Here is a 57,267-nt window from a genome sequence, read left to right as displayed (position 1 = left end):
ATGTATATGGAAAGATTAAATGACTGTATACAAAAATCGTAATCATTTGTCCAATGAAAGTTGAATAATTAGACCTCAAATGGTTAGAAGGGGGTATCACTCAAAAGGCATTTTGAGCTTCTCTGCCCCCAGTTGAGAACTTTCGGTGGTGGTTCAGACTTCGTCATTTCACTTTTACCTTTAAGATGAATGCACGGACTAAGTCACTGAATAAGACCATCCGCTAAAATGTAATTTCAGACTAGGTTGAGACAATGACAAATCATTATGTACTAACATCCTACATGCTAGTTAGAAAAGCATTAGTATACTGTAAATTCCTATTCAACAAAAAAGGTTGACATCCAAGCATTTAAGACATGCCCTGGATAGGGTTGTGTTCAGGCAGAGCTATAGTTTCTGCAAGTGTTTGCTTTTTAACTTTTCTATACCCTCCATCTTGCCTACTGAGAAATAAACACAGTAATTCATCTAGAAGCTTTATTGTAATTGTTTATATTTCACAATGCATTCCACAAACAGAAGAGTACATTACAATTGTATTAAGTAACATTCACAATTACTTGCATAAACAATGCTTGAAGTTAGTTACATAATTTTGCAGCTTTAGATAGGGTCCACAGACAGTTTCATTTTTTTCATCTTAAGTTGTTTGTAAACGTGTTAGAGTTTAACTAGGCAGCTGCATGAGTTGAAATGATCATTAAATGCTCAAATTTTTTAAAGTTCTAAATGTTTCTAACTAGAAATACTCAGAAGCATGAAGTGCTATGGAATAGCGCCCCGCTGGTATTAGACCATCGCCAAGCACAATGACACATCGTGTCAAGCACACTCAAGAGCCACAGAAGAGATCTAGAAGCTTTGTGAAACTACAGTCAATCAATAAAACAGTAAAATCACAAACACCACTAACTTAATCAAAAAAAAAAAACTCAGGTTTCCAAAGTACTCCCTCTTACAAAAAAAAGAGAAAGACATAGCAATTCCAATTGTCTGAACACTTCGTCGAAGAACAAATGAACCAGCCCATGGAACACAATTTCCTTTCAACATCCATCACTGGTCATGTCCAAGTGCAAGATTAAAATATATATTATTTTTTTTAAACATATTCCAACTAGCATTTTGAGCCAGATTGCATGGTATAGTCAAATTAGTTAATCAAAAGGTGGCAATACTTGAGCTATAGAATACTGATAATCCAGGGTGTTTCAGGGAACACAAGGAATTCTGAAAATAATAGTGCTGCATACCACCTTAAACACACCACCCCCGCCCAGTGCCTCCCACCCTCTTAAAGGACTTCAGGGACTGACCGGCATTTCTTTCTTCAGTCAGCCTTCACACGCTTCAGTCCAGGGACTTTGGCCTGGACCCTGAAAGTGGAAAGAAGCACAAAGCTTTAGTTAAACCATGTTGATATGCTTAAAAAAAAAACACTAAAATGAAAGAGCTCATTCTGAGTAAAACACCCTTCTACAAACACCTCAATTCAACATAGGGCCTACTTTATCATACAAGGGTCAATTATGTAGGCAGGAGTGCAGACGTGTGAAAATAACGTACGACGACATCACAACACCAATAGTTTAAAAAAACGTAATAATACAAATCCAGCCAAAGGTTCCTAGAAGATATTACAAAGTACATAAAAACAAATATAAAGTGGCTATGTGTTTGGGTAATTAAATTCTGGTTCTGAATGAAAAGTCATTCTGAATACAAGGGGTGGGTTCTTCCTGTATGCATGTTGTGTAAATTATTTATAATACAATTGAATTCTTGCAGAACCTTTTAATGGTAAAATGATGCAATACGTGTCTGATAAAAATGTGAATAAAATGTTTAAATCAGTGGTATAACAGAGGGATTTCATTAATTTGTCATCAATTGGAGATTCACATTTTTTCAAAACTATTAGATAATTTCCTTGCTTTGTTGGCACAGGATTTTAAACGATCAAGTCAGATTAGTCTGCTATACAGCGCATTCGGCAGTATTGAGACCCCTTCCCCACATTGTTAGTCTAAAATGGATCCAATTAATGTTTCCTTAATCTACACACAATACATAATGACAAAGCAAAAAGTTAGAAAATTTAGCTAATTTACTTTTATTTTTATATAACACCTTTACATAAGTATTCAGACCCTTTGCCATGAGACTGGAAATTGAGCTTCAGTGCATCCTGTTTCAATTCTAGCCATGCCCCAAACTTTCCCTGTGCCTGCACCACTTACTCATTGCTAGCTCTAGCCTGTCCTGAGGAACCACTGCACTCACTGGGAGTCTGGGCTACGTCACCACTTTTAAAAAAAAAATATATATATATATATATATATATATATATATATATATATATATATATATATATATATATATATGTGTTTACCCCCTTTTTTTCCTCCCACATTTCGTGGTATCCAATTGGTAGTAGTTAGTCTTGTCTCATCGCTGCAACTCCCGTACGGACTCGGGAGGCGAAGGCCGAGTGTAATGCGTCCTCCGAAACACAACCCAACCTAGCCGCACTGCTTCTTGACGCAATGCACATCCAACCCGGAAGCCAGCCACACCAATGTGTCGGAGGAAACACCGTACACCTGGCGACCTGGTCAGCGTGTACTGCGCCAGGCCCGCCACAGGAGTCGCAAGTGCGCGACGAGACAAGGATATCCCTCCTGGCCAAACCCTCCCTAACCCAGACTACGATGGGCCAATTGTGCATCGCCCCATGGGCCTCCCGGTCGCGGCTGGCTGCGACGGAGCCTGGGCTTGAACCCAGAATCTCTGGCGGCACAGCTAGCACTGCAGTGCCTTAGACCACTTTACAATGCAAAAAGATAGAAATCATAATGCAAAATATTGTCAATTACGAAGCGGATCGTCACCAAAAATGAATTAACTTAGTCTACCCCGCAACATCTCGCCCAGTCAAGATATTTCCTCGAGCGGTGTGTGTAAATGTCATGGGTCTTAAAAAGACACAGCGTACACATTTATAAAAAGACTAATGCTATTCTACGCAAATGTTGAGTATAATAAAATAAGTTCCAAACGGAAGGGAAACATTCTGTCACCCCATGGAAATCAGCCAAAACAAGCTAAATAACTCAATGCATGCACATCCTATTGAATATACATTCACCTGTATTGTGAATATGCCTAGGCTAGATTAATTTACCCAGTTTATCAATAGAGATTTACCATTCAAATAAATCATTGTTATATAGGTTGATTTTAATGTATGCATTAATTAATACATTATACAATCAATTTGGCAAAAAACTATTGAACTTTAAAAAGGCCTGTCTGGATCACGTGCCATTGTGACTTTGGCTAGTATGCCTTTTTTTGACGTAGTATCGGGGTGACGTTGAATTGAACAGTATAAAATATCTGAATGATGAAAGACCCATTGAAATCACTTAGAATGTATACGTTGCCACCCTAGGCTCATTAACTATTCAAAGAAAATTCATAACCAATTATTCCAAAACATAAAATACTATCAAATTTGAAAACTAGGTAGATATGTAAAATAAGCTTTTTCATTTCTGTATTTTTCTGACGGCCAGAGAGACATTGGAACTTAACAGTTCATGCCAAACACTGTCCCATTCCCAACACATGCACTATGTATACAAAAGTTGTGGACACCCCTTCAGATTAGTGGATTTGACTGTCAGGAGGGATAATGGTCTGGGGCTGGTTTTCATGGTTCGGCCTCCCGAGGTCCATACCTCGCTTTTTGGTACCCTTCCCCAGATTTGTGCCTCAACACAATGCTGTCTCGGCGCTCTACGGACGACCTCATGACTCATGGTTTTTGCTCTGACATGCAATGTCACCTGTGGGACCATATATAGACAGGTGTGTGCGCTCATTACCAAATCATGCCCAATCAATTGAATCTACCACAGGTGGACTCCAATCAAGTTGTAGAAACATCAATGATGATCAATGGAAACAGGATGTGCCTGAACTTAATTTCAAGTCTCATAGCAAAAATATTTATTATTAATTTTCAAAAATAGCTGAAAACCTGTTTTCGGTTTGTCATTATGGTGTGTAGATTGATGAGGGATTTTTTTTCATCCATTTTAGAATAGGGCTGTAACGTAACAAAATGTGGAAAAAGGGAAGGGGTCTGAATACTTTCCAAATGCACTGTACTTTTGAATTTGTTATATATTTTACCTTTATTTAACTAGGCAGGTCAGTTAAGAACAAATTCTTATTTTCAATGACGGCCTAGGAAGTGGGTTGCCTTGTTCAGGGGCAGAACAGATTTTTACCTTGTCAGCTCGGGATTCGATCTCACAACCTTTCGGTTACTAGTCCAACGCTCTAACCACTAGGCTATCTGCCGCCCATGAATATTTGGAAGATGCATCTCTCATTACATCACTGCCAAGATATTTCAATTTCATCCACCACAATTTACTTTTCAACAGCTTTTTAGGACTGCAATTGACCTGGTTGTTCAAAGAGTTTTTTGGATACCTACTTCCAATACATTATTTATTTGCATTACAACACTGCCAAGTTAGTCACATTTTGTCAACTAGTATTTACTTACGTTGCAATAATGTCTTTGACCTGCTTGTTGGCCATCCCCACATAATGGTCAATCTGTACCTAAAATACACAAAACAAAAATCATTCTAGTGAAAAGCGTAGGTACAACATTAAACTTCCACTTCACTTTGAAGTCAATTGATCAACATTTCAGTCGAGATGTGAAAGTTCTAACATATTTTTCATACATTATCAGCAAATAACAGCTCATACCTTGTACTTCTCATAGATGATGGGGAAACTGAACAGTCCAACCAGACCTGGAGAGAGGGGGAGAGGGTTGACACCTCTGTCAGTCAGCCACTATGTCTGTATACAGACCAGAGTATGCGAGCAGAGCACCCAATTTGACTGGAGCGAAATTCCCAAAGGCTGGAGGGTCTGCCTTCTCGCACGCTCCAATTTCGCTCACGTCACGAGGTCAGGGTAACCCGGCCCAGCATGCATTTGTAGTCTACTTGTGTGCTGCTAAAGCCCCTTGCTTTACCTGCTGTCAGAGTTAGCTAAATATTTTAATAAAGAAACTGATAAAACACGTGCTAAATCACTGATGTAGTGTCCTCAACTAAAGAAGAATTGTGGAATCTGGAAAGACACGTATCCCAAAAGCATGATTGTGTACTTACTATGTGCACATGCTAACAGGGAACAAAGTGGGTCGGTGTGTGTCATGGTAGCAAAGTATTTATAAACTAAGTCTGATCTTAAACGTTCATTTTTGTTCTACTATCTATACAATAGGCCATAATTGATAAGCCCAATATGCCTGGCATACTCCCACATTCAAGGAGCTTTTTGTTTTGATTGGGTTATTGCCTAAACCTAAGCCTGCCCATTAAATTTTTTTTTTTTTAAATACATATTTTAAACTGCAACTCTGCCCAGCCAGGCAAGAGTGGAAGTGAAGTGTCAAAAATGGCACAAAAAGCCTTTATGCTTAAGTTTCCAATGATCAACTTTTTCAAAAAGTATCTTACCTAGAATAAGGAGGTCAAGTCCGTTGAACAAGGCACCAACATAGGTGAGAATCCACATCAACACAGCAAACTGGATGAGAGAAGAATGACAGGTTATTTCAGTCGTTCAGAACACTAGGCCTATTCATGGGTTGCATGTTGTCACAATATTGTTGTGAACATTCGTTTTAAGACCAGCTGACCATACTACTCAATAGTCTCAATTGGTGCCGATTAAGATTATCTGAAGTGCATTACTGTGGCTTGGAAACACGATGACATTTCAAAATGTAGGCAAATAATTAGTAAGACAAGCTTCTGTAATCATTGTGATGTCTCCAGAGACTTTAGATGCAGTACAACTTCAGCTAAGATTGAGGGGAGAGCGCCGACATTCTACCTAGCTAATGTTGGCATTGTTAGCCATTTCTGATGAGCTCTGCTAGCGCATGGCAACATTGCCATCTCTATCGTAAACTTAACGACATCATGATGGCAAAGTTGTTTTCTACTAATTAGTCTACTTTAGCAATGTCAACGTATTTACAGACCATTCGCGTAGATTTGACGAAGTCATAAGCCGCTGTTCTGAAAGACTTGGCATTAACCATCTGTCAGACATCAATATGCTGAGGCATCTGTAGAACGCTGAGAACTATGGCAACCGAGTGACAGAGGTGCAAAGCCGTTCTATGACAATTTCACTCAAAATGTTGCATATTCCTTCCTACGGAGCTTAGGTATGTTCACATGTTAGGCACTCCGCAGTTGTAATCCAGGATCACATGCATCCTTATACAGTGATATCCAAGGTAGACAGACAATTATCAATTAGTAAAGAAACAGAATCTGACCTGGAATCAAAATATCAACAACCGTTTATAGCCTTGTCCCAAATGTATAAATAAGGCAATGGTGGTGCCTTATTTGGTATATTTACGACATTTGGCAGAAATTCACCAGGTCACCATTTCACTCTGCCCACAGGGCACAGACTAAATAGATAATACTGTTGATGAATCTTAATAATCCTAAATCAATGTAGCTGATGGCTCTTGAATGGGCAGAGGTCTAATTTACTGTACCCTCTAACAAAAGAGGCCAGGCTAGAACCACAGAGGGAGGGGAGAGAGGGGCCAGGGCATGCAGGGAGGAGGGGTCTGGAGTGGCCTTAGCAGTAGACAGGGCAGGGGTTGAACTGGAAGGTGTTGACAGACATGTAGAAACTTCATAACTCTCAACAGCTGCTCTTCTCTACAAGGCTGTTTCCCCCTTAAGACAATGAGGGTCACCTACTTCTGCCTGACTGTACATGGACAAAATGAAAGGAAGAGCGCAAACTTTTTACATGTGAACGCAACCATAGAATTAAGGGAAAATGTTTTCAGTAGCTATTAGGGGGTTGAACCTGAACATTCCCGTAAGGTTAACAGTCAAATTCCCCCTAGACTGAGTAATAGCAAGCACCATATTTCCATGCAGGAGGTTAGCCTACATGCTTAAATCTTCATTTGCATTCTTACCTTGAGGGAATCCACCAGGTCTTCAACAAGAAAGAGGCGACGCAGCTCTATGACTGTTGTGTTGAACCGTGCCAGAGCACAGTCGCTGTACTTATGGACAGTTTCCTCTGACAGACCCACATCCTGATCCAGGTACAGCCTGCAACACCACAAAACATGAGCTGGGCCTATGTATATTGCAAGACAAATCCTGAATCTAAACAAGGCGTGTTATCATTCAACAATGGAGTTAACCCACATATGTATAAACTGTTGTCATGGCTGTCCTGTGAGGATCCAAATAGGTCAGATCAGCGTTGCAATGAACAATTCCAACCAGACCCTTTCAGCCACATAAGGGGGGGTGGGGGGTTAACACCTCACACCCTGTTGTAAATCAAGGAGAACTTTCAGCATCTCCCTCTCCAATTTTCACCACAGGAAAGAGCCTGTTACAGACCTTTTCCAGAGGAAACTAACACATTCTAAAGCGAATACTGGAACAATATTTCTAACAAAGAACGTGGGGGATGGTCAGAGGCGATCTGGAGAACACTGGTGACGTTTCAGTTATTTTGTGATGTCATTAAAATTGTTAAAGGAAATACTGTAACTTGAAAAGTATACACTGAAGTGTCCATCTTGTGTTGTGCATGAAATATGAAAAGTGTGTTTGTTGAGGGACATGATTTTAGGAGCCATAGAGTTCTACAGCAACTTTGCAGTGACTAGCCACACCCATGAGTGAGGTCAGAGAACGTGTCAGCCTGACAGACCCGGCCTTTTGAATAAACTGTATAAAATGGGTTAAGAATTTACACATCAGACCAGAGAGACGTGGCGCTGCAGCTCACATTTAAAGTGGTTGGAACTCAATCTCAACACAAGGTAGAGACGATAAAGTTACCTCCTGGACAATCACTGGTACGGCTGATTAGCTATCCTCAGTAAAGTATCTAGAAAAGCACATTTAAGTGAAACCATTCCATTACTGTGTTCAAATCATCGTATTACACTACTCTCATCACCCCATTGGAACTATCTTCAAAGAAACATCTTCCAGAGCGAATGGAAGTAGAATAAAGTCTGTAGTTCTGTTCAGGATTACCCGACAAGTCACCGGATATCGGACGACTGCAGAGGAGAACAGTAGAAGACTGGTGGGGACCCCTTTCGCACAATCAGAGCCTTACAAGCGAAGAGGTCCAACATTGTTTCCAAGGCCCTGTCTACCGAGAGAAACCAAGGATTTTCACGTAAATACATTCATGATTTCTTACTCCAAGCGGGTGGCGTTGTGTGCAAAGTATAAGTGAGAGTAGTTTCTAAATGTAACAATGTTAAATGTCTGTCCCTCTCTTGACCTCCATGTCTTTTGTAACAAGCAGCCATTTTGTTGTCAGTCTGCTAAGGACACGTTTCTAACGTATTAAATGTGTATGTTTATCCTGTGTTACCATTTAGTTCGTAAATAATTAAACCAATTTGTGTAGTACTGAATCATAAGGCTGAGGTTTTTGCAGATGCAAGGTTATGACTGTTCAGAATGATGATATGATACGAGGTTATGATTAATAAGTTAACTGTTTATGGATGTGATAGGTAAAGACCTTTAGAGTTGATTCGGGAGATTGTAACTCTTTAAAGAGCCGCTCCCGTGGTGCCCCAAATCCTAATGAGTTAATTGTTAAATTATTAATTTAACTGGGTAACAATTAAACATAGTTGATTAGATAAGTCATCAGATTAATGAAAGTAAAGTCACGACACTATTCTAATCAAGGCTCATCCTAAACTACTGCTGTACACCTCTTTTCTATTAATATAGTGTCCATAATGTCTACACACCATCATATACATTACAGACTGACATTGCTTGTTCTAATATTTATATAATTTTTTTTATTTGCATGTATTGTTATTACTGCACTGTTAGAGCTAGGAACATAAGTGTTTCGCCATACCTGCAACATCGGCAAAATGTGTACACAACAAATACAATTAAATTGTTACTTAGTGTCGAGGTTATTCACAAAACATGGGCGAGGGCTCTACAATACCCTCTGAAGCCTACAGGTTGTCGAGGAGAGTGGATGGCCTTTTTGCACTTCAGATTGATTTCTTAGAAAGCAAAGCCAAGAACCACGCTTGACCGGCTTAGTTATGATTTTCTGAGCACCAGTCACATTCCCTGTAATCTTAAACCAAGATAATTCAATGTTAATGAGTGGTTGGTGAGAATTCATAAGGCTTTAAGCCACTGCCAGGAATGGGGATAACCAGAGTAGCAGCTCTATGTGCGACAGAGTCACAATGTTTACTCAAATAAGAGACATGTCCCTTTCTCCCTCCTTGGCTGGGAATACATCTACTTCTGCAACCCAATCGTCTAATCAGGCCAATATTTTACTCCAACTATAAATTAGCCAGTAGCTGGATAATCATGTTCACATTGCATGATTCATAAAACATGTGTAGTTTCAATTCAGTCATTTATCTTCAATTCAATTCCTGAAGTGACTAAATGGAATAATCCCAAAAAAGATGCACTCTTCAGGAACACTGCCTTGGAACAGTGATCACTGTTCCATGGCCTTACATTCTTCTACTGGCCCACATGGCTGGGGTATTGGAAATGTATGTGAGATGCCAAGGTTACTCTGCTGTATAGGAATCTTAATCTGCGATTTTGGAACAAGAGATAGTCCAGAGAGCAGCTGAGGCTAATGCATGCATGATGTATATAATAGAATATGGATTTTTTCTGCAATACATCATGGTGTATGTTGAGCAGTGGTGTAAAGTACTTAAGCAAAAATGCCACTTTAGCAGTTTAAAGTATCTGTACTTCACTATTTATATTTGACATCTTTTACTTCACCACATTCCTAAAGAAAATAATGTGCCTTTTACTCCATACATTTTCCCTGACACCCAAAAGTACTTCCTACATTTTGAATGCCTAATTGGACAGGAAAATAGTCCAATTCACACACTTTCAGCAAGAGCAGACCACTGGTCATCCATACCGCCTCTGATTTGGTAGACTCACTAAACAAACGATAATTTGTAAATAATGTTTTAATGTTTGAGTGTGCCCTTGACTCAAAAGAAAGAAAATTGTGCCGTTTGGTTTGACATTTATACTTTAGTATATTTTTGCAACTACATTTTACTTTGGATGAAGTATATTTAAACCCAAATACTTTCATAATTTTACTCAAGTAGTACTTTACTTGGTGACTGTCACATAACTCATTTTCTATTCAGGTATATTTACTTTTACTCAAGTATGACAATTGGGTACTTTTTCCACCACTGATGTTAAGAAGTGGGTTACTAACTTGAATGGGTGCCCTTCATCAGACTTCTGGATGGCCTGCAGGATCCCCTTGTATATCCTGAAGCAAATGGTGACGGAGAGGAGCGCCAGAGCGATGTAGGACGAGACGCTGACGATGCTGCAAAGTGTCAGGGAGAGCAGCAGAGAGAGGCCAGCGCCAAACACCACGCCAGAAGTCTTGACATCACGCCAGTACAGGAGCTCTACCACTACAGGAGAGAGAGAACAGGGTCAGATAACTGCAGGACACAAAAACAAGAGATTATGGTGGTGATGTGGGGGTGGAATGAGAAGGGGTAAATCTATGAAAAAGTTAACGATTTAATTTGCTTAATTATTTGTCTGCAGATAATTAGCTACTAGCCACACTACTTCACTAAAACGGGAATCCCTGGTGTTCCCTACAGCTGACATGTTTCGTTTACTGTTGGAATACCAGTATACCACTGCAGGTAATGCACCTAGGTCCAGGTCCATTCATAGCCATGGCACAGGCCTAAAACCTGTTCATTTTTAAGATCGTTAGCCAACCCCCACCCGGTCACACAGACAGCTAGGGGCAGGACAGACCCATGCTTGTGTTTCACCAGCAATTCCTAGCACGTCAGTGTACAATATTAGATGTGAGACATCCATTTCCTACTGGCAGACGCATTTCAAAACGTAGGCTAGCCAGCAAGCGGGCATTGCTCGAGTCTTCAATGTGCAATGACTTGGCAGGCTACCAGATTTCAAATTGCTTAACAAGTAATGAATGAGCTTATAGTTGAAAACCAAAATTTTACAGGTTTCTGCCAAATAGATAATCGTATCAAGCGATTCATACCAAAGCAACGACTGATGCATTATTGTGATTGATGATCATATAGTTAAGTAAAATGCCTAAAGGCACCGCAGGAGCAGAATCAAAAGAAGCATAAGCAGTTTCAGCCAGCCTAGGGACACACTTCACTGTCAAATCACAAGAATGCTTCTCGTGAGGAATCATGTCAGACCCTTTATGGACCACGCTCGTGGGGTGTCTTTTTAGGCGGTGACGCTAAGCTTTTAATTTCTCCCAAACGCCAATGTTGGCTTAACTGGATAGCTCGGCTACATCGCGTTTAAATAGGTAGTTCCCAACATTTGCGTCACCAGGACCCTTTGTTTAAAATGTTGCTAGCAATAATAGCTAACGTGCAACCGTGAAGGAGGTGTGGTCGTCCTTTCAGTCTGTCTACGGTACATATGGTAAGCATGAACTAGCATGTGTGGGAACTAAAAATAGCCCAGGCATATCAACTGCGCTAATCTCATCATATAGCTAGCTAATAACATGCCATGTTTTAATAATGTCCTTCCGTATACATCTCCTTCATGTAAACACTTTAATATCCACGGGGGTAGATGGATAAACAGGAAAATGACTGAATCGTACATGAGTCTGACGCCATGTAGTTCTCAGCGTAGCCCCATCACGATAAAATGTCTAGTTTGACCTAGCTGGGCCTCTGCATAGGCCATGCACAGCTCAATTCCTACCCATTCGCCTCACACCGTAACGTCGGTAAGGCAAATTGGTTAATTCAAAGACGATACAATCGAATATAAATGTGATATGTAAAGGCAGCATCGTACACATGAGAATGACAGCACTTACCCCGTTCGGCATCCATCTTGAGCCTCCTAGCATCCAGCACTTAACTAGCTCAGCTGCGCGAAAGGGTGTTCACTTCCTGCTAGGTACATTTAAGATCCACTCAATATGCGCAGCGCCTCAGCCCTTTCTAATTATGTTTAAGTTTCAATACGTGCCCAATGCAAATATGAGAATGAGCTTTTCTACTATTCGTGGGAAGACTGGTAGAGCTTTGTAGTAATAGTCATTTGGTTTCAAAACGGAATGAAAATATTGGAAATGGGGGAGTAGGTGGTGTGGAAAATGTTAAAGTCATAACGTTAACTGCAAATGTTGACCAGCTTAACCAATATAAACACAACAGTGCATCATTATGACTGACAACTGGTCAAATCTAAAATCAGGAGTTTATTACAAAGACACTTTAATAAATATCAATTCCAACAAATGTAAACTGACCACCACAGGCAATTTGCAATGTATTGGAAGCCTTTCATACAGCCATGTGAAGGTGTAGGTCAATATTTAACCAATACAATTGTCTGGTAGTGAGTTCATAGCCTTAATGCCCTAGCCAGAAAGAGTCCTCTTCAAACTCATACATCAGAACACATGTCGGATGGAAGTCCATGCATCATATCATGTCCAGTTAAAATAATCTAACAATATGCTTACCTGTTAAAACTAATTATGGGGCACGCCAGAAAACATCCTACTTCATCATCATTGCCCAGCTATACACTTTTTTTTGGCCCCTTTAGTGTTATGTCACTGCCATCTGCCCCTCATCCTTTAATGTTTTAATACATAATGTTACAGACTAATTTAGACAATCTCTCAGCCCAATACTGCTTAGTCACTGGAGTGACTCAGGCTGGTAGTCTACTACACCCATACCCTATCCAAGTGCCGGTCATGCTCAACGGAGCGCTCAGCCAGATGGTAGTTGCTGAAATGGATGACATACCATTTAGTCAAATAGAGTTGACAGGGGCCCTTTAAGCACAATGCCCTTTGTTGCAATGTGTGCCAATTGCCATGCTGCATCCCAGAATGATGCAACGGCAGTAGCACACATGACAAAAATCAGCAGGATGTGCCAGCAGTGCCATTGGTTGCCTGAGCCTCGCAATGTCCCGTCTGAGCTGAAAGCAGATGGCTACAACTTGGCCTGGAAAACACCAGAAGACCCTCTTCTGCCATAAGCCACATGGCTCCTCTGGTGCTTGCCATATAGGCTCAGTGTGAATCCATACATACACACATTTGTAATTTAGCAGACACGCTTATCCAGAACGACTTCTAGGAGCAATTAGGGTTAAGTGCCTTACTAAAGGGCAGAGATTTTTCACCTAGTCAACTCAGGGATACAAACCAGCGACCTTTCGGTTACTTGCCCAACGCTCTTAACCACTATGCACACACTTTTTTTTTGCACATGCTGAACAATGGACTTATACACCTTTATAAAGCCTAGTCAGCAGACTGTAGGGCTGAAGGTAGGTCCTGCATTCAGCAGAATTTGTCACAGGGGTTAGAGACCCCTGGTGCACCGGACCAGGCAGTCGTGAGTCAACTCCAGGCAGCATGGAATCATTAGACATCTATTACACTTGTCACTTTAGCCCAACACCCCTCCCACCATGCACCTTTGGACAGACTTCCTCCTGTCAGTGCTACCCTTACCAAAGTTTCTGCTAGGATAGTGTATTACACATTAGAAATCCAGAGAAACTTTTAGATTTTTTTGTGTGGCATTAACAGTTCCACTGGTTACCAACAATCTTATTAATTTACGGATGGCTACACATTCAGAGAAAATGGCATGCATGGCTGGATGGGACAAGCAATATCAAAACAACCCACTCAACTACCAGAGTGATTACCAATTACATACTATGAATGTCCACAATACCTGTGCATTGTTTAATAACCACCCTCTAAAAACAAATGGACTACTTTTAATTTCACATACATCTAGAGAACCCAGCAATAACTACAAAAAAATAAGTAAACAGTAAAATAAGAGGATTACCCTTGTCTTTCCACTGTGGTGGAGGCTGGGTGTCTCCATTTTCCGTTTTCCCGTTTTCCATGATAGAGCCACTGTGTAGGTATCAGCAGGGCATTCCAGACAGCATGCGGTGTGTTTGGCTGGAGGCGGGTGGGGTGCGGGGACCGAGGTAGAAGATAGTGGACAACCAAACCTTCCTCCTGTGAGATGACTGCAGTACTACTGCTCTCTCTACCTCCCTCCCCTTTTTCTCTTCCTCTCAGGCTGTAGGACTGAGGTCAGCTGACTGTCTGTTGGCACCTAGAACGGCTGACGCAGCAACTTCCATCTAACTCACTCCCCCTACCTCCGTCTGATACTCCCCCTCCCCTTGCGCAAATGTACATGTGCTTTTCCCCTCCCTCTCATCCCCACATGGATGACAAAGCAGCGAGTAGGTGACCCCACCCAACGGTCTCTGTAGGAACTACAAGTACAGACTATCCCACTACCTTTAAAAATGACACTAGTGTGTACTGTGACTTAATTTTAAATGCCCTCTGAATTGCCTCCAAAAGTTGTTAAGTAACATTAAAACAAAAACCTAAAATCTAACCTCCATGCTCTGGAAAGCATCAGACATCCAATCGGACCATTACTGCGCTTAAATTATGAATGTAATATTATTCTGTTGATCAGAGTCAAAATCCATCTTCACAAACGGTGTACCATATCAAAATCAGCCAAACAATGATGATTTGGTCGTCACCAAATCAACCCTCATCAGTAGTCAGTCTTAAATCACATAAGAAAATGGTGATTGTTGTATTAGTCCACTAGAGGGCACCTCACTAATTTCACTTAAGTCTGCCTAGGTTTCCTCATTCTTGTTTCAAATCATTTATATTGCGTTAGTGTTTTCAGCAAGTTATTTAGAGAGTTGACAAAAGTATATTCACTCAGAACTATAGCTGGAGTCATTTAGATAAATGCGAGGTACCGTGCAAGGTACATTTTGTAGCATATGGGTGTAGTCCTACTGAAGACTATGGGTGACTAATTAATTATACAGTGGTCAGTTACTACAGTTCTGTGGATTCAAAACAACCTGCAATCTCACTAAGGGGGTTTTGCGAATGAGATAGGGCAGGGGTGATGTTTGATGGTATTGCATTTCGAGTCGAACAAATAAGGGAACACTTGCTGACAAGCTCTATTCTTCATCGGCTGGTGTCGCAATGCAGGCAGCCTTTTTATTGGGCGATTCCTCACACACTGTCTGTGTGTCAGCCAGCCTTGCTCAAAGGAATGTCCCAATCAGATAAATATCTGCATTCTACTGATGTGCCTCAGGGTGAATAACCAGCAAGGTAAAACTTAGCCATTCATTGTAAAAATACTTAAAATGAAAGCATAGCCTTTAACCTAACAACAGTCAAGCAAAAATACCAAAATAAAACACTAAATCTGAAGGCCACTGCCCCAGTGCAGTAAGCCTTCCAAACATATGGACATTTTTTGCTACAACACTGCCCTTTTCACTGAGCTGGGTAAGGTTTATCTGGACATGGGAGCTCAAAAGGCAAATGGGGCCTACAAGGTGGTGTACAGTTTCATATCTCTAGTTGTTATTTTCAGCCAGGGCTAAAACCAGACAGTAGAGTTTGGTGATATCAATGACACACGATCAGGGTTTCCCAAACGTCATGGGTGCATGTATTGTTTTTGCCCTAGCACTACACAGCTGATTCAAATAACCAAAAGCTTCATGAGCTGGTTAATTGAGTCAGCTGTGTAGTGCTAGGATTTTTTTTAACAAAAACTAAATAAATGGACCCAGGGAGGGGAAGGGGAAGACGCATGTATGTATACACACAGTTTTTGCCACATTCACTCCATTAGACGCCTTAATGCATATTTGTAAATGGTACATTAAAACATTTTCCTTAAAGTATAATTTTGAAAGATCTAAATGTTTGGCATGGGTCCTCAGATCCTCAAAAGGTTCTTCAAGTGCACCATCGAGAGCATCCTGACTGGTTGCGTCACTGCCTGGTATGGCAACTGCTCGGCCTCCGACCGCAAGGAACTAGAGGGTAGAGCGTGCAGCCCAGTACATCACTGGGCCAAGCTTCCTGTTATCCACCTCTATACCAGGCAGTGTCAGAGGAAGGCCCTAACAATTGTCAAAGACTCGAGCCACCCTAGTCATAGACTGTTCTCTCTGCTACCGCACAGCAAGCGGTACCGGAGCACCAAGTCTAGGTCCAAGAGGCTTCTAAACAGCTTCTACCCCCAAGCCATATGACTCTTGAACATCTAATAAAATGGCTACCCAGAATATTTGCATTGCCCCCCCCCCCCAAGGTCTACACTTGTTGTATTCAGCACATTACATTTCCAAGATGGCATAGCAGTCAGACGTCCTTGTTCTCGTCTTGTCTCGTGTGTGTGTGTGTGTGTGTTAATATATATATATATACACACACACACCTCAAAAAAATAAAGGGAACACTTAAACAACACAATGTAACTCCAAGTCAATCACACTTCTGTGAAATCAAACTGTCCACTTAGGAAGCAACACTGATTGACAATACATTTCCCATGCTGTTGTGCAAATGGAATAGACAACAGGGGAAATTATAGGAAATTAGCAAGACACCCCCAATAAAGGAATGGTTCTGCAGGTGGTGACCACAGGCCACTTCTCAGTTCCTATGCTTCCTGGCTGATTTTGGTCACTTTTGAATGCTGGCGGTGCTTTCACTCTAGTGGTAGCATGAGACGGAGTCTACAACCCACACAAGTGGCTCAGGTAGTGCAGCTCATCCAGGATGGCACATCAATGCGAGCTGTGGCAAGAAGGTTTGCTGTGTCTGTCAGCGTAGTGTCCAGAGCATGGAGGCGCTACCAGGAGACAGGCCAGTACATCAGGAGACGTGGAGGAGCCGTAGGAGGGCAACAACCCAGCAGCAGGACCGCTACCTCCGCCTTTGTGCAAGGAGGAGCACTGCCAGAGCCCTGCAAAATGACCTCAATTGCTGTAGAGCCTCTAGCCTTGCTCATTATACCTTATCCCACCACCCACACATGCGATGACATCACCTGGTTTCAATGATGTTTCTAGAGACAATCTCTCATCACTCAATGCCTAGGTTTACCTCCACTGTATTCACATCCTACCATACCTTGAAGCTATTTTAAATCGCCCCAAAAACCTGCTCCTTTTATTCTGTTCCAGACGTCCTAGACGACCAATTCTCATAGCTTTTAGCCATACCCTTATTCTACTCCTCCTCTGTTCCTCTGGTGATGTAGAGGTGAATCCAGGCCCTGCAGTGCCTAGCTCCACTCCTATTCCCCAGGCGCTCTTTTGATGACTTATGTAACAGTAAAAGCCTTGGTTTCATGCATGTTAACATAAGAAGCCTCCTCCCTAAGTTTGTTTTATTCACTGCTTTAGCACACTCCGCCAACCTGGATGTCCTAGCCGTGTCTGAATCCTGGCTTAGGAAGACCACCAAAAACGCTGAAATCTCCATCCCTAACTACAACATTTTCAGACAAGATAGAATGCCCAAAGGGGGCGGTGTTGCAATCTACTGCAGAGATAGCCTGCAGAGTTCTGTCCTACTATCCAGGTCTGTACCCAAACAATTTGAACGTCTACTTTTAAAAATCCACCTCTCTAAAAACAAGTCTCACCGTTGCCGCCTGCTATAGACCAGCCACTGCCCCCAGCTGTGGTCTGGACACCATATGTGAACTGATTGCCCCCCCATCTATCTTCAGAGCTCGTACTGCTAGGTGACCTAAACTGGGACGTGCTTAACATCCCAGCCATCATACAATCTAAGCTTGATGCCCTCAATCTCACACAAATTATCAATGAACCTACCATGTACCACCCCAAAGCCGTAAACACGGGCACCCTCATAGATATCATCCTAACCAACTTGCCCTCTAAATACACCTCTGCTGTTTTCAACCAAGATCTCAGCGATCACTGCCTCATTGCCTGCATCCGTAATGGGTCAGCGGTCAAACGACCTCCACTCATCACTGTCAAACGCTCCCTGAAACACGTCAGCGAGCAGGCCTTTCTAATCGACCTGGCCCGGGTATCCTGGAAGGATATTGAYCTCATCCCGTCAGTAGAGGATGCCTAATATTTAATTTTTTAAATGCCTTCCCCACCATCTTAAATAAGCATGCCCCATTCAAGAAATGTAGAACCCGGAACAGATATAGCCCTTGGTTCTCTCCAGACCTGACTGCCCTTAACCAACACAAAAACATCCTATGGCGTTCTGCATAAGCATCGAACAGCCCCCGTGATATGCAACTTTTCAGGGAAGTTAGAAACCAAWATACACAGGCAGTTAGAAAAGCCAAGGCTAGCTTTTTCAAGCAGAAATTTGCTTCCTGTAACACAAACTCAAAAAAGTTCTGGGACACTGTAAAGTCCATGGAGAATAAGAACACCTCCTCCCAGCTGCCCACTGCACTGAGGACAGGAAACACTGTCACCACCGATAAATCCACTATAATTGAGAATTTCAATAAGCATTTTTCTACGACTGGCCATGCTTTCCACCTGCCTACCCCGGTCAACAGCACTGCGCCCCCCACAGCAACTCGCCCAAGCCTTCCCCATTTCTCCTTCTCCCAAATCCAGTCAGCTGATGTTCTGAAAGAGCTGCAAAATCTGGACCCCTACAAATCAGCCGGGCTAGACAATCTGGACCCTTTCTTTCTAAAAAATTATCTGCCGAAATTGTTGCAACCCCTATTACTAGCCTGTTCATCCTCTTTCTTGTCGTCTGAGATTCCCAAAGATTGGAAAGCAGCTGCGGTCATCCCCCTCTTCAAAGGGGGGGACACTCTTGACCCAAACTGCTACAGACCTATATCTATCCTACCCTGCCTTTCTAAGGTCTTSGAAAGCCAAGTCAACAAASAGATTACCGAMCATTTCGAATCYCACCGCACCTTCTCCGCTATGCAATCTGGTTTCAGAGCTGGTCATGGGTGCACCTCAGCCACGCTTAAGGTCCTAAACGATATCTTAACCGCCATCGATAAGAAACATTACTGTGCAGCCGTATTCATTGACCTGGCCAAGGCTTTCGACTCGGTCAATCACCACATCCTCATCGGCAGACTCGATAACCTTGGTTTCTCAAATGATTGCCTCGCCTGGTTCACCAACTACTTCTGAGTTCAGTGTGTCATATCGGAGGGCCTGTTGTCCGGGCCTCTGGCAGTCTCTATGGGGGTGCCACAGGGTTAAATTCTTAGGCCGACTCTTCTCTGTATATATCAATGATGTCGCTCTCGCTGCTGGTGAGTCTCTGATCCACCTCTATGCAGAACACACCATTCTGTATACTTCTGGCCCTTTGGACACTTATCAACCCTCCAGACGAGCCTCAATGCCATACAACTCTCCTTCCGTGGCCTCCAACTGCTCTTAAATACAAGTAAAACTAAATGCATGGTATTCAACCGATCGCTGCCTGCAACTGCCCGCCCATCCAGCATCACTACTCTGGACGGTTCTGACTTAGGTATTTGTAGTTGTCCACATATTCTAGGTGTCTGGTTAGACTGCAAACTCTCCTTTCAGACTCACATCAAACATCTCCAATCCAAAGTTAAATCTAGAATTGGCTTCCTATTTCGCAACAAAGCATCCTTCACTCATACTGCCAAACATACCCTCGTAAAACTGACCATCCTACCGATCCTCGACGAGGATACAAAATAGCCTCCAATACCCTACTCAATAAATTGGATGCAGTCTATCACAGTGCCATCCATTTTGTCACCAAAGCCCCATATACTACCCACCACTGCGACCTGTACGCTCTCATTGGCTGGCCCACGCTTCATATTCGTCGCCAAACCCACTGGCTCCAGGTCATCTACAAGACCCTGCTAGGTAAAGTCCCCCCATCTCAGCTCGCTGGTCACCATAGCAGCACCCACCTGTAGCACGCGCTCCAGCAGGTATAGCTCTCTGGTCACCCCCAAAGCCAATTCCTCCTTTGGCCGCCTCTCCTTCCAGTTCTCTGCTGCCAATGACTGGAACTACAAAAATTTCTGAAACTGGAAACACTTATATCCCTCACTAGCTTTAAGCACCAGCTGCCAGAGCAGCTCACAGATTACTGCACATAGCCCATCTATAATTTTGCCCAAACAACTACCTCTTCCCCTACTGTATTTATTTAGCTCCTTTGCACCCCATTATTTCTACTTTGCACATTCTTCCACTCCAGTGTTTTACTTGCTATATTGTATTTACTTCGCCACCATGGCCTTTTTTTTTTGCTTTACCTCCCTTACCTCATTTGCATATACTTATTTTTCTACTGTATTATTGACTGTATGTTTGTTTTACTCTATGTGTAACTCTGTGTTGTTGTATGTGTCGAACTGCTTTGCTTTATCTTGGCCAGGTCGCAATTGTAAATGAGAACTTATTCTCAACCTGGTTAAATATAAGTGAAATAAAAATGTGACAAATTCAATTTGATTTACTGTCCCCACTTAAATACATGTAATTGTGTCATTGAGACATTGAAACACTAGAATTACATTAATTCCTATGGAGGAATGTTTCTTCTGGGGAGTGCCAATATGGCCGACCGGTGGCTTCAAAGCCTCTCATTGGGCAACACACAGCATCAGCAATCCACAGTTTACAGAGATAATCTAATTCCATAGAGAAAAACTCTGGGCAAACTAAAATCACTGTGGGTGTAAGCAAGACAGTCAGGCCTGCTAACTGCCACACTGTTCCCATGGGAGGCAGTTTTTACCAGGCCCTGTGGTACCATTCAAACCAATTGGCAAGAATCAAACATTTAATTGTAGATCAGCTAATTTTCTAACCAGGCGTATTATGAAAAAAAAAAAAATAGTGTTCATAAGATATACTGCATGTCTATGAATAATGATAGGCATTTAAATATTACTACACGGCTGAAATGTAAGCACAAAACCCCTGGACTTACTCCACATTTAGTTGCGTTAGACGGAATTCAAAATGGATGAAATAGATCCTCACCCATCTACACACAATACCATAATGACAAAGTGAAAACATGTTTAGACATTTTAGCAGATGTATTGAAAACTAAATCTAATTTACATACAGAACCCTGTGTCAATACTTCGTAGAAGCACCTTTGGCAGAAATTACAGCTGAGAGTCTTTCTGGGTAAGTCTAAGAGCTTTCCACACCTGGATTGTGCAACATTTGCCCATTATTATTTTCTAAATTCTTCAAGCTCTGTCAAATTGGTTGTTGATCATTGCGAGAACCATTTTAAGGTCTTGCCATAGATTTCAAGTAGATTTAAGTCAAAACGTTAACTCTGCAACTCTGGAACATTCACTGTCTTCTTGGTAAGCAACTCCAGACTAGATTTGGCCTTGTGTTTTAGGTTATTGTCCTGCTGAAAGTGTCTGGTGGAAAGCAGACAACTAGGTTTACCTCTAAGACTTTGCCTGTGCTTAACTCCATTCCCTTTCTTTTTTATCCTGAAAAACTCCCCAGTCCTTAACGATTACAAGCATACCCATATCATGAGGCAGCCTCCACTATGCTTGAAAATATGGAGTCGTACTCAGTAATGCATTTTATTTGCCCTAAACATAACTTTGTATTCACAACAAAAAGTGAATAGTTGAGCCACATTTTTTGCAATATTACGTTAGTACCATGTTGCTAACAGGATGCATGTTTTTGAATATTTATATTCTTTACAGGCTTCCTTGTCGCTGTCAATTAGGTTAGTATTGTGGAGTGTAAACACTTGTTGATCCATCCTCATCACTGTTCTCATGGTGAAATCCCTGAGTGGTTTTGTTCATCTCTGGCAATGGAGTTTGGAAGGACGTCTGTATCTTTGTAGTGACTGGTTGTATTGCGACACCATCCAAAGTGTAATTAATAACTTCACCATGCTCAAGGGGATATTCAATGTCTGCTTTTTTATTTTTACCCATCTACCAATAAGTACACTTCTTTGCGAGGCATGTGAAAACCTCCCTGGTCTTTATGGTTGAATCTGTGTGAAATTCCTTGCTCGACAGAGGGACCTTACAGATAATTCTATGTATGGGGTACAGATAGAAGGTAGTCATTCAAAAATCATGTTAAACACGCAACTTAAGCAAAATAGTACTCCTGAACTTATTTAGGGTTGAATACTTATTGACTCAAGATATTTCAGCCTAATTTTCTATTAATAAGTATACATTTCAAAAAGAATAATTCCACTTTGACATTATGGGTCATTGTGTGTAGGTCAGTGACAAATAAAAATCTCTATTTAATAAATTGTTTATTCAGGCTGTAACAAAATGTGGGAAAAGTCAAGGCGTGTGAATACTTTGAAGGCACTGTATAGCTTAATGAGGTATGGGATTATACATTGCTAGGTCACTTCCTATAAATGGACTGTGTGGTGTCAATGTAATTTTAACATAATCTCTTTGTAACCCCCCCCCCATTGCACATTTGTATTATGTTTCTGCACAGAGAAGTCAAGAGAAATTCATTACTTACTACATCAAGAGGATGGATTCAAAAACACAAGAATTAAGAAAATATGAAAACCAATATCATGAAAACAAAATCATGCCAACACATGCACCCAATTGTAAATGTTTTTTTTTTTTATGCTATAAAAAAGGGACAATGCAGAGGAGAAAGGTGATGAAAAAGTGAAAACTTATGGGGGGGAAAGGGAAATGACAACCAAGGAGAATAAAATGATGCACCAATAAAAACAAAAAAAATAACTGTTGGTGAACTTCCATGTGGAAATTACCTGCTTCAGCACTCAGGTTGGGCATCTGATCCATTTTGTCCTTAGCGAGCAACTCCGGTCCTGTGTCCTTAGCGAGCAACTCCGGTTTGCGAACAGGCGAGTGGATGAGAGGGGCCTTTGAGGTGGGACCTTTGGTATCATCCTTCTCCAGGTCTGACTTAACCTTCTGGGTGAGTAGGTGGTAAGAGCGCTGACTAGGAGATTCTTCCTGAACTTCTGGGACTAGATTTGCAGACGCCACATCCGTCAGCCCTAAGCACATGTCATCTTCATCCATGCTAAACTCTGTTGCCTTCGCAAACTTGGAGCTATCTAATGCTTCTAGAAACTCATCGATTACACCCCTGAGGGGCCTCTCGATGAACTCAAACTCTTCAGAGGACACTTCCGGCTCAGAGATATCCTCTGCTGCCTCTTCCACTTTCATGTCATTCTTCTCAGACTCCACCTGGAAACTTGCAGGATTCTTGGCCATTGCCTCCAGAACAGGGGACAGGGAGTCTGCTGACGGACTCTCAGAATCAGAATCTTCAGGGGTCTTTGTCTGGAAATTAAGAGGCTCTAATTTGTTCACAATTTGAGGTGAATCTTGACTGGAAAACATCCAATCTTTTTGTTCTATCTGGACAGGTGCTTTGCTATGGGGTGTAGGCTCTGCCTCCTTTACGAGGTCAAAGGCACTAAAGCCTTCATCTTCAGCCTCCACCTTCACAGCCAGCCTTGCTTCAGTCTCCTCAGTCAGCTCCTTCAGCAGTAAAGCTTTGGAATCGAAAGCAAAGGGATTTGTGGCCGACACAGGGACAGTGGGTGACTCAACCATCTTCCGGATAGGAGCAGGGCTTGGCTCAGTGCTTCCTTCAGAAGAGCCCGAGTCCACTTTGTCAGGGTTCAGAGGGAAGGGCTTTAAGATATCTGGAAGAGATGGAAGTGTAGAGGCCTCGCTCTCTTTTGGGGTGGTTGAGAACTGATTGAATGGCTCCATGAGCGAGTCCGCAGCCATCTTGACAGACTCATACGTTTTTGTTTCATCATAATATGATGGTGGGCTGCCATCTTGTGAGTCTTCAGCCCGGCCATACTGAACCAGGTCTGGGGTGGGACTCTCAGACATTTTAGCTGCCTGGCTGTCAGAGGTCATAACCCCAAGATGGGAGAACCCAGCATCTGCTACAGGGGAGAAGCCCTGGAATGGATTCTTCTTCACCTTAAACATTAAGTCATCATCTGATTGGCCAAGCATATCTGGCTCATACCCAGAGGAGCCTCTGGATGCTGAGTCTTTGGTAAACGTATCCATGGAGGCCCTGGGGTTGTCTTGAGAAGCTAAGAATGGAGAATCCCAGTGCTCTGTTGGGTTAGAGGAGGCAGGTGCAATGTCAGATTCAGGAGTCATCAGGGGATTATTGGGGGACTGGGAAGGAGTAGTAGACCTGACTGAGCTACAAAGCTGCTCTTCAGGAGAGACCACTCCACTGTCTCCACACAGAGACTTGGACCCTACATCGCTCTCAGGGCAATTTTTTTTATATTTACTTTGAGTGTAGGTAGCAGTTTCTAACCCTTTCACAATATCCTCATCACTCTTACTAAATCCTAATCTGGTGTTACCCTCTTCATCCCAAGGCATATCCTTGGTCAGTATTTTGGGGGGCTCAGTAGAAGGCCAAGAAGAGAAGCCCAATGGAGCAGATGTTGGATTTGGACTCTCTGACAAAGAGAGGTCTTCCAGAGAGTCGGGAGAGTGAAGGCGAGAGAGAGGGAAGATGGGAGCAGGGGAATCACCCTTCTGCCCAAGTTCTTGAGTAAAGAGGGAAAATGCAATACATCAAGACACACTCCATTCCTTCAGCGCTAGCAAGCCATGCCTGGCATGCCCTGCCAGCAGTCTGCAGAGTTGAGGTGGTGTTTCCCATCAGTGATCTCAGAGTTATCAACTGGCATGCCAAAAGATGCTAAACCAATTATGGGAGCAATCAATGAGGGGAATCATCACCTAAACTTTTAACTGTAAAGTTAGTCTTCTATCTTCTCTACTGTAAGTGGACTTATCACAGGGATTCACATTATAGGATCATACAAACAATGTTAGTCTTTCTTTTAAATTACTTAAATGCAAAAGCAATGTAAAATATTATTAAAGGCCAAGTGCAGTTATCCTGTGTTTTATATCATATTGTACAATAGCTGATAAAAATGAACACTGTAAGTGTGAACAAATTTGATCAGTGTTATTTCCTGATAGTTGCTGGTTGAATAAACGATTTACACAGGACCTTCTAATCATGGGTGGAATTTCAGCTTGCCTGGTGACATCCCCGGGTGGTAAATGTAGCTAAAAAGGCAATTGGTTTATTTTATTTTTACAATTGGAAACTATTACAGTAAGGTACATAATTGCTACCAAGAAATTTGACATTACTATAAAAACAGCTGCATTTGGGCCTTTAACAAACTTCGCATGCATATCAGTCAAAATGTAATTAAGGTATAAAAGGCATGAAATTAAAGAGAAGATGCAGGAGGGCAAAGGCAGCCAGGAAAAAGAACTTGCCTTTTGGGAATTGCATCAGAGGTTGAGGCGCAGCAGAAGGAAGAAAATTGTCATCTGAAAAAGAGACAGTAGCACAGTGTGAAGTGGACAATGCCAGCAGCTGAGAAAACAATTAACACTTCAACAGTGTGAAACAGACCCTAACATGGGGCCTCTACACTACTTTGACAACAAACTAGGTCCAGGAGAGATGCTTCTGTAGTGTAAACAGATGGATCTAGATTCAAACCTCTTGAAGAGATCTGCCACACGACCTCCGGAGATAGTGGGGGGAACATCTACACCACATAGTGGGTTCCGAAACTATTGATACCTTTGACAAAGATGAACAAAAATGACTCAAATACATTTCAAATATGGAGCTATATTGTATGCTAAAATACTAATACAAAGAAAGAGGTTGTGTTTAACAAGTCATTTTTTTCAACAACAAAAACAGTAGAGGTCAAAATTATTCACAACCCTGTGGTCAATACCTCACCTTCCGGGGACAATGGCACAGCCTTTTTCTAAAATGTTTAATGAGTTGGAGAACACATTGGGAATGATCTTAGACCATTCCGCCCTACAGAACCCTTAGTCTACGCTTAGACTGCCCTCTTCAATTTGAGGAAAGCCCAAAACCTGTCAATTGACTCCAGCCACCCAAGTCAGACTGCTCTCTGCTACCACACGGCAAGCAGTACCGATGGACCAAGTCTGGAACCTGAACAATTTCTACAGTAGCTCTATACTGGAGTACTACACTACCCGGCCTATCTGCATTGACCCTTTTGTACTAGCTTTGAGTCAGTAAACAGTAGCAGCGTATGCGTTTTTGGTCACTTTATTCCTAGTTATATGTACCTAGCTACCCCAAGTACCTTGTACCCCTGCACGTCGACTCAGTACCCCTTGTATATGGCCAAGTACTCTGCTCACGTAAACGTCTGTAGCTTCCGAACAGTTTGACCTACAAACTATAAGGGGAGACTGACGAACATAATGGTGTTCTACGTTTTGCTCTACGACCCCCACCAGGGATACAAACTGGTGCGGGCCCAAAAAGGTGACTATTTTTTTCCACACTGAAACATCCCTGCTAGGGTGAAATCCCTACTAGGGGGAAATACAGGTTTTAACATAGAATATGATCTACGTAACCAGTCTCTGTGTATAAAATAGAACGTGGTTAATGTGAACCTAACTCACAGCTAAAAAATGTAAAGAAAGCAATCCAATGTTATTTGTTGCCTAGACTTCACTGCAAAATGACACAATTCTTGAGAAAAAAAATACACTAATATTGCAGTTAGCCATGGACAGCCTTTACAATAGAATGCTTGCGGCCATTCCACACACAACCTAAATGGAGCACTTGGGGGGGAAAAACATCTTACATAGAACTGGAATGAAACAAACAGGCATTCTATTTTTTACTCTATTATAGTGGCCACTATGCTACATATGTGCAAAAATAACATTCACTGAGTAAAAATCTAATAATCCCCCCTCACGTGTTACTGTCAAGTTCAACACAACAAAAGCAATATCTTTGGGCTACACTGCACATTATACACTTTCTGCCTGTGGACATCTGTTCTACAATGTGCCAGCAGATCATGATACCCTTTGTTGGCATAATTGATCTATTTCAGGCAGAGAGAGCACCTGGCATACCCCTTTTTATCTACTATATTGAAAAAGTGAGAAAGCAGGAAACTGTGTAGTGTTCCTTTCACCTCTATATAGTGGCATCCAGCTTAAGCCAGGCCCAGCTACACTTAACTGTTTAACAAGCAACGCCTCATTTTCACCTAGTTCGCTCATTCTGAAAATTAACCATACACTGTAGAGGGAAAACATTAGCTTACAGATAGTAGTTAGTTCTTTAGAGATAACATTTCACACAGATTGCCAGGGTCCGGTAATCAACTAACGTATTATAACTTGTGGAACGGCAAGGAGTCATATAACATTACCAGTTAATACAATAGTGAATTGGTTAGGTTACTAACGTTAGGTAAAGTTACAACATCAGATGCGCTAACTGACTTTACTAGCCAGCTACTTTTCACACCATAAAAAACATTATTTGATCAGATAAGTTGGCTAACACGGCTCAACATTTCTCTGGCTAGCTAACGGAGAATTCGAGCCAGCCAGCAAGATCCTTAAGAATACTTGTTCCACCACCCTCACCTCAAACTTTCCAAATGCCAGTTGTTTTTCAGTTACAGCTCATGAAGTACACTTCATCACCTTCTCACACCCGTCTCCGTGGTCAGGCTTCTCACCTACCTCGTCGTTATCGTTCAGGGGAAGCACAAACTGCCTTTCCACTCTCCCGCCGTCTTCCCAAAGCGTGCGCTGATGACGTAACTAGCAAATTGGTTGTCTCTTCAGTTGCGTGCTGCTTCTGTTATGTGAACGATTGGCTGAGCCTTGGAAACAGCCAGTATTGCTCCAAATGCGAATCTCTCGTTCGCTTACANCCCCCAAAAAAACTTCTCATTGGAGCTACACAAATCATGTAGGTAACCTATTTTGGATTCAAAATGGCGAACTTTGTCGAAAGGTGACTAGTTTGCATCCCTATCCACAAGTTTCAGGAGACTCGGCTGAAGTCGGTACTGTTGATGTGCCAACTTCTGTTTGGTAGTTTTTTGTTTCTCCTAGATTTAGGCCAGTTAAAAAACACACATGAGAAACAAGGTTGACTGTCCTTTTGCCATCTATAAATGCATTATTCAATCCATTACTATGGGCTTTAGTAGTAAAGGCAAAAAAATCTATATTTTATCCAATAATGTATTTGATACCCAAAAAGGGGCCCTAAAATTCTAATAGCTAATTGATCCTTGGTATAACCATCTTAAAACAATTCCATATGTTAGCTCAGTAGAATTTAAGAGGGCAATCCATAAGCGCAGACGAAGGATCTGAAAGGAGGAATGGTCTAAGATCGCTCCCAATGTGTTCTCCAACTCATACAATATTTTATTTAAAGCCTCAGTGCCATTATCCTCACAAGGTGAGGTATTGAAAACAGGGGTGTCAAATAAGCCTGTTCTCTGAGCGATTGTATAAAATAATTTCACCTTTTATGTATACAATACAGCTCTTTATTTGAATTATTCAGTTGTCATTTTTGCTTAGCTTTACATCTGGACAAACTACACCTCTTCGGACTGGGAGATCTGGGGCTTAATCAAGTGCCTACTGTGCCGGCCAATCGGATAGCTCAAATCGTTGTACCTACAGCTTCCACTACCCCGGCCACAGCAAAGTTTTACAACCCTGACCAGAGTGAGACTGTCAAAGAATACAGCAAAGAGATGCTGTTTTTAGGAGTGCGTTCATGTCTAAGTTTTTATTCAGCACCGCCACTGTTTATATTCAACACTATTACAAAAGGCGCTTCTCCCTACTTTCCACTCACGCCGCAATGAATGAGTAGCAAAGTGTATCGATAGCCCTGCGTTTTTATTATTAGAAGCTATTTTAATATCAAATAATTTTCACTTCCTCTGGTCATGGGAACAACATGAATTTGTGCATGAGGCAGATGCGGTGTGACTCGAGTTTCACCATCAGTTGGAAGACAGCCCCCCCACCCCCTCTGGTCAGTATCACCAGGGGAAAGGAAGGAAAGAGCAGGGACCGTGAGATGGAACACTCTGCTGCCCTCTCCCTCGGTTGAGACTAATGCAGTGTTCAAAATAACTGAACTTGGAAATCGTTGACTTTGAGCTTGAGTTCCTTGAATGCACTGATTTTCCAACCTGAAGATCACTGTGATCATGATTTGACTTATCCCTTCCCTCCCTGCTCTGAGGGGTAGATCTCTGCTTTCTTTTTGACTGCGAAAGTGATAGACTCCGAAAATGTTGGTGCCCGTTGTATTATGGTATGCTAATAGCTGCACCCATATCCAAGGCTAGTGTAAACAGAAAAGTTGGAAATCTGATGTTATCACTAGACATATTTTACTAACGTAAATCCACCCAGTGTGCAACATTGCTTACACCCTCTGCAAAGACAGGCAGCTTATAGCATACAAGATGGGAATAGCTTACAGGCATGTAACAAAGTTTGGGAAAAAGGTCATTAGTGTCAGAATGACTGAAGAATTTACTTTTTAATGTAGCAACATGAAGATCAACCTTTAAAAGGCAAAATAACTGATACAATTAGGCATAGCAGTCATTTTCTGATCCAAGTAGACATTTTTTTTTAAGTTAATGAACTAAATTAATCAATAATTCCAATTCGCGACAGGTTAAGCAGCAAAAATTTGGTTCAGGCTCTTCTAAGATATAATAGCCTAGACAACGTATTTGAAAGTAGTAATCCCTCTTTCAATCCTTGATTCCAGCTTTTGTGCCTAACTGGTTGAGACATATGCTTGACAGACACCCAAGCAGAGCATTAGGGGAGAGAGAAAGAGCACAAATTCAAATCAAGACCATCTAAACAAAATGTGAAACGTTTAATAGCAAAAATCTCCCAATTTGAATGCTATGAGCTCCATTTTAGCCAAGTCACCAAAATTATACAATATTCTCAATAACCTGCAGATTAAGATGTCTTGGAATATTTCAATAGGACAGAAGCAAAACATGTTTTCAATGATTAAGAATACAACAATTGAAACTCACTAGTTGCCATCAACGTACAATGGTTCTGAATACCATTGTCCAATCATACAAAAAAAATAAGAAAAAAAGCATCCACTCCTCAAAAGCCAGGAAATATCACATTACAAATGCATTTTGTATTGCATTTATTACCGTACTGATTATTCAGATTAGACCAGTTTAATAAAGACCGGTTACTTCTCTCGTCTAGGTTCCAGCATTGAAGTACATCTAAAATTGAACCATAGACAATTAACATTAGCTATAATGAAATCCATGTTGCTTGAATTCTGTCCACCTGTTCTGCATAGGATAGTAGTCAATGACGTTGCTTGAACACTTTCGTTGAACCTAAAATGTAGGCCAACACCTGCCCATGAAATGTAATATGTCTGAGAGGCAAAGAAAGCTAATGGCACAGACTGCAATGAACGCCATGTTACCTCTAGTCACAAGTCAATATGAAATATGAGAAGGGGTCATTCTAGGACATTAGTTGTGCAGTTATTAACTAGAGCGGTGCACAGTATTGTAGGTGTAACATTAACGACAGTCAGTGTGGCACGTGATTGAGAAACGGAGGCCTAGTTAACCGTACACCATATAGCAACTACAGCACTGTGTTAACGTTCCAACTTAAAAAGTAGACCAACACAGTCAGAAGTGATTCAGTGCATTAGTAGCAGCTAAATCCAGCTGTGATTGTATTGATACACGCTTAAGCATGCTCATCTAGCCCTTCCTAGGATAGCGAGAATACACATCACAGCAAAAACAGAGGGAGCAAACCCACAAGGCCCGTCAGAGCCAGTAGGACCATTTCCTTTACAGCATCTATCCTGCAGTAAGAAGGCATTCCAAATGATTGCAGGAAACCGAAATAGAATATAAAGCATGTCTGCCCTTCCAAAATGACAAGTATGCTTATATTAGTCCTTAGGCAATAGTCGGGCCTAAAGCGATTAAATGGAATGACACTCAACCAGGTCTTTGTAATGGTCTCCCAACCCCGCCCTGCCCGTCTGGCCTCGCATGTCTGGGAAAGTGCTTAGCTATTCTAACAGAAAATAGAACATTTTAAATTAAATTCGTGTGCGCTAAGGCGCTAACCATGTTACACAATAACAATGCTCTCAAACAATGTCTGTCTTCACCCGAATGAGATAAAAACACGTCATTATCCAAAAGCGTGAATGGTTGACAGATCGGGAGATTTGAGGGGTGAAAACCCAATTTCTCGTGCGATGAAAAATGTTACCCATCATAAAAATTGCTTGCTTCCACGAGGTAGCTACCGTTCACTTAAGGTATTTTGGGATAAACAACTAAAACAGGGGAGTGGACGACTGTAGATGAGATTCCTTTGTTGTGACTAATCCAAGCCATCTTGACTGAGTCAGAACAGAGCTTGCTAGCTTGGCTTGCGCAACCACAAACCAGGTCGGAAAATGACAGTCAGAATTATTCTAGTATGAGCCAATTTGTTAGTTTCTTGGATTTAAAAAAATACTCTGGCATTACATGTTATGTAATAATCAGCACCGATGCATCCGTTTAAAATAAATTGTCGAAATAAGTGGTACAATTCTGCCAGTTCACTAGCTTCTTGCTGGTGTGTCAAGTAGGTGGTCCGCATCATCTTTACAAAGCCAGCTATCTAGTTAACCATCCTTTTTTTTAGGGGGGGAGACTTCGGAATGGTTAGTTAGCTAGCCTGCCACTGCCTGTCTGTGTGGAGTATCTGACTATATCTACCTACCAATGCAGTCTCGAGCCGTGCGCAACAATTTCATATTTTCCAAAAAATGGTTTATGAATGTTGCCGCATCAATTCCACAATCACATACGCTAGCTAACGTTACCAAAAATGAGTTAGCCAGCCAGTCAACGGTAACATTATTGCCAATTAAGTTAGCAAGTACTGAAACGTCTATTTTAATAACGCTTTACCAAGAGACAGATTTAAAAACCAGATGATCCTTAAAATACTTAAATTGACTACTCACGGGGTGGTGCTGGAGGAGCCGCAGCCGCTTCTTCCTCTGGAGCTGCTTCTAGTACTGGACCTGCTTCTTCTGGAGCTGCTTTTGCCGGGGGATATGGTCTGATGAGTTCTGGCAAAGAGTCTGCATCCAAACAATTGAGAATCACTGGTGCTGGAATTATTTCTGCCAACTCTTCCTCTGATGGAGTGGAATCTGGAATCACCTCGTCGTGTGTCAGTTGTGCCGTGGTACGCTCTGTAGTGGTGGTCAGTAGCGCTTCCTCGTCCTTCCTAAATTTGATTATATCCTCGGGGTACGAAGCCTTGTGCCTCTCAATAGCATCATGTGCTCCGCCAACTAAGTCTACAATATCATCGTCGCCAAATGTAGCTGTGGCCTCGTTGTTGCCATAATGATTACCGTATTGACTGTATCTACTCATTTCGTCTTCGGTTGTGGACGATACGACTTGCTCACCGTCGTCCATCTAACGTTAACTACCGGTTGTCTGCGGATAAAGTTCGTACTTTGCAGGGCACGTTCACTGAATAACTACGAACACTCAAAAAAAACAAAATAAGCTCGTTGAATTCCCTCAGGCTTTTTGGGTCCGAATAAACTACTGTTACAGAAGAACGACTCGACCACTGCCACGGAACAACCGAATAGCTCGTGTGAGTCGCCTACTACACCTAGCCCCTTCACCAGAATGTTGAAATAGAAAAGCAAGAGTTGAGTGACCAATAACTACCGAATAACCCTGAGCGATGCCACCTGTGACCAATAAGGTGTTGGGGAATCGCTGCATTTGTTAACACCCCTTTCACAACCCTGGCACAGTGAGGGGATTCGATTATCTGGCCCGGGTTATGTGTATGAGGAGTTTATACTGGGTGAAAAGTTTACGCATTCGTTTGGAACTGGGCTGCCTCCCAGGCGTGAGCCAGGAGCCCCATTTAAAGCCCACAGCGAAAACAAATAGAGGTGAAGCACGTAAGAGATTGTTGCCTTGCCTACTATTTTGCAGGCAACGTTTCTTCTATGCAAAGAGCCTGGGGGCCCTTTCCTATGCTTATTGCTTACACATGACAGATCTTACAACACCTGTGTAGGCTAACCACATAATAAGTTATAGCAATTTGTAATTCATGACAATTAGAACTAATTACGTACTACTTTTTAAAAATTATTAATGTATATATTTTCCCTGATCTTTCAGGGGGCGCTGCAGAACCCTTCTTACGCTTTGAACACACCTACAGCGCTTGGCATTTTGGTACACCAGAATTACATTAATTTCCAATGAAACCCTACGTTTGCCTTCCAGCATTGCATAGCAGAGCCAGTTGCAGTGCATACGTTTATTTATCAAACGTATTGTAGCGACCTGCACAGACAGCTGTGTGTTATACTATTAGTTGGTTGTGTTGTACTTACCAATACCTAGTGTTCGCGGGGTCCGACATGCCAATCAACCTGCTGTCTGCAAGTCACGGGAATGTTCTGATGCCGGGCATCCTGGGGGTTGGCAGGAGGAATGAGCATTGCAAGTTAAGACCATGTTTACCCGTTGTTCTCTCTCTTGAAGGGAAATTGAGTCCCTAGCGAAAGCAAGAACAAGATGGGTGTCAGGAGTTGGGCAGCAGTATTATCTCAAGGAGACGTATACTTGGAAAACGGAGGGGGAAAGAGAGGGAGAAGAAGTCTAAGACAGGGGGAAGAAGAGGGTGAGTTGAAGAAGAATGGTAGAAAGTGTAAGCAAAGGGAGCTGAAGAACCGAGGTAAAGACAGTTTCAGGTTGGATATTCGACGGATATTCGCCTGTAGTCTTCCTTAAGTCCACAAACAGCAGTAAGGAACCGTCAACATAGTGACAAATCAAATTTTTCACATTTCAATAGCTATTTAACCATTACTCCTAAAACTTTCAAAACTGGTTCTAGCTAACCCGATGGCATAGACACACATTGCACACATATATTTTTTGTCGATTTACATCTCGCACTATTTCAAATTATTTATTTACATTTTTGAATTTCAATAGCTCATTGGTCATATGACCTACTGGACTTAAACAAGGTCCAGAATGTCCACTGACTACCCTTCTATGTTGCACACCCTTTAGTTTGTCAATTTTCATCTCACAAGATTTTACATGAATTTTTCTAAATGTATAATTTCAATAGCTCCTTGGTCATGTGACCTAGGGACTTCAAACAAGGTCCAGAATGTCCACTGTCTACCCTTTTATATTGCACACCCTTTAGTTWGTCCATTTTCATCTCACAAGATTTTACATGAATTTTTCAAAATGTAAAATTTCAATAGCTCCTTGGTCATGTGACCTAGGGACTTCAAACAAGGTTCAGAAGGTCCACTGAGTGGGCCTACACATTGCACACCCTTTAGTTTGTCCATTTTCAGTCCACACGTTTTTACATTAATTTTTCCAAATGTAAAATTGCAATAGCTCCTTGGTCATGTGACCTAATGACTTCAAACATACAATTAATTCTCTATTATCATAGATTTGGGCACTGTCATCTGTGATCTTTGTGATATGACTTTCTTTCAGCACGTACTGATGAAACTGACACTTAATAATTTTTTCTTAAAGTCTACAAACGCTTGACATTTATTTACTCTGTGATAGGGTTGAATCCTATATGCTACTATTATTATTGTCCTGTAAATGGTTCAGTGCCTATAATTTAGGCTGTGTGTAGAATGGGGCATAAAGGAAATTACCTCTACTACTAAATTACTACTAGATTATAGTGATAAGGAAAACAGCATACAAATTTGGCTTGTGTATTCATTTGCCTATAACTAATCAGAATTCCATTATGTTTACATAAAAAGGAGAATACTTCAAAATGAGAAGATCTTGCCATGGAAAAGACGACTGGGTGGACATAAAGTGGAAAGGAAGGGAAATAACTCACACCATGCAGCAGGACACCTTCAGCTGCGGGGTCTTTGTAATGCAGGTTTGATAGTTATATTTTCAATAATGAATGGTTCGCTGTTATGTGACAATTAGGTCAAAACTCGATTTTATTTTTTGGTGTAGATGGCTAAGGAAGTTGCGCAGAACTTCCCCAACATCGCCTCCCAAATTGATATGGAACCTTCAAAAACACATGGAGCAACTGCGAAAAGAAATGGCTGAGGATATACTAAAAATGTCTGGTATGTAATGACATTTAATTAAAAGTAAATGTTAATTCTTTATTTTTATGTATTTGTGTGGGACAGCCATATGTTCAGTTCATGCCTATGATTTCAGAGTTCAACAAAGCCAACAACTGCTTCATGTGTGCCACTGATAAAGAACCTGGATGTGGCCCAAAGACTGACTGGGTTAGTAACGTTATTTAACATGTTTATAATCTTTTGACAGCAGTGACGGCATGTAAGACAATTTATGATATAACACAATGGATGGCTAATTTGTCATACTGCATTGATATTTGATATTATTTATAACATGTTATGCTTTGTTTTGTTTTAGATTGAATGTTTTGCATGCCAACGGTGGTTCCATGTGCTGTAACTAGGAATGAAGACAAAATAGCTCAACAGAGTAAAGAACACAAACTGGAAGTGCAGTCTTTGTTGTTGAAAATGTATGCTATACCCCATCCACACTGAAGAGGCTGTGAAATGTACATCAACCAGGGATAAAGAGAAAGCTAACACTGTGAAAAGTTTCATACTTATTTGAAGTTAAGTGTCTGTTGACATGTTGGAAAAGATTAAAGGGCTACAATTTCTGTTTAATTTGTCAATATTACATTTTTATCAATTGATTTTCTGGCCACCATTACTGTGGTTACATGTTCAGTATATGTATGGACCAGTAAACCCACTGCAGCCTACCTTACTAGCTCACTCTCCATCCCTGCATTGGACAACTAATAGCATGACTCTCGTACTTTGTCCTTTTCCTTTATGGTTGATATTAACGACGAAAGGAGATATTATCTGTCTCTCTCCTATTGTGTACCGCTGTTAATAAAAAGCATGGAAAATAAGTACGTAGAACGACCATTTATTGTAGATAAATATTAAAATAAAGGGTGAACACAACACTGGACTGAACCCCCTATTTGTCAAACTAATATTAATGTACAACAACATAGAAGAGACATGACTAGAGGTTATGCAATATGGGTGTATATCCACTGCACGCTTCTTAGGTGTGTAATTGACATGACCAAGGAGCTATTGAAATTGTACATTTTGAAAAATTCATGTAAAATCTTGTGAGATGAAAATTGACTAACTAAAGGGTGTACAATGTGTAGGCCCACTCAGTGGACATTCTGAACCTTGCTGAAGTCACAAGGTCACATGACCAAGGAGTTATTGAAATGTTACATTTTGTAGAATTCATGTAAAATCTTGTGAGACGAAAATGGACAATCTAAAGGGTGTGCAACATTGAAGGGTAGTCAGTGGACATTCTGGACCTTGTTTGAGTCAAGTAGGTCACATGACCAATGAGCTATTGAATCAAATCAAAGTTTATTTGTCACGTGCACCGAATACAACAGGTGTTCACCTTACAGTGAAATGCTTACTTACAGGCTCTAACCAATAGTGCAGAAAAGGTATTAGGTGAACAATAGGTCATGATAGGTAAAGAAATAAAACAACAGTAAAAATCCAGGCTATATACACCAGCGAGGCTATAAAATTAGCGAGGCTACATACAGACAACAGTTAGTCAGGCTGATTGAGGTAGTATGTACGTGTAGATATGATTCAAGTGACTATACATATATGATTAACAGAGAGTAGCAGTAGCGTAAAAGAGGGGGTTGGCGGGTGGTGGGTGGGACACAATGCAAATAGTCCGGGAAGCCATTTGATTACCTGTTCAGGAGTCTTATGGCTTCGTGATAAAAAACTGTTGAGAAGCCTTTTTGTCCTAGACTTGGCACTCTGGTACCGCTTGCCATGCGGTAGTAGAGAGAACAGTCTATGACTGGGGTGGCTGGGGTCTTTGACAATTTTTAGAGCCTTCCTCTGACACCGCCTGGTGTAGAGGTCCTGGATGGCAGGCAGCTTAGCCCCAGTGATGTACTGGGCCGTACGCACTACCCTCTGTAGTGCCTTGCGGTCAGAGGCTGAGCAATTGCCGTACCAGGCAGTGGTGCAACCAGTCAGGATGCTCTCGATGTTGCAGCTGTAGAACCTTTTGAGGATCTCAGGACCCATGCCAAATCTTTTTAGTTTCCTGAGGGGGAATAGTCTTTGTCGTGCCTTCTTCACGACTGTCTTGGTGTGTTTGGACCATTCTAGTTTGTTGTTGATGTGGACACCAAGGAACTTGAAGCTCTCAACCTGCTCCACTACAGTCCCGTCGATGAGAATGGGGGCGTGCTCGGTCCTCCTTTTCCTGCAGTCCACAATCATCTCCTTAGTCTTGGTTACGTTGAGGGATAGGTTGTTATTCTGGCACCACCCGGCCAGGTGTCTGACCTCCTCCCTATAGGCTGTCTCGTCGTTGTCGGTGATCAGGCCTATCACTGTTGTGTCGTCTGCAAACTTATTGATGGTGTTGGAGTCGTGCCTGGCCATGCAGTCGTGGGTGAACAGGGAGTACAGGAGGGGACTGAGCACGCACCCCTGGGGAGCTCCAGTGTTGAGGATCAGCGTGGCAGATGTGTTGCTACCTACCCTCACCACCTGGGGGCGGCCCGTCAGGAAGTCCAGGATCCAGTTGCAGAGGGAGGTGTTTAGTCCCAGGATCCTTAGCTTAGTGATGAGCTTTGAGGGTACTATGGTGTTGAACGCTGAGCTGTAGTCAATGAACAGCATTCTCACATAGGTGTTCCTTTTGTCCAGGTGGGAAAGGGCAGTGTGGAGTGCAGTATAGACTCAATCAGGAACATGTTGAAAATATCAGTGAAGACACCTTCCAGTTGGTCAGCACATGCCAGGAGCACACGTCCTGGTAATCCGTCTGGCCACGCAGCCTTGTGTATGTTGACCTGTTTAAAGGTCTTACTCACGTCAGCTACGGAAAGCGTGATCACCCAGTCGTCCGGAACAGCTGATGCTCTCATGCATGCCTCAGTGTTGCTTGCCTCGAAGCGAGCATAGAAGTGATTTAGCTCGTCTGGTAGCTTCCCAGTGACACACTGGGCAGCTCGTGGCTGTGCTTCCCTTTGTAGTCTGTAATAGTTTGCAAGCCCTGCCACATAAGACGAGCGTCGGAGCCTGTGTAGTATGATTCAATCTTAGCCCTGTATTGACGCTTTGTCTGTTTGATGGTTCGTTGCAGGGCATAGCAGGATTTCTTGTAACCTTCCGGGTTAGAGTCCCGCACCTTGAAAGTGGCCGCTCTACCCTTTAGCTCAGTGCGAATGTTGCCTGTAATCCATGGCTTCTGGTTGGGGTATGTACGTACAGTCACTGTAGGGACGACGTCCTCGATGCACTTATTGATAAAGCCAGTGACTGATGTGGTGTACTCCTCAATGCCATCGGAAGAATCCCAGAACATGTTCCAGTCTGTGATAGAAAAAAGTTTAGCATCTGCTTCATCTGACCACTTTTTTATACTAAGTTACTGGTGCTTCCTGCATTAATTTTTTCTTGTAAGCAGGAATCAGGAGGATAGAGTTGTGGTCGGATGTAAAAAAAAGTTTGTACTTTGTTTACTCTCCCTACACTGTTTACGCTCCCTAACTAATTCAACTAGTAATACAAAATGCTGCTCACATTTCCACATGTTTATTAGCTCTGGAAAGCGAATATATGTCCAAATCGTGAAAATAAGACTTGTGCAAAGTTGTGCGCAATTTTTCCAATATAATGACACTTATTTGGAGTCTGTGGCTTAAGTGGTTTGAAAGCTATTGAGGTTTGAAAGCACGAAAATCCGTTAAATATTCAACTTGAAACTGTCTTTACCTCGGTAGCTGACGACAGGAGGATACATGGACGTGCATGAGGGTGAAGTATCAGAGGTGGTAGGTGCGGTGAAGTTATCTGTGACCGAGGTATGCACCGAGGATCGGGAAAAAGAACAGTCTGTGACAGTAGGAGTGAAGTTTATGGAAAAAGTGGACTCTTGCCTTTTGGCTGATCCATTTGTGCTTTCACGGTGGGTGAAAAAAGAGTTAGGTCATGACTCATGTGGAATCGGTGAGGGTAACCAGAAGTGGTCTAGTGATAATTGTTTGTGTTTCTGTTGGGCAGAGGGCTTGGAGTAAAACGAATGGGGGCAGGAAAAGTGAATTGTTTCATTCTCTAGAAAAGGGCACCAATGAAAGGAGTGATAATAGAGGTAGGAGTAAATATAAAAGTTGACCAGCTGAGGGGAAAGATTCCCGGTGTATGTGATGCTCGGCGTTTGATGTGATGCAGGCAGGGTGATGAGAGTGGGGAAACAGAAGAGTCATTGTCTGTTCTTTTGAGTTTTGAAGTTGAGTCTTTGCCTGACAAAGTGAAGTTAGGATAAATAAGTTATCCTGTACGAGCCTATGTGCCAAATACATTACGATGTTACAGGTGTCAAGCTTATGGGTATGTGGCAGCAGTGTGTAGGAGGGAGGGTCCAAGGTGTGAGAAATGTTCAGAACGGCATGAGACAAAGGAATGTCTAGTATTGGGGAAGTAGTGGAATGTGTTAATTGTAGGGGTGCCCATGGAGCTGGGGATCAGAAATGTCCCGTGCGAGAGCGGCAGGTTGAGGTTCTCCAGGGTTAGAGTAGTTCAGAAGTTGTCATATGCTGAGGTAGTGAAGAATGTAGAGGAAGATGGATTAAGGGGGAGGAGTGGTGAGAGTAGTAGAGACATACCAGTACAGAGGGATAGGCCAAAAAGTGATATAAGTTTCAGTAAGATTGGATTTTTAACATTTATAGCAATGGTTATCAATTGTACTTCAGGGATGGATTGGAAGTCTCTGAAAATTGAGGTTGTGGTGGCAGATGCAGAGAGGTATTTGGTTGTGCGAGACTTGACATCAGAAGAGTTACAGGGTGTGTTAAGTGGTGATGTCCCATCCTTTCAGGATGATGGCATGAGGTTGGAATAAATACATTTAATTAGTGGAGTAGGGTGGTGTTAATTTTATTTTATATAATTTTTAAATTAGTGAGTGTTGTGTTAGAGGATAGGGTATGTACTCCAGTCTAATAGGTGGCGGTAATGCAACAAATTGGATGCCAACCGCCGTTAAACCTCATAGAAGAAGAAGTTCTCTCTATTACGTCTGGTCTTCACAAGAGAAGGTCATGGTTGTTTTATAGGGTATCTTTCATTTATTTGGCTTGGGCTATTGCCAAACAGTAGCCTGTGTGGAGTTGGGTTAATAAACCGTAAATTCGTAAACTCAAACCACTGTCTGGACAATTATTCCTTTATGATCTAGCCAGGTCATTACATTGGTGTCAGAAGTAAAAACATAGAAAAAAGTTAGCCAGCTAGCTAGCTGACTACTGTGGCTAGCTAACGTACATGAGAATGGGGGTTGAAAATGCTTCAAAGGAATCCGAACGTGAAGGTGAAGGTAGGGGACGATTATGGCCAAGGAGGTGTGTGTGCATGGACGTCGGAGGATCTGGCTGAGTAGATCGCCAGGGCATTGGAGCACAGAGGCCGCTTGAGGGAGACCGCTAGAATGATGGCGGCTGAAGCGGGCATGAGTACTTCGTCGATTGGTCTTGACCCCGAGCAGCAGGAACGGTTGTGTCAGTTGCTGTTTGAATTCAGAGACAGCCTTGCGCTGAGTGAGGAAGAGGTGGGTCAGACTCATCTGGTGCAGCATGAGATCGACACAGGTGATGCAAGGCTGTGTTGGAGATGCAGTGGGCAGACTTCCTTGAGCCTTCAGACAGCCCCTGGGCGATGCCAGTCATCATGGATCCTTAGAAGGGGGCAAGCTGAGGTTCTGTAAGGACTACAGGCAGCTGAATGAGGTAACCAGGAAGGACTCATAACCCATACCACGTATCGATGAGTTGCTGGACCTGGTTAGGGGGTCCTCCTGGTTCTCCTCATTAGACCTCCGCAGTGGCTACTGGCAGGTGCCCCTCTCCCCAGAGGCCAGAGCCAAAACTGTGTTCTCTACCAACAGAGGACACTGTTAGTTCAAGGTCATGTGCTTCGGCCTGTGCAAAGCTCCATCTACTTTTGAGCCTTTGATGGACAGGGTGCTGGATGGCATCCCCGGCAGCAGTGTCTGATATACCTCAACAACATCCTGGCCCATGGCAGCTCCTTCCAGTCAGCCCTGGTGGAGCTACGGTGTGAGCTGGAGAGGGTGGCTGCCGCAGGCCTGAAGCTCCACCCCGAGAAGTGCCACTTCATGAGGAGAGAGGTGTCCTTCTTGGGCCACCGAGTGGGGAAGGAGGGCATCAGCACCATGGAGGACAAGGTGGGGGCTGTCCGAGACTGGCCCACCCCCACCAACCAGCATCAGCTGAAGAGCTTCCTGGGCCTGGCCTCATACTACAGGAGGTTTGTACGGGGCTTCTCAAGCGTCACTGCTCTCCTGAACCGCTTGCTGCCGAAGGACAAGGCCTTCACTTGGACAGTGGAGTGCGAGGAGGCCTTCAACACCCTCAAACGTGCACTGACCGAGGCCCCCGTGCTCACCCCCCCCTAACCTCACCTTGCCCTTTATCCTGGACACAGATCTAAGCTCCTTGCTCTTGTGGCTTCCGTCAAACACTTCAAGTATTACCTGGGTGGCCTGCCCTTTACTGTAAGGACTGACCACTCTGGTCTCCAGTGGCTCATGTCTTTCAGAGAGCCAGAGGGGCAGGTGGCACACTGGTTGGAGGAGCTTCAGCCGTACGACTTCACAGTGGTGCACAGAGCAGGGTCACACCACTCCAACGCCATGTCCCGTCAGCCCTGTTCTGCAGACGGGTGTGAGCGGAGAGAGGAACGTGAGAGAGAGCTGTGTGCAGAGGAGGGGGTCTGTGCCACAGTGTGTCGGCTGTGAGCTGCAGACTATCGGTGGCTGAATGGGGGCAGCAGCAGGGACGGGACACAGACCTACAGCCAGTGCTACAGTGGGTAGAGGCACAGCTGAGGCCACTGTGGGAAGAGGTGGCAGTGCTCTCACTCACGACCAAAGGGTTGTGGTCAAAGTTTGGGAGACTGCGGCTGGCTGATGGCGTGCATGGAAGGAGTCAGCTACAGGAGAGGAGAGGTGGCAGGTGGTGGTCCCAAAAGCACTGCGGGAGGCTGTGCTCCAGAGCATGGGGGGATGGGGACTGGACACTTTGCGGTTACAAACACTCCGCCGCCTCCATCAGGGCTTTTACTGGGGGCAGCACAAGAGGGATGTGGAGGACCTTTTCCGCCGCTGTGACAACTGCACAGCGAGAAAGGGCCCCCCAGGCCGCTCTCATGCTCAGCTCCAACAGTTCCCAGTGGGGGCTCCCATGGAGAGGGGGGGAGTGGATGTAGTTGGGCCGTTCCCCACCACAGACAGTGGAAACCGCTGGGTGCTCACGGCCATGGACTATTTCACAAAATGGCCCGAGGCCTATGCTCTGCCTGACCAGGAGGCAGAAACCATCGTCAACGCCCTGACAGCGTAGATGTTCAGTAGGTTTGGAGCTGCGGAGTCCATCCACAGTGACCAAGGCAGAAACTTTGAGTCCCGTGTGTTCGCCACCATGTATAAGAGGCTGGGTATGCACAAGACCCGCACTACTCCTCTCCATCCTCAAAGTAATGGCCTTGTGGAGCGCTTCAACAAAATGCTTGGACAACAGCTGGCTATCGTCTCTTCCAAACACTAGTGTGACTGGGACAAGCACCTGCCTATGGTTCTCATGGCATGCCGCTCTACTGGCCAAGACTCCACCTCCTGCATGCCTGCCCTCCTCATGCTGGGGAGAGAGATCCGCACCCCTGCGGAGATGACGTTTGGTCAGCCCCTGGATAGCCCTCCTGTTCCCCTGGTGCCGGAGTATGCTCGGAGACTCCAGGACCGCCTGGAGATAGCCCACACCTTCACCAGAGAGCAGCTGGTGAATGCAGGTGTGAGGCAGAAGAGGAACTATGACGTGCACACCCGGGAAAGGCACTTTGTGGCTGGGGAGCTGGTCTGAGTCTACAGTCCCCTAAGAAAGAAAGGCAGATGCCCCAAGTTGAACAGCCACTGGGTGGGGCCCTGCAGTGTCCCAGGGGGAGAAAGGTGCACTGCACCGGGACACGTTAGCTCCATACAGATGGGCCTCTTCTCCCCAAACCCCGGGGACCCCCACAATTCCCCTCTCTGGCAATGACATTATCTAGGCACCCACCCCCATGCGCTGCAGACAAGGCTCCAGACAGCCCATCATTCCCCCAGTCTCCCTCCCTGTGTCACCGCGTGGTTCCCTGGAGCTACGGACTGTATTCCCCGCTCCCGCATCCTTGTCCCACATATCCCTGCCTTCATCCCCTGGGCCCCAGAGGGGCAGCCCCCTGCCACGGACTGAGCCCCCCTGTTTCACATCTGGACACTGTGTGACCATCACGGTCACGCAGGCAAAGAAGACCTCCGGGTCGCTTCAGAGACGGGGACGAGGAATGTTGTAGTGGGGGGGCTGTGTAGCAACCTGCACAGACAGCTGTGTGTTCTGTGTTATGCTATTGGTTGTGTTGTATTTACCAGTACCCAGTGTTCGCGGGGTCCGACATGCCAATCAACCTGCTACCTGCCAATCATGGGAATGCCTGGAATGTTCTGATGCCGGGTATCCTGGTGGTTGGTGGAGTGGCGTGGGCGGGGGAGCATTGCAAGTTGGGGCGGCAGGTAGCCTAGTGGTTAGAGCATTGGACTTGTAACCAAAAGGTTGCAAGATTGAATCCACGAGCTGACAAGGTAAAAATCTGTCGTTCTGCCCCTGAACAAGGCAGTTAACCCACTGTTCCTAGGCCCTCATTGAAAATAAGAATTTGTTCTTAACTGACTTGCCTAGTTAAATAAAGGTAAAATAAAAGTTAAGACCATGTTTAGCCATTGTTCTCTCTCTTACGTCTGGTCTTCACAAGAAAAGGTCACAGTTGTTTTATAGGGTATCTTTCATTTATTTGGCTTGGGCTAAGGCCTGTGTGGAGTTGGGTTAATAAACTGTAAATTCGAAAACTCAAACCTCTGTCTAGACAATTGTTCCTTTATGATCTAGCCAGGTCATTACAGTATGCATCAAACTGTATGCGTAGACGGCTTGACAGAAATGGTAGTAGAAGGTGAATGTTAAACTTTTGTTGCATACATATCCAGATGATGCTGTGTACTATTTACAGCGTCATTGCATTTTGGTACACCAGAATTACATTCATTTCCAATGAAATGCTGCATTTGCCTTGCAGCATTAAGTTGCAGGGGCAGTTGCAGTGTGTGCAGTGTGGTGCGTCAAACGGAATGCGTAAAAGGCTTGCCAGAAATGGTAGCAGAAGGTGAATGTTGAACTTTTGTTGCATACATATCCAGATGATTCTGCATACTATTTTGTGCAACGACGCTGTCTGTGTGTTCTAAGCATTAAGAACAGAATAACGCTTTGAACACACCGGCAGTGTCTTTGTGCAAAATAGTATGCAGCATCATTTGGATATGTATGCAACAAAAGCTCAACATTCACTTTCTGCTACCATTTCCTCTTGCCACTTTCTGCTACCATTTCCGTCTAGCATACAGTTTGATGCATACGTTCGATAAATCCAATGTATGCACCACACCGAACGCACTGCAATTGCCTCCATTGGTATTGAATGTAATTCTGGTGTACCAAAATGCAATGATGCTGTTGGTGTGATCAAAGTGTAAACCATGGTTTAGCGGGTCGTGGTGGTTTTAAAATGCACTATGCAGAAATCGGTTTGCCTTTTCCTGGTTGCAGAAATTCTAATAGTTTGCTTTATTTCATGTACTAACCATGTTTCCATCCAACCGTTTCATGTGGAGGAATTACCTGACAAATGAAAAAAGTCACGATCGGCCTGATGGATTACATGGAATGCTTGTACAATTTTATAAATGCCAACAGACAATTTGTTAGTTCGAGATTTGTGTGATCTTTTTGTGTTGTTAAAATTAATTATGCGGAAAATGGCCGCGCTAACACCTTTATGTTGAAATATTGATTTAATAACCATAATTTCTAAGTAATCTTGGAGTCATGCAATGATATGTTGTGTGGTCCTACCACTAGGACTTGAGAAAGGATGCAGTTTATTAGGCTACAGATAAATTAAAGTTATGCACTTGACAGGGTGGTGAATGTGCAAGGTGATGATGAGCTTGATGCTCCTTTCCAATAAATATCKAGGGTCTTATTCTGGTGACATGATGATCGATGCTTGGCTGCCGTTTGACAAATACAAATAATATTTTTATTTTCCATAATAATCTCATCGTGTAGGTTGCCTACCCGCAATGTATCTGCAAGCTGTAGGCTTGGATAGAGCACACGTGCCAAGACCAAAGTGGATGCATTTTTACCCCAACAGTTTTTGTGACAAAACCATCAGTAGAGTTGAAAATGCGATGGAAACCCATTTAACTTGTATTTTTCATTAGGTACATAGCTTTTAATCCACAAAAAAAGTATGTTTGATGGAAACATCTCTGGTGGGAAAATGCACATATTGTTTTATGCAGATTTTTAAATATTATATTTTCTGCTGTTTGAAGCTGGTGTACAAAACCCAAAGTAAAAGACACAAAAAAACGAAACGTAAGAAAGGGAAGCATAGAAATATGCACCTAGAATAGATCTACCGCTTCTTAGACTTGCTTTCAATGAAAATGATAGATCTATAAAACACATTTCTATGTTAATATGGTCTGGTCGCCCAAAAATGTACATATTGTAGCTTTAACATAATTCAGCATCTTACGCTGCTTACAGCAGTGATTGAAAATGTGCCCTCAATAACTAGGTTTCCATCCAATTGGCGGCAGATTTTCATGTGAATATTCTTAAATCTGCATCAATAAACAATGCACATTTTCCCACTAGTGGTATGTTTCTACCAAATGGACTTGGTGCGGATAAAAATCAATGCGTGATGACATAGTGTGCACACAAAGTAATGTTTCGTTAAAGTTTTTTTATGTACCGAATAAAGATCTAAAGTTCAATGTGTTTCCACTCTACCGATAGTGTTGTCACAAAAACTGTTGCGTTTAATAGTAAATGTGCCTACTCTGGTCTTGGCACATGTGCTCTAGCCAACAACAGATACAGTGCAGGTAGGCTAGTCTACATGAGATTATTATGGATAAGAACGATTAACATTTTTACTTGTCAAACAGCAGTCAAGCATGGATTATCATGTCAGCAGAATAAGACCCTCAATATTTATTGGAAAGCAGCCTCAAGCTTTCACCACCCTGTTAAGTTTATCATAAATTACTTCAATTGTAGTGGGAGGACACACCATATCATCCCCTGACTCCAAGTTTAATTTCATATTATGGTTATTATACCAATATTTGCACATCAAGTATTTCCACCACCGTTTCAAGGCATAAATAATTTTACAGACACAAAAAAGATCCCACCATGTCGAACAAACAATTATCTGTCAACATTTATAAAATTGTACCAAAACTTCCTATTTCCATCATAGCTGTTGTGATTTTTTTTAATAACGTATGACTTTACTCATATAAAAACTGGATGGAAACATGGTTATAGTGTGTTGATAAGATATTTATTTTTAAGTGGTAACTTCATGTAGCCAATGCTAGTTTGCTATATAGTATAGGGTCCTGCAGGTGAAGAAGCCGGATATGTAGGTCCTGGGCTGGCATGGTTACACGTGGTCTGCGGTTGTGAGGCCAGTAGGACATACTGCCAAATTCTCTAAAATTACATTGGTAGTGAAATTAGGATTTAATTCTTTAACACTCCCTCAAAACCTGAGACATCTGTGGTATTGTGTTGCGTGACAAAACTGGACATTTTAGAGTGGCCTTTTATTGTCCCCAGCACAAGGTTCTTGATTTTCCACACCTGTCAGGTGGATGGATTATCTTGGTAAAGGAGAAATGCTCACTAAAAGGGAATGAAAAACAAATTTGTGCACAACATTTTTGAGAAATAAGCTTGTTGTGCGTATGGAAAAGTTCTGGGATCTTTTATATTAGCTCATGAAACATGGGACAAATACGATACATTTATATTTTTGTTCAGTATATTTAGTCAATTCAGTAGGTATAAGTCTCATTTATGACATTGCCTAATACTTACACTGGATTTTCGATGTGTTTATGATGACAATTCCCTGCTGGCCTGCGGGAGCCAGACGTATATAGGGTTGAATTACTGCAACATGTAGATCTAGCTCTAGTTACAGTCAGTCTCCTCTGGTAACAAATATATACAGCACAGCACCCTACACAGACTGGAAAGAGAGAGAGAAAGAGAACAGAGTTAGGGGAAATCACTTTTACATTATTTGTTTGACCAAAATTAAATTTTACATTACATTTCTGTATTGCTTTCGACAGAGTAACATAGCATGGCCTTGTTAGTGCCCATTGATATCCCCTCTCCTTTAGGAATTTCAGCTGTGCACTTGATGGAAGATGGACTTAAGTCTTTACTGTGACATTGCATTTGATCTCTTGCCATAGAGTATATGGCAAGCATATGAGCATGGGATGTGTGTGTGTGTGTGTGGGTGTGGTGTGGTGTGGTGTGTGTGTGTGTGTGTGTGTGAGAGAGAGAGAGAGCGAGGGGACTGGGGAGTACTCCCGATGAGGCTGTACATATACAGAGGAGAAACATGATAGCTTTGAAAGTGGTCAGACTGAAAATGTACAGTCAAAGATATCTATAACTAAAATCTCATTGTTATATCTATAGTACAGTATATTGCTGTAACTGGTATTGAGTGGTCTCCCACTAGCAATGCTCATGCCCCGCCCACCTGAGGATCTGTCTTTTACAGCCATCTATTTACTGTCAGAGGTGTGCAAAATCCACTTTAACTTAAATCTCGCTGGATTGATTGCTTTCATTTAACTCCTGCGACTCTTTCATACTCTTGCTCGTTTTCCCCGGTTAACTTTACGAACCGGAAATGTTTGTAATGACCTGTCAAAAACACTCCAGTAATGGCTGAAATGGGCTCAATGGAATAAAATCGGCTCGTTTGAGTGGTAAGGCTTTGAAAGTAAACGACTCTAGACAAAAGTTGATGAGTGAAGAAGACTGGGGAGGTGCATCTGCGACAGCCGAAAGTCAGACTGATGTGCTTTTCATCAGTGCAACATGGCAGATTTTCCATTGTTTATCAAAGTTTTTCTTTATAATTTGAAAATAAGCATGTCTCCAACCCCCATATCACACACTCACGAACTGAAAATATACGTGTGTACATTGTACAATCTAATGGTGAGAGAGACTCAAATATCACATTAATTTGTACGTATCCACTGTATACATTAATTGTGGCAAAGTATTCAGACCCTTTGCTATCAGACTCGAAATTGAGCTCAGGTGCATCCTGTTTCCATTGATCATCCTTGAGTTGTTTCTACAACTTGATTGGAGTCCACCTGTGGTAAATAGAATTGATTGGACATGATTTGGAAAGGCACACACCTGTCTATATAAGGTCCCACAGTTGACAGTGCATGTCAGAGCAAAAACTAAGCCATGAGGTCACAGGAATTGTTCGTAGAGTCCCGAGGCAGGCTTGTGTCGAGGCACAGATCTGGGGAAGGGTACCAACACATTTCTGCAGCATTGAAGGCAATTCTAGGTCTTGTGGCATATTTTGGTTAAACTATCCCCAATTCAATGGAATTGCAATCCTCTGCATGCACAGTGCATTTTCCCATCACATGTGCAGCTGATTCTCTAGATCTTGCACACTAATGATGCTATTGAGCCCACACTACTACACTGTCTGAGCCAAGGACTACATGCTTTTGGGTAAGTTTTGATTACAATTCTGGGTGGGGTGAATATACACTGCTCAAAAAAATAAAGGGAACACTTAAACAACACAATGTAACTCCAAGTCAATCACACTTCTGTGAAATCAAACTGTCCACTTAGGAAGCAACACTGATTGGACAATAAATTTCACATGCTGTTGTGCAAATGGATAGACAACAGGAGGCCACAGAACAGCTGATCCTATTACCAAATCTTGAAGAATCCAAACTGGTGGAGAGTGCTGGGTAACTGTCACGTTCCTGACCTGTTTTGTATGTGTTTAGTTGGTCAGGACGTGAGCTGGGTGGGAATTCTATGTTGTGTGTCTAGTTTGTCTGTTTCTATGTCAGCCTAGTGTGGGTTCTCAATCAGAGGCAGATGGTAGTCGTTGTCTCTGATTGAGACTCATATATAGGAGGCTTGTTTTGTGTTGGGATTTGTGGGTGTTTGTTACCTGTCTCTGTGTTTGTGTTCTGCACCAGTAGGTCTGTATCGGTTTTCACGTTTGTTATTTTGTAAGTTGTTTGTAGTGTTCACTTGTTTTGTATTAAACATGTTTAACACTAGCCGCGCTGCATTTTGGTCCTCTCCTTCCACCCCTGGAAGAAAACCTTTACAGAAACACCCACCAAACCCGGACCAAGCAGCGTGGCAACGGGCAGCAGCAACAGGCAGCAAGTACAAGGAGGAATGGACATGGGAGGAGATTCTGGACGGAGAGGGACCTGGGCAGAGCCAGAGGAGTGTCGCCGTCCCAAAGCGGAGCTGGAGGCATCAAAAGCGGAGAGGCGGCATTATGAGGCGCTTGCAAGGCAGAGTGGCTGGACCCGAGAGGCTCACCAAAAATTTCTTGGGGGGGCTAAAGGGGAGTGTGGCGAAGCCGGGTTGGAATACCTGAGCCAACTCCCCGGGCTTACCGTGGAGTGAGAGGGCGTCGTACTGGTCAGACACCGTGTTATGCGGTAAAGCGCACGGTGTCCCCAGTACGCGTGCTTAGCCCAGTGCGGGCTATTCCACCTTGCCGCACTGGGAGGGCTAGGTTGGGCATCGAGCTGGATGTCATGAAGCCGGCCCAACGTATCTGGCCTCCAGTACGTCTCCTCGGGCCGGCGTACATGGCACCAAGCCTTACAGGTGGTGTCCCCGGTTCGCCTGCATAGCCCAGTGTGGGCTATTCCACCTCGCCGCACTGGCAGGGCTACGGGGACCATTCAACCTGGTAAGGTTGGAGAGGCTCGGTGCTCAAGAGCACGTGTCCTCCTTCACGGTCGGTATATCCGGCGCCACCTTCCCGCCCCAGCCCAGTACCACCAGTGCCTACACCACGCACCAGGCTCCAGTGCATCTCCAGAGCCCTGTTCCTCCTCTCCGCACTCGCCCTGAGGTGCGTGCCCTCAGCCCGGTACCTCCAGTTCCGGCACCACGCATCAGGCCTATTGTGCGTCTCAGCCGGCCAGAGTCTGCCGTCTGCCCAGCGGTGCCTGAACTGCCCGTCTGCCAGCGGTGCCTGAACTGCCCGGCTGCCCAACGCCGTCTGAGCCATCTGTCTGCCCAGCGCCGTCTGAGCCATCCGTCTGCCCAACGCCGTCTGAGCCATCCGTCTGCCCAACGCCGTCTGAGCCATCCGTCTGCCCAACGCCGTCTGAGCCATCCGTCTGCCCAACGCCGTCTGAGCCATCCGTCTGCCAACGCCGTCTGAGCCATCCGTCTGCCCAACGCCGTCTGAGCCATCCGTCTGCCCAACGCCGTCTGAGCCATCCGTCTGCCCAACGCCGTCTGAGCCATCCGTCTGCCCAGCGCCGTCTGAGCCATCCGTCTGCCAAGCGCATCTGAGCCATCCGTCTGCCACGAGCCGTTAGAGCCGCCCGTCTGTCCCGAGCCGTTGAGCCGTCCGTTGTCCCGAGCCGTTAGAGCCGTCCGTCAGTCAGGAGCCGCTAGAGCCGCCAGCCAGTCAGGAGCCGCCAGAGCCGCCAGCCAGTCAGGAGCGGCCAGAGACGCCAGCCAGTCAGGAGCGGCCAGAGACGCCAGCCAGTCAGGAGCGGCCAGAGACGCCAGCCAGTCAGGAGCGGCCGGGGACGCCAGCCAGTCAGGAGCGGCCAGAGCGCCAGCCAGTCGGAGCGCCAAGCCGCAGAGTCAGGAGCGGCCAGAGACGCCAGCCAGTCAGGAGCTGCCAGAGACGCCAGACAGTCATGAGCTGCCCTACGTCATGAGCTGCCCTACAGTCATGAGCTGCCCTACAGTCATGAGCTGCCTACAGTCATGAGCTGCCCTACAGTCATGAGCTGCCCTACAGTCATGAGCCTGCCACTCAGTCCGGAGCTGCCACTCAGTCCGGAGCTGCCACTCAGTCCGGAGCTGCTGCCCCTTATCCCGATGCTGCCCCTTCATTGGTGGGTTGAGTTGGAGGTGGTCATTGGGAGGGGGATACGGAAGCGGGAGTGACTATGGTGGGGTGGGGACCTCGCAAGAGCCTGAGCCACCACCGTGGTCAGATGCCCACCCAGACCTCCCCTAGACTTTGTGCTGGTGCGCCCGGAGTTCGCACTTAGGGGGGGTTATGTCACGTTCCTGACCTTTTTTCTCTTGTTTTATATGTATTTATTGGTCAGGGCGTGAGTGTTGGGTGGGCAGTCTTGTTTTCTATTTCTATGTTGGGTTTTGTGTTCGGCCTGGTATGATTCTCAATTAGAGACAGGTGTGTATCGTTTGTCTCTGATTGAGAGTCATACTAAGGCAGCCAGGGTTTCACTGGTGTTTTGTGGGTGTTTGTTCCTGTGTCAGCGTTTGGGCCACACAGGACTGTTACAGGTTAGTCACGTTTGTTGTTTTGTTAATTTGTAGTGTTTGTTGGTTTGCCATTAAAATCATGAATACCTCCTACTCCGCATCTTGGTCCGATCCATGCTCCTCCTCGTCCGAGGAGGAGAACGACATTGACAACTGTTACAGTAACAATAAATTGAAGGCTGTGAGGATCACGAGAGGTGGGCTTGTTTTTATTTTTTTGTACTTCTGATGATCCGAAGGAATGTGTGTTAATATCTGGCATCTCATGGGAAGTCGATGTTGCAGAGATTAAAAATATTGATGCACCTCGGATGAATTGTGTGGTGAATAAAGAAAAATTGTCTCTGTTCTTTTGTTTTTTATATGGAGTCTTTCCCTAATCAAGTGCAGTTGGGGTATATAAACTACAGAGTCAGAGCATTTAACCCAAGACCAATGCAGTGTGATCACTGTAAAGGGTTTGGAGGTTTCAAGTGTTTGCATAAGGGAGAAGCCGAGATGTCCAAGCTGTGGAAAATATCATGTGTTTTAAAAGTGATTAAAATGTGGCATGTTGCAATTGTGGTGGGAACCATGAAGCCACGTCTTTGGAATGCCTGACAAGGGTGAAAGAGAATGAGGCGGCCAAAGTCAGGGCTGGAGAGGAAGTCCAGGAAAATAAATTTTGGTCCATCTCTGTCCAATTTTATTGGTCACATACACATGGTTAGCAGATGTTAATGCGAGTGTAGCGAAACGCTTGTGCTTCTAGGTCCGACAGTGCAGTAATATCTGACAAGTAATCTAACAAATTCACATTGACTACACACAAATGTAAAGAGGTGAATGAGAATATGTACATATAAATATATGGATGAGCGGCATAGGCAAGGTGCAATAGATGGTATAAAATACAGTATATACATATGATATGAGTAATGTAAGATATGTAAACATTATTAAAGTGGCATTATTTTAAGTGACATTGTTTAAAGAGACTAGTGATCCATTTATTAAAGTGGCCAGTGATTGGGTCTCAATATTGGCAGCAGCCTCTCTGAGTTAGTGATTGCTGTTTAGCAGTCTGATGGCCTTGAGATAGAAGCTGTTTTTCAGTCTCTCGGTCCCAGCTTTGATGCACCTGTACTGACCTCGCCTTCTGGATGGTAGCGGTGTGAACAGGCAGTGGCTCGGGTGGTTGTTGTCCTTGATGATCTTTGCCTTCCTGTGACCTCAGGTGCTGTAGGTGTCATGGAGGGCAGGTAGTTTGCCCACGGTGATGCGTTGTGCAGACTGCACCACACTCTGGTGAGCCTTGCGGGTGAGGGCGGTGCAGTTGCCGTACCAGGCTGTGATACAGCCCGACAAGATGCTCTCGATTGTGCATCTGTAAAAGTTTGTCAGGGTTTTGGGTGACAAACCACATTTCTTCAACCTCCTGAGGTTGAAGAGGCGCTGTTGCGCCTTCATCACACTCTATGTGGGTGAACCATTTCAGTTCGTCTGTGATGTGTACGCTGAGGAACTTAAAACTTTCCACCTTCTCCACTGCTGTCCCTTCGATGTGGATAGGGGGGTGCTCCCTCTGCTGTTTCCTGAAGTTCACGATCAACTCCTTTGTTTAGTTGATGTTGAGAGGTTGTTTCCCTGACACCACACTACGAGTGCCCTCACCTCTTCCCTGTAGGCTGTCTCGTTGTTGTTGGTAATCAAGCCCACTACTGTTGTGTCATCTGCAAACTTGATGATTGAGTTGGAGGCGTGCATGGCCACGCTGTCGTGGGTGAACAGGGAGTACAGGAAGGGGCTGAGCATGCACCCTTGTGAGGCCCCAGTGTTGAGGGTCAGCGAAGTGGAGATGTTGTTTCCTACCTTCACCACCTGGAGGCGACCCAATTGCACAGGGCAGGGATGAGACCCAGGGCCACCAGCTTGATGATGAACTTGGAGGGTATTATGGTGTTGAATGCTGAGCTGTAGTCAAAGAACAGCATTCTTACATAGGTACTCCTCTTGTCCAGATTGGATAGGGCAGTGTGATTGCATTATCTGTGGACCTGTCGGGGCGGTATGCAAACTGAAGTGGGTCTAGGGTGGCCGGTAAGGTGGAGGTGATATGATCCTTGACTAGTCTCTCAAAGCACTTCATGATGACAGAAGTGAGTGCTACGGCGCGGTAGTCATTTAGTTCAGTTATCTTTGCCTTCTTGGGTACAGGAACAATGGTGGCCATCTTGAAGCATGTGGGGACAGCAGACTGGGATAGGGAGCGATTGAATATGTCCTTAAACACACCAGCCAGCTCGTCTGCGCATGCTCTGTGGACAGGGCTAGGGATGCCGTCTGGGCCAGCAGCATTGCGAGGGGTTAACATGTTTAAATGTTTTAATCACGTCGGCCACGGAGAAGGAGAGGGGGTGTGTGCAGTCCTTGTTAGTGGGCCGCGACGGTTGCCCTGTATTATCCTCAGAGGGCAAAGAAGGTGTTTAGTTTGTCTGGAAGTGTGACGTCGTTGTCCGTGACGTTGCTGGTTTTCTTTTTGTAGTCCGTGATTTCCTGTAGACCCTGCCACATACGTCTTGTGTCTGAGCCGTTGAATTGCGACTTCACTTTGTCCCTGTACTGGCATTTCGCTTGTTTGATTGCCTTGCGGAGGAAATAACTACACTGTTTATATTCAGCCATATTCAGTTTTTAGTTTTGCGCAAATGTCGCCATCCATCCACAGTTTTTGGTTAGGGTAGGTTTTAATAGTCACAGTGGGTGACTATTGGTTAATAAAGAAATACATTTCTTTATAAACTCACTCACCGAGTCAGGGTGTAGATCGATGTTTTCTGAGGCTGACCGGAACATATCCCAGTCCACGGGATCAAAACAATCTTAAAGCGTGGATTCCGATTGGTCAGACCAGCATTGAATGGTTCTAGTCACTGGTACACCCTGTTTGAGTTTCTGCCTATTAGAAGGTAGGAGCAAGATGGCATTGTGGTCAGATTTGCCGAAGGGAGGAAGGGGGAGGGCTTTATATGCATCGCGGAAGTTAGAGTAGCATTGATCGAATGTGTTACACCGTGCATAATGCAATCAATATGCTGATCAAATTTAGGTAGCCTTGTTCTTAAATTTGCTTTGTTAAAATCCCCAGCTACAATAAATGCAGCCTCTGGATATATGGTTTCCAGTTTACATAGTGAAGTTCCTTGAGGGCCGTCTTGGTGTCTGCTTGAGGGGGGAATGTACAATAACTGGGACAATAACTGATGAGAATTCTCCTGGGAGATAATATGTTCAGCATGTGATTGTAAGGAATTCTAGGTCGGGTGAGCAGAAGGACTTGAGCTCCTGTATGTTGTTATGATTAAACCATGATTCATACCCCCCTGTTCTTCCTTTTCCCAGAGAGGAGTTTATCTCTGTCGGCGCGATGCATAGAGAAGCCCGGTGGCTGAACCGATTCCGACAACATATCCCGAGAGAGCCATGTTTCTGTGAAACAGAGAATGTTACAATCTCTGATGTCTCTCTCTAGAAGGCAACCCTTGCTTGAATATCATCTACATTGTTGTCAAGAGACTGGACATTGGCAAGTAGTATACTCGGGAGCGGTGGGCGATTTGCACTTCTACGGAGCCTGACCAGGAGGCTGCTCTGTCTGCCCCTTCTGCAGCGCAATTGTTTTGGGTCGGCTTCTGGGATTATGTACATTGTCCTGGGTGGTGGTCCAAACAAAGGATCCGCTTTGGAAAAGTCGTATTCCTGGTCGTAATGTTGGTAAGTTGACGTCGCTCTTATATCAAATAGTTCTTCCCGGCTGTATGTAATAAGACTTAAGATTTCCTGGGGTAACAATGTAAGAAATAATACATTAAAAAAACTAAATACTGCATAGTTTCCTAAGGACTCAAAGCGAGGTGACCATCTCTGTCGGCGCCATCTTGAAAGACTTCTCGGCAGCGAAGTATGATGGAGTATTGTCACAAGCCGTACCATCCTCTCAGGTCCTAGAGCCTGATAAGGGTGAAATGGAGAGTTGAATGAAGAAGTGGGAGTTTTGTTTTTAGTTTTTGTCAATGTACTATTTGGGTGGATTAAGTTAGGGAAACTATCACGTACAGATGTTTTACTGTTTTTTTCAACCAGTCCAGTTGGTGGTGGACTACAACCCAAAAAGGTCTATTGCCGCCATAAACCCCACAGAAGAAGAAAATCAGAATGTGTAGATTCTTGGGCAGGAGCAATGACTACTACTAGTATGCGTTTTGTACTTGCCTTTAACCAAAGCATCAAATCGTTACAGCTCTGAAGTTCACATGCAATGTTGTTAAATTCTAAATGTTGGCTAGATATTTCAACTCTGTATGGCAAGCGTGAATGTCTGATGGAAAACGCTTGAGGCTGCATTGAGCCACAGTTTGTTGTGGCTGTTTTCACGAGACAGCGTGGTATCGAGAATCCTCAAGATCAAGTGAAGAATCTTGTAGTGTGTGACCCCTCCATTTACTGTGTGCACCACTGCGTTGCACTAAAGGAAAGACGGTATTTTAATGTAGCGATGTTAGGATTTTGAAAGTCGTGTAGTGTACACCCGGCTTAACAGTGCCTTCAGAAAGTATTCACACCCCATGACTTGTTCTAAATTGTGTTACAGCCTGAATTTAAAATGGATTAAATTTGAGTACATTTTTTGTGACTGGCAAACACACAATACCCTAACATGTCAAAGTGGAATTATGTTTTTCAAATGTTTTACTAATTAATTAAAAATGAAAAGCAGAAACGTCTTGAGTCAGTAAGAATTCAACCCCTTTGTTATGGCCAGCCTAAATAAGTTCAGGAGTAAAAAATTGCTTAACAAGTCACAATAAGTTGCATGGACTCTAATAGTGGCAATAATAGTGTTTAACATGATTTTTGAATGACTACCTCATCTTTGTACCCCACACATACAATGATCTGTAAGATCCCTTAGACGAGCAGTTCATTTTAAACACAGATTCAACCACAAAGACCAGCGAGATTTTCCAATGCCTCACAAAGAAGGGTATCTATTGGTAGATGGGTAAAAAGAAAAACCAGACATTAAATATCCCTTTGAGCATGGTGAAGTTATTAATTACACGTTGGTTGGTGTATCAATATACCCAGTCACTACAAAGATACAGGCGTCCTTCCTAACGCAGTTGCTGAAGAGGAAGGAAACCGCTCAGGGATTTCATTATGAGCCCAATAGTGACTTTAAAACAGTTACATAGTTTAATTGCTGTCATAGGAGAAAACTGATGATGGATCAACAACATTGTAGTTACTCCACAAAGCAGTTAATTTTTTTTCTCCTGAATACAAAGTTTGGGGCAAATCAAACACAACAAATTACTAAGTACCACTGTCCTTCTTTTCAAGCATACTGGTGGCTGCTTGTATGCTTGTAATCGTTAAGGACTGGGGCGTTTTTCACGATAAAAAACAAAAGGAATGGAGATAAGCACAGGAAAAAAACTAGAGGGAAACCTGGTTCAGTCAGCAAGACAATAACCTAAAAAACAAGGCCAAATCTACACTGAGTTGACTGAGTT

General features: G+C 43.5%; 1 protein-coding gene and 1 long non-coding RNA gene across 7 annotated transcripts; one reads left to right on the top strand and one right to left on the bottom strand.

The window, feature by feature from the left end:
• Positions 1–474: 474 nt before the first annotated feature.
• LOC111978497 (reticulon-1-A) lies at positions 475–32,717 on the bottom strand. 6 transcript variants are annotated; one of them, XM_024008595.2, is made up of 9 exons: positions 32,022–32,717; positions 25,397–25,450; positions 22,846–24,642; positions 10,387–10,594; positions 7,064–7,202; positions 5,562–5,631; positions 4,798–4,844; positions 4,586–4,644; positions 475–1,379 (listed from the first exon to the last, which is right to left on the bottom strand). In XM_024008595.2, the coding sequence occupies exons 1-9, from the start codon at positions 32,485–32,487 to the stop codon at positions 1,334–1,336; spliced, it is 2,886 nt and encodes a 961-aa protein (XP_023864363.1). In that variant the 5' UTR covers positions 32,488–32,717; the 3' UTR covers positions 475–1,333. The 6 variants fall into 6 exon arrangements, with proteins under 6 accessions (XP_023864363.1, XP_023864365.1, XP_023864366.1 ...); XM_024008597.2 differs by having other exon boundaries at positions 22,846–24,192; positions 32,022–32,714; XM_024008598.2 differs by lacking the exon at positions 22,846–24,642 and having other exon boundaries at positions 32,022–32,705.
• A 2,356-nt stretch (positions 32,718–35,073) lies between these two features.
• LOC139029241 (uncharacterized) lies at positions 35,074–35,758 on the top strand. Its single transcript, XR_011481529.1, has 3 exons — positions 35,074–35,192; positions 35,290–35,363; positions 35,515–35,758. It is a non-coding gene; the product is annotated as an uncharacterized lncRNA (long non-coding RNA).
• The last annotated feature ends 21,509 nt before the right edge of the window (positions 35,759–57,267 follow it).

Source organism: Salvelinus sp. IW2-2015, linkage group LG18, assembly GCF_002910315.2.
Source record: "Salvelinus sp. IW2-2015 linkage group LG18, ASM291031v2, whole genome shotgun sequence".
Classification (NCBI taxonomy): domain Eukaryota; kingdom Metazoa; phylum Chordata; class Actinopteri; order Salmoniformes; family Salmonidae; genus Salvelinus; species Salvelinus sp. IW2-2015.
This window is presented reverse-complemented; position numbering and strand designations above follow the sequence as displayed.

What these genes read in the sequence shown, in the direction of transcription:
- LOC111978497 (XM_024008595.2), bottom strand. Translation starts at nt 32,487, where the DNA reads ATGGACGACGGTGAGCAAGTCGTATCGTCCACAACCGAAGACGAAATG. An exon ending in GGCTCCTCCAGCACCACCCC is followed by an intron (nt 25,451 to 32,021) that starts GTGAGTAGTCAA and finishes TCTCTTTTTCAG; the next exon opens with ATGACAATTTTCTTCCTTCT. An exon ending in TCATCTATGAGAAGTACAAG is followed by an intron (nt 4,645 to 4,797) that starts GTATGAGCTGTT and finishes TGTGTATTTTAG; the next exon opens with GTACAGATTGACCATTATGT.